Source organism: Mustela nivalis (genome assembly GCF_964662115.1).
Source record: "Mustela nivalis genome assembly, chromosome: 12".
Taxonomy (NCBI): Eukaryota; Metazoa; Chordata; class Mammalia; order Carnivora; family Mustelidae; genus Mustela; species Mustela nivalis.
This window is the reverse complement of record NC_139031.1, coordinates 70,647,145-70,719,233: the sequence shown is the minus strand read 5'-3', so window position 1 is coordinate 70,719,233 and position 72,089 is coordinate 70,647,145. Positions and strand designations below refer to the sequence as shown.

General features: G+C 38.2%; 2 protein-coding genes across 3 annotated transcripts in view; both read left to right on the top strand.

The window, feature by feature from the left end:
- CLDN12 (claudin 12) overlaps positions 1-3,793 on the top strand; it is a 10,316-nt gene extending 6,523 nt beyond the window's left edge. Inside the window, exon 3 of the mRNA XM_082692302.1 lies at positions 460-3,793. Within this exon, the coding sequence (XP_082548428.1) occupies positions 493-1,227 (735 nt within the window). The 5' untranslated portion in view covers positions 460-492 and the 3' untranslated portion in view covers positions 1,228-3,793. The remainder of the gene's footprint in view (positions 1-459) is intronic.
- A 33,337-nt stretch (positions 3,794-37,130) lies between these two features.
- PTTG1IP2 (PTTG1IP family member 2) lies at positions 37,131-69,365 on the top strand. 2 transcript variants are annotated; one of them, XM_082692303.1, is made up of 7 exons: positions 37,131-37,423; positions 42,848-42,894; positions 51,618-51,711; positions 53,276-53,354; positions 56,443-56,504; positions 58,348-58,411; positions 68,930-69,364. In XM_082692303.1, exons 1-6 carry the CDS (start codon positions 37,276-37,278, stop codon positions 58,359-58,361), a joined length of 444 nt encoding a protein of 147 aa, XP_082548429.1. In that variant the 5' UTR covers positions 37,131-37,275; the 3' UTR covers positions 58,362-58,411; positions 68,930-69,364. The 2 variants fall into 2 exon arrangements, with proteins under 2 accessions (XP_082548429.1, XP_082548430.1); XM_082692304.1 differs by lacking the exon at positions 53,276-53,354 and having other exon boundaries at positions 68,930-69,365.
- The last annotated feature ends 2,724 nt before the right edge of the window (positions 69,366-72,089 follow it).

Genomic DNA, 72,089 nt, shown 5'->3' with positions numbered 1-72,089 from the left:
ACATGAGCATTGGAGGTTGAATTTGTGGTGTTTGTTGTTGATGGTTGATGAGTGCTCTGACTCTATGTATTTGAGTGGCTGACACAGGAAAGTATTTGGTAGATGTGTGTTGAATGAGTGATTATTGACAATTGAGAGACTCATATGTAATGTTAAGAGGATTTGAAAGTATTTTGATTGTTCCTCTGATTTGCTGGGAAATAAAATACTCATGCACAATGACCTCAGATCTTTGGTTGTTCCCTGACGGAGCCACTGGCAACCAATAGGTGAGTGCTCCTGTGCTCTGCTGTCACATGCACATGTGTTTATATACCTTCATATTGTACACAGGAAACAGGGACAGACTTTCCCTCTTTGCATTGACGTCATTAGTTGTGCTGCCAATCAGCACCACCCTTCCTGCTATGCTCTCCTATTGTTCCCTCATGATGTGTCCTCTTGTGTGTCACCCCCCAGTCTGACTGACAGTACTGCACAAGCCTGCCTGCCATGGGCTGTCGGGATGTCCATGCAGCCACAGTCCTCTCCTTCCTGTGTGGAATCGCCTCGGTAGCAGGCCTCTTTGCGGGGACTCTGCTTCCCAACTGGAGGAAATTACGACTGATCACATTCAACAGAAACGAGAAGAATCTGACTGTGTACACTGGCCTGTGGGTGAAGTGTGCCCGATATGATGGGAGCAGTGACTGCCTGATGTATGATACTACTTGGTACTCATCAGTTGACCAGCTGGACTTGCGGGTCCTCCAGTTTGCCCTGCCTCTCAGCATCCTGATTGCGATGGGTGCCCTGCTGCTCTGCCTGATTGGAATGTGCAACACGGCCTTCAGGTCCTCAGTGCCCAACATCAAACTGGCCAAGTGCCTGGTCAATAGTGCAGGCTGCCACCTGGTGGCCGGGCTGCTGTTTTTCCTGGCAGGTACTGTGAGCCTCTCCCCTTCCATCTGGGTCATCTTTTATAACATTCATCTGAACAAGAAGTTTGAGCCAGTCTTTACATTTGACTACGCAGTGTATGTCACTATGGCTAGTGCTGGGGGCCTGTATATGACTTCCCTTCTGCTGTTTATTTGGTACTGTGCATGCAAATCTTTGCCTTCTCCGTTCTGGCAGCCACTGTACTCCCATCCTCCCAGTATGCATACCTACTCACAGCCCTATTCAGCACGCTCCCGCCTCTCTGCCATCGAAATTGACATTCCAGTAGTTTCACACACCACCTAATGTGGAAATAGTTAGTTCTCAGAGAACACTTGTAGCCTCACATTTCCCTTGTACAAGGACCCACATACGTTTTCCTTTGTTTCTGACCAGTCAATGAAGCCAAATTTGTATATCCTGGTAGAATGAAGTGCTGCTAGTTTTATGAAAAGTACATTATTTTAAATGTGAATCATTTTATCTTGCTTCTTATGATAGAAAGATTTTTAACCTCTATATTGATATCTAATCAGTTATTCAAGTGGAAAGGACCCGTGTCTCAGTTGAGGTAATTTAGAGCAACATGGTAAAGTAAAATATGAAGACTAAGAGAGGCTATTATACGTGATCTTTATGAGTATTTTAGAAAGTGTATTGTCCTTTTTATATAATACCTTAAACTGGGAAAAAAGGGCAATTTCAAATATAAGAAATTTCTTTCAGGTAAGTGTAATATTTTAACAGTAGTCAGTCTACCAGCTTAAGGCTGTAACTTTTCTTACTTCTCTCTCGGGGTTAATTATATAAAACAGAGTTTCATATTTTGAAGATACTTTCTTTTGTGCATTCCTTATCTTCTACCTCATGGCAGTGTTTTAAAAAATGCATTTTAAGTGATGTCAGAGAGAATAAGCATAACATTTTAAATATCTACTAGTATGGATAACATTTAACAAAATTTCAAAAGTTAATGATTCTATAAATTGTATTATTAGAGTTAAAATGGGCCATGTGATGAATCGGTGCTTCCCCTCTGTGGCAGAAAACCCTTTTTTTTTTCCAGATAGCATCCACCAAGTAGTACTCATGGCCTTGTATAATCTCTTAGTGACAAAGAAAGAGGCCCAAGTGGTTTGTTCTCTTTTAGACAGTGGTAGGGGACAAGCATCTATTCTTCACTGAAAACATCAGAGATTCATTCATTTGAATGATGAGTGAAGTAAGTTATGGCTTCACCTTGACCACATTCACTCTTGATTCAGTTCCTGCCTTCGTCACTGGTTATTTCCTTGAGCATATATCTTTGCTCCACAATTTAGTGGGTGCTATAGAGGATACATGAAAAGTATGAAATCCGGTTCCATCCACTAAGAAATTTTAATATAACAAAGAAGATCAAACTGTTACCTAACAGTTAGGAAACAGTCTCACTTTATTGGCAGGTGGTCTTAATTTCTCAGTCATTGATCAAGGAATAGATTTCAACTAAGACTTTCTGACAGGCTTATTGTACAATATCAGCAATATTCTGGAACTTAGAAATTCAATTCATTGGATCCTTTAGAGCACCTACATTAGCCTAGACACTATAGTAACACTATATCAGATTCATGGGAATGGGCAAAAGTGGTAAAGAAATTAAATTGTTCCCTTTTACCTCTGAAAGTATGATGATGTATTGAAGAGGAAGGAGTATTTAAAATCTCTTCTAATGGGGTAACATTTAGATGCACCAGTGTTAACACTAAAATGAATTCTTAGAAATTCAGGGATATTGGGTCTTTACCCTTATGAAAATTTGAGCTGCTGACTTAATTGGTATACTTTGCTACACATTAGCATTATGTTCATAAAGCTTTTTTATATTAACCATTACAAATTCCACAAACCACTAGTTGCATGATAAACAGATTATTATGCCTCTTTGCAAATCTGGATATGATTCTGGTACTTCTGTGGATATAAGTACTACTTTTCTTTTTTTTTCCTAATTACAACACTAGTTTATGTATATAGCAAATAATTCCGTTGTATAATTTCTAAATGCCATTAGTATAAAGCATGCAAAACTATGGTTTTTTTTTAGTTCTAGCTTCTGATTACCTTCAGTTCCATTCCTTTTTACTCTTCTCAGACATAGCTGAATCTTGATCACTCCAAAACAATGGCAGGTTTAATTTTAAGATTAATATTAGTTTCCTCCTTTGCTATTAAATATAGCCCTCTCTCTCACTAAATTTGTCCAGAAGTGTCAAGAGTTCTATCATCTTCCTGTTCTTAGTATCAACATTGTTAAAGAAAAGTAGACTCAGCCATTAATACACTAGACAGGTTTTAGTCCATGGGATCATAAATATAAATGTGAAGCTTTTTCTATAAGCATCTTTTGCAGTCTTTCATAATCTGTAGTCTAAATTAGTATTTACTATGGTTACACTAGGCAAAAGAAACAGATGTTTCCCTTATTGTCTTTAATATTTCAGATTTGCCCTCAGTAGCTATTTTTCAAAGCCATCAAAGGAAAGCAAGTATTTAGTCCTTTTTAATAATTTTTGAGCACTCATCAGGCTATCATTGTGATGGGGGATATGTTTTTTGTTGTAGTTGCTGCAAGCTATTAATGTTAAGGGCCTTTTATGAAAGCCAGCTTGAAACAAACCTCAAATGTGGTATCATGCACCCGATTTGGTTTATCCAGCCATGGGAGAAAAAACAACAACAAAAAAAAAACAACAAAAAAACCCCTCTGAGTTTCCTTTACTTGTAATTATACACTATAATAGATAATGTTTGTTGTAAACTGCAATGTAAAACCTCAGTGAAATTGCACTGTATTTCTTGGTGTTTATTAAAAGATGTATTTTTACAAGTTTTTGTTTCTATCCTTTTCCTCAATGCTTTAAGGTAAAATATTTTGAGGGGCATGTGGGTGACTTAGTTGGTTCAGTGACTTTAGATTTTGGCTCAGGTCATGATTTCAGGGTCATGAGGTTAGGCCTGCGCTGAGCATGGAGCCTACTTAAGATTCTCTCCCCTTCCCCCCACCCCTCCTCACACGTGCACTCTCTCAAAGTAAATAAATCAATAAATAAACTATTTTGAGAAATGTTTCTCAAATGTGTGTAAATTGAAGAAGATATAACCCCATTTAAAGCCTTATAGAATAGAATTGGAAAGGAATTAGAAAACATGGATCTGTTATTCCAGGAGCATCAAGACCCTTTATCCATTTCTAAGAGTCGTCCCCAGGAATTCACTGGACTGTTTCAACATTCCACCAAAAAAAAAACACTGAGTGAAGTTAGTGTGCCAGATTTGCCTCTTGCCTCATCAGTGGAATTTTCTAATGGTCTGTGTTCTTGAAAATTGAGAGTTCTTAAATGGTTAGGTAGGAGGACCTTTCCTTACTCTTCAGAACTTGAGGTTTCCAGGAGAAGTGGTCCTGATAGGTAAGTCACCTTAAAATTTTTGAAGCCTGGAATGAGCTTTTAGTTTTTTGGATTGCAGCCTTCTGGGCTAGTTCTCGTGTGTACTCCTCACTGAGCCCTGCTCTATGGTAGCACCTTCGATGGAAGAGCCATTCACTGCACTAGAAATCTGAAGCTGCTTCAGGTTGAGCAAACCCAGCTGAATACACTAACACCACAATTCTGAGTCTGCTTCTCAGTTGGACCGGTTCATTGAGGTTGACTATGTGCTAGAGAATCCTTTCTTGCTAATCAAATTCACCAGAGACTAATTTACCAACCAGAAATGATAAATACAGATTACTTACAACCACTATCCAAGACCTGCTTTTAAAAATAGATAGCATAAAACAGACTCCTTTAAATCAGAAAAAAACTCCATAAATCAGAAAAAACTGATTCCAGTCCTGGGATAGGGAAAGTACAAGACAAACCCAGCATATCTTGTTCTTCTGGAAAGTAAGGAAACATTCAAAGAATGATGGGGAGTTACCAAATTACATAGGAGCCAGCTTGATGTTCCCACTGTCCAAATCTGACAATCTGAGCATCAATAGAAACAGTAATGGGTTATAAGCTATTGAATAGAGCAAAACTCTGTGTGTCTATACTGATAGAAATGGAAAGAAACAAAAGCTGTTTGTCACAGTAAAATAACAAATAAATATAGGGGAAAATGGAATTAGGAAAACATCAATAGAACTAAAAGTGGTTGGTGAAAATTTAATGAAAAATGGGATAAATATCCTGTAAATACTTAGTCTCAAAATTCTGCTCCACAAATGACTTGTTAATTTCAAAGGGAAGAATAGTAACTTTATAGTGGGTAAACTTGCCAGACACAGCCTTAACCAACTGATCAAATTTAATCACCAGTAGTAAGACCAACACCATGTATCTCCTGATAGGATGCAGTAAGGCTGCACCATTGCTTTTGTGGTATTTCCATTAAAAAAAAAAAAAATACATGGTTTGAGGGGCACCTGGGTGACTCAGTCCATTAAGTGTCTGACATTGGCTCAGGTCATGAGCTTAGGGTCCTGGGATCTAGCTCCAGGTCAGGCTCCCTACTCAGCAGAGAATCTGTCCCTCTTCTACCTCTGTCCCAAATAAGTATGGGATGCATTCTCTCTCTCCCAAATAAGTAAAATCTTTAAAAAAAAAAAAAAAAAAAAAGCTTTAGATTAATCTTGAGGAAAGATGTGCAGCTTGTCAGTTCCATTTTTGCTTTTTGCTTTCTTCTCTTGCTCTCACTCTTCAGTTTTATAAAAAACAGAAACTTACAGTCTTAAGCTGTCTCCAAAATATTGTATACAGTAACTCTTTCAGGAGGAATTTTGAAGAGCTTGTGTTAGGTCTTCTGAAAAACTAAAAAGGGAAGATTCCTTGCAGAAGACATGTAAATCAAAGTCACAGCACCACAGAACTCAGGTCTTAATTAACCGTCCGATTTCCATCGATTAGGAAAATATCTTCAGTCCTAAAACATGCTGACCTGTTAGCTTAAGGGCTCTCTCCTCTTACTCTCCCTCCCCCACATTGAAGGAATCTTTCTTTCTTTTTTTTTTTTTTTTAAAGATTTTATTTATTTATTTGACAGAGCGAGGTCACAAGTAGGCAGAAAGGCAGGCAGAGAGAGAGGAGGAAGCCGGCTCCCTGCTGAGCAGAGAGTCCGATGTGGGGCTCGATCCCAGGACCCTGAGATCATGACCTGAGCCGAAGGCAGCAGCTTAACCCACTGAGCCACCCAGGCGCCCCTGAAGGAATCTTTCTAGGAGAAGGTCATTCCCCCTGTCCCTGCTGGATGTCTCCCCACCCTATAGTTCAGGAAGGTTCTAAATCTGAAGGGCTATGGAATTTGGGTAGAAAAAGCACAACTGTAGCCTGCCTAGTGTTCATACACAAATCTGCTGTTCATGGGGAATTTGGTTGGTTTGTTATATTTTGTTTGGAAATATGCCAAGTTTCAGACTGTTCTATAAAACAAATTCTTAAGCAAATACTGAGGAAGAACACAAGATGGTTAATGTAAAAAAGAGAAAATTTTCCTTTGAAAAACCCAATGTGACTGGGTACTGTTAGCAGGAATCTGGTAATTGGAATTTTGAGTTGTCCGTGTTCATTAAAATCCTCTTTAGAAAGAATATATATTCATGTCTCCAGAGTTTTACTTTATGGAAAAAGGTAACAGGTGCTGCTCATTAGAGAAAAGGCATTATTGATACTTCATGTTATACCTAGTGGCCTCCCTCCAAGATTCACTCTAAGCAGTTTGAAAGGCTACTTATAGTAAATAAATCAAATAATTCACTTAAATTTAAAAATAATTTTTGCCTCTACCCCCATTTCTTGCCTTCACTCTCAGAGCTTAATCCCATGATCTGGAAGGCCCAGGGGGGAATTTTAGCAACAGAAGGCTGCTGCAGGTAGTGGGAACCCCCAGCAGCCCCCTCTAGGGTAAGCAGGTCCCTAGGAAGCCTGCCTTCCCCGCTGTTGGCCATGTGGACAAGGGCTTTGGCTTAACTGGTCCCTCATTTCTAGAGCTGCTAACCTGCTCCTGTCTACTGTTTTAAGAAAATGGTCCCAGTGGATGCTGGAGCCAGGTCATCCCGGCCAGTTGTGCACATCTCTTCCCAGCTTTCTGTCCCATGACAGTGTGTTGGTGCCTTGACATTGGCCATGTTGGTATGTATGTATGTATACCACAGAAATTAGCAAATGCTACAGATCAGGAATTTTTTTTTTCCTTTCTTTAAGTTCATTGAATTTTAGTCTAGTTGATGAGAAACTTTGTAATGACAGTGAGGACTGAGAGCTGTAAAACTTCACCTGTGATTAAAGGACTCTGAAACAGACTCTTAACAGGTCTGTCTCCAGTATGGCTCTGTCTTCCTTTGCACCACCAATCCATTCTGTACACAGGTAACAGTGAACCTAATAACATGAAAATATGACCTAGCCTTTCCCCTACTTAAAATAATTCAGCAGCCACCCTTCAGAACAGAATCTAAGCTCTTGCCTTAAGTCTGAATGGAAAGTCTCATACAGTAATACAGGGTACACCAAAGACTATAGAGCCAACCCAAGTGAACTCCCTGGCATAACACAATAACACAGCAGTCATCTAGAAGGGGATTTTATCCCCATGCCCATAGCTGAACAGACCTTTAGTGATTATTGACACTAACAATATCTCCCAAGTCTAATGTGTAACAAAGAATACAAATTCAATAATAAAAAGTGGGAAATAGCCTTTTTCAGTGACTAGATTGGTCACATGCTTTATTCAAGGAACTTACATTTTGTATGTGATAGAAAGAGTAGCATGATGATAGCTAGCCTTTAAGATGGCCCCTAATGATCCTTATCTCCCAGTATTCATACCTTTTTGTGGTCCCATGCCATTGAGCAGGGCTGACCAGTGTTTCTAATAATATTTTGCAGAAATGATAGTGTGTGATTTCTGGGGTTAAAGTCATAAAAGATATTGTAGCTTCTGGCTGTCCCCCTTGAATCAATTTCTCTAGGGAAAGACAGATGCTGTGTTAGGAAGATGTGGACAACCATATGGTTCATATAGGAGGATACCAATAGCCAGTACCAACTTGACAGCCACGTAAAAGAGCTGTGTTGAACGCAGATTGCCTTAACCCCAGCCAAGCCTTCAGATGACTGCATTCCTGGCTAACATCTTGATTGCAACCTGATTGAGAGACCCCAAGTCAGAATCACCCAGCTAAGCTGCCCCCAACCTCCTGACCCACACAAACTGAAATAATACTTATTGTTGTTTTAAGATGTTAAGTTTTGGGCCTGTTATACAGCGATAGATGACTAATAAAAAAAGCATAGAGCAAATACAGAGGACCAGTTTTTGAGAGTATTTGTTTTTATGCAATGAAAGACATCATGAACTTTCCTTGCTCCATATTAGAAAAAAATCTCTGTCATGACCCCAGATTCCCTTGAAAAGTGCTGAATATTGCCCAAGTGTGGCAAAACAGTCTAATCTGAAGTGTGTATATTGAGAGTGGGAGGTGAGAAAGATCTGAGCTCAGACTGGGAGCAGAGTTCTTCTAATTTTGGTTAGGTTGGGAGTGGCTACATTTGTTACCATAGAAATAAACTGAAGAATAAACATACATAGAGTTTGGAATAGAAGTTAAATACATTTACAGTCAAATTAATCTGATGCATGTAGTGGTTATGTTTTATGATTATCAGGAATAAATAAGCCATACTTACGAAAAATACATAACTGGTTTTTATCTAACCATCCAATTACATCCAACCCTACAGGAAGAAAATAAAAGGGATAGTTGCCCATGTAGAAGAGGAAATAGCTGATTCTAAGACTCATCAGGCAGTTGAGTTGACAAGTAATACCTCCACCTAGTAAAAACAAATAGCAAGACAAAAAGCCTGGGCAGGAGTCCTGCAAGAAGGGTTGGGAGAGGGAAACTGAATTGTAATGACTTTTCATTACAGTGAATTTAATCTGATTGCTCTCTTAACACTGGCCCTGAAAAGGGCAATCAGCCTAAGGACACTGAGCTCCTTGGTTGGGGAAATTAAAGACAATCAAAGGAGTAAATGTGACCTGAGTGGACCCATGGCTCAGCAATGCAAAAGCATCAAAAGCTAACTTTCCTACTCTTTTTAGGTTGCTTCTCTCCCCACCGAGCTTGTCAGGCAGAAAAATCATAAATGCTAGAGTGGATTGGGGGAAACTGGCAAACTTTCCCCCAATAGAACCATAATGCCTGTGGACTTCAGAGAGTTTTGACAGAGAACACAGCAGGAATTAACGGTGTTGCAACTCCCTTATCTGTAGTTCAGCTCAAGTCAAGTCAAATTTCTTTGTCCTTAGAAATGATACTGCAAGAGAATGATAAAAATTCGGTTTGTTCAGAAAACAAAAGTATATGAGTGTTGAGGAAGTAAAGGAATCAGACTTTTAAGATTCTCCAAAAGAGAATAATGGCAAGTAAAAAGAAAATCATCTTACTCTTATGTTTTACTTAAAAAACCCAGCTATTGTCAGTCGCATATCAAGCAACCAGCAGCCTGTCTTTCTGTATTTATGTATTTGCTTTTGTTTCTACAGATGCCTCTGAATTTTTTGTTAGAAGCAAAGTCACTAAGGCTGCCAAGAGAAATTAGCAATGCTTCCATGGTGGCATAGACATGAATCATACCAACAAAGAAAAATAAGAATACCTCTTTCCCCAATTCCCACTAGATCTGTGCTTTTGGAAGGCATCGTGACATAAGGGCAGGACAGGCTCATGGGCATGAGACCTGTGCAACACACAGGACCCTTTGCTTAGAAGGGCCCTGTCCCTGGTTTAATATTCCATAGTTTTCCATAATTTTTGAACGAGGAGCACTGCGTTTTTACTTTGTGCTGGGTCCCAAAAATTATCTAGCTAGTCCTCCATGAGGTCATTGTGGGAAAGGCAATACACCAGTTTGAAGGCACACAGCTTTGGGATTCTCTCTGAACTGACTTGTACTTACTATGCAGTGGGAAAATTACTTATCCTCTAAACCTCTGATTTCCATATTCAACAGACAATGCTCCCCAGGGTTATTACTATGAGGATTAGACATCATTGTGAAAGAAGCAGATCAAGCACCTAGCACAGTATGTCTGGCTTTACCATGAGTACTATTCATGGAAACCAAGTCTAGATATCAGATCCTAATTGATGTTTGTGCTGACCACAAAAAGAAGTATCTTTATAAAAACAGAATTGTCGGGCGCCTGGGTGGCTCAGTGGGTTAAGCCGCTGCCTTCGGCTCAGGTCATGATCTCAGGGTCCTGGGATTGAGTCCCGCATGGGGCTCTCTGCTCAGCAGGGAGCCTGCTTCCTCCTCTCTCTCTCTCTCTGCCTGCCTCTCCAACTACTTGTGATTTCTCTCTGTCAAATAAATAAATAAAATCTTTTAAAAAAGAAACAGAATTGTCTTTTTGCTTTACATTTTATAGGTGGTTATGGATTTACATTGCCACTGCTGCCACTTTTGCTAGGATCCTCATGTGTTCTTATTACATTACTTGGATTCTTTAGTAGAGACTAAGAAAAAATAATTTTCTTAAGCATTAACTACTTCCTATAGGGTAGTTATATTTTTCATCATTCCACTAAGAAACCAGAAATTCAGTGATTCCCTATTCTCTAGGAAAACATGAAGGTGACTGTATGTATATACCATACTATTATGGTGTCTGTCCTTTCTGTCTGGGACAAAGGATTTTTCTACTCTCTCCACTATCAAAGGAGCAGGCCACTCTGTAGTTGAAGGGAATATAAATTTGAAAACATATAAAGTGATCAAACAAATTGCTCTTCTTTTAAGCCAGCCCCCAAATTACTGCAATCAGGGAAACATACTTAATTTAAGTTGTCCTTACTGTGGGGAGAGGACAGGGAGCCAGGATAGGTCCTGACATTACACAGGACTGAGATAATGTACCTCAAACCAACACATATGAGATTGTGTCTAAATACTGTAAACTCTCATTATTCGTGGTAGTTATAGTCTATCAGATCACTGTGAACCTTGAATTAGTACTGAACCATTGTTCCTGGGAGAAATACAAACTTAGGTTCCTGGAAACTTCTGGCCATAACATTTTCATCAGTCGATGACTACATAACCTTGTTCTATGTTTATGTCTGTTTAAAAACACCTTATTTAATATATATTGTTGATTCATTAACATTGAACTCAAGGACAATAACACTTACTCATGCCTGAGCAAAGGTTATCAACCCATGTGTTTTCACATAAAGCAAGAACAGCTTTCTTGCACTTTGAAATACTAGCCAGCACTTTAACACAATGTTTGAGGGCACTTTTAAGCAGTAAAATCATTAATAAAAATTTTTTTTAAATGTGAAAAATGTGGCACAAAATAGATTGCTTTTTGAGAGTTAGGAACATGCAAGATGGCCATTTGAATTTTTTGCTGCTCTACGTGGGTCCAGGAATGACCATGGAAGTTTATGAGTATTGATTTGGGGGTTACAAACAAATTTTAGTAAGTAGGCAAATTTACAAATATGGAATTCATGTGTATATGGCAACTGAGAGGGAGTGATCTTACTACCTTAGTGGACTTGAAGAGAAAAAAATCCAGTAGGTTGGTTAAGAGATGCATACGGACAGAAGATCCAGTCATCTCTCTTATCTCCTTTTCCGGTGAGATGCAGCAGAGAGCATCCTGGACATGGTGTCAGGAGAGCTGAGATCTCTGCAATTCTGCATCTTTGTCTTACCAGCTGGGCAGCCTTGGGTAGGATTCTGAAACTCCATGTTCTTATTTTTCAGTTTCCACATCTGTATTTTGAGACCAATAACATCAGTCTGCCTTCAAAGGGTGGTTGAGAGGATCCAATGGATTTTTCTCTAAGTTCTGAGAAAACTACTATTACCATAAATCATAAGGTTTCATATTATGTATCAGAATCTTCCTTTGTAGATGGTTTATCTTCCCAGAAAAAACAAGAGCCAAGTCTATGCTAATGTTTGGATTTGTATGATAAGTATGTTTCCATTCAAAATGCATTATGAATCCATGGGGACACAATAAAACTATAAATACATAAACTGGCCTTTCTAAGTAAGATAAAGTAATTGATCCAATAGTTTTAAGACCTGTCCTTCCTTCTAGGATTTTAGGGGCAAATATGGGAATGAGAACACTTGTGATGTAGCAATGTTGCGATGCGGGCAGTGAAAAATTGACTCTGCTCTGATGTGCAAGAGTTGGGTTGGTTGTAGGAGACACTACAAAAGACTGAACCCTTGATGATAGTTGCACAGCATTAAGAATATATTCAGTACCACTGAACCACTTAAAAATGGCTGAAGTGGTAAACTTTATAGTATGTGTACTTTACTATAAGAAAAAAAATTAGAAAGAATAAAAAGTGAAGAACCAGTGGTGGGCTGGACTTGACTGGGCTGGAATTTGCCAGCCCCTGCCTAGTAGTTCATTATGGGTACATTCCACTTAGGAGACTCCTGGTCTGTAAGAGAGAAGTGTTTGTATTTGCACAGTTCTCCAATAACGTGATGTAGAAGAAAAATTTTAAAAAAGAAAAGGACCCAACCCAGAGCTACTTCATGTTCTTCCATCACATTAGGAAGAAGATGCAGCCCTAACCCTTGAGTTCTAGGGCAGGACATATGGAACATGCCATGGTCCATGAAAAGTCATTCCTATTTCATGAGCTGTAATCTCTGTCTATCCACAGGAGATGCGTGCCAGAGCTGTGAGTGGGTTCCACTCTGAGTCCGGGGAAGGGGAACAGAGGACTGGGCACCGATGTCATTTCTACCTTTTACAGCTTTTCCACAAACTTAATAGATAAATTTATTTTTTTCTTTTTGAAGTGCCTGAGGTTAAAGATATTTAATTTAGTTGAACTTAGAGATAGGCTAGAGAAAGTAGATAATAAGCTGTTAGTATTTTTTTATATGAATGCCAAAAGAAGTAATTCTTCAGGAGAAAATCAAATAAGGCATGTAAACCTGCTTTGAAAATTGTGGAATGTACCATGACCAGAAAGCATTAGGAATTGACTGGTATCTATAGCTGAATATGCTTACAAATATCACTTTACTAACGTAACTCCTTTCAAATGAAAGATGTTTTAAAAGTAGTTGCATCTTCAAGTTTGGTATGCCTTGCAATGCCAAACACATTATACTTTGCCAAGATGAGATTGTCTCAGCCCTTTTCATTATTATGATTTTATTTTATACTTGATATAAACCTAAATAAATGAACAGCTATTTCTGAAAGTAATCACCTAGTACTGTTGATTCACTATCCTGTCCAATTTGCATCTCCTTTTTCTTTCTTTGATGAAGAAATTCTCAGACACTTATGTAGCCCTGTGTCTACATGAAATTTTTATATTTGGAGCTCCTTAATCAGAAACCAAATATGGATTTGGTTTCAATATTTGCCTTAGTAATTAGTTTATGAGAACATAAATAAGTGACATCTATTGCCTAATGTATTTGTGCTTATTTATTTTAGATAATATAAAATATGCAACTTGATAGAAGAACATTAGGAAATACTTGTGGCAACATGGAATTTGATAAGCTGAATATTGTCTAAGATCTTAGGTTTCCCTGTGTATTCATACTCCTCATTAGTAAGATTGCACTGAATTGTGTGGTCGTTAGCTTGAAGGACAATATAGGGGACACACAAAGCCCAGATGAAGAGGCACCTCCTCCTAGTGTGCTGTCGTCCTACCCATCTCCTTCTAGGTGAACCCAATGAAGGGTCACTCTGTCTAGAGATATTTTTTACAGTTAATATTCTACTTCTAAAGATTGGAAATTAAATAAAAATTTTATTTACTTTTTTGACAGAGGGAGAACACAGGCAGGGAGAATGGGAGAGGGAGAGGTAGGCTCCCTGCTGAGCGGGGAGCCCGATGCAGGGCTCTATCCTAAGGCCCTGGGATCAAGGCCTGAGCCAGAGGCAGAGGTTTAACCAACTGAGCCACCCAGGCACCCCAAGATTGAAAACTCTTAAGTTCTTCAAAATTAATCTGCAACAGTGGAATTTGGGGTATTATTCATGTTAGAAGTAATATTCTTTGAAATCTGAGTTTCTCCTGGAAATTTGCAAATCAGACCATGTGAATCTACCCAGTTTTAGTGCATTTTAGGCTAAAGCCTAGTCAAAACATGAAAATTTGTTGAGACTTCTTTATGGAAAAGTATGTTTTAAAAGAGAATTTGAAGATCACCTTATGAAATGCTCTATTTTTGCAAAGTACTTTGTGATATGCAAAATGTTTCTTATTTTAGAGTTGCACTGGGAAGCATGTATAAGTACCAATTATTTTAAAGTGAAAAGCTATATATGGAAAAATTTTTCCAACCTTCAACTTCCCTGGATCTACCTGGCTATAGCTTAATTGTGCAACAATTCTGACATCTAGTGGTTAAACTAATAATTCCACCAGATGGTTTCACATGCTGTTTTCCTTCAACTCATTTAATATGGGATCTTGCCATTCATACAATACTGTACCAATGTCTTTGCATATTAATCATAAGGGACAAAGACCAAGTAGTGGAATTCCTGAGTGAAAGGAAGTATATATTTAGAATGTTAATATTGTTAATTCACCATTCAAGGAAGTTTGCCCCAATTTACACTTCCACTATGACTAAGAATAGTTCTTCACGTCATCCCAACAATGTATATTACCAAACGTTCATTTTTTTTAAACTTATATATAAGTGGGGCAGTTCATCCTCTTAAGGCTTTTTTTTTTTTCCTTTTTCTTTCTTCTGGTTTTTTATCTTGTTTGGCCACTTGGAGCCAAACCCACATCTTTATCCCATTTTTAGAAATGTTCTGGTTCTTTTTGTGTGTGCATGTAAAAGCTTTTGCCTATGGAGGAAGTTAGTCCTTTATCGTCATTTGCATTGAAAACATTTTTCCATTTTGTCATTTATTGTTTATACTTTGTGATTGTTTTCTACTTTGCGGCACTAAAATTTTGTGTAGTCAGATATAACAATTTTTCCTTTTATAATTTTAATTTTATATCATATTTAAATGGGATATTGGCAAGATAAGCAGCATTTTGCTTTTATCTCTATACAATTCTATACTACTTGAACATATTACTATGATTGTGAAATATGTTATAAAAATTATTTTAAGGAACTATTTAATACCACGGGAAAGTAATTAGGATCTATAGGTAGCTGAAAAAACAAATTGTAAAATAATAAGTAAAATACAGTCCCACTTTAGAAAATGAAAGAATATCTGTGCAAACAAAAAAGACTGGATGGAAATGCACCTAAATGTTAATGATCTCAGAGTTGAAGATTTGGTTAGATTTTATTGTTTTCTTTTATATTAATTTCTATTTTTTAATCACTCTACAATGCACATGTTACTTTATGATTACAAAAAGTAAAAAAAAATCAGAATTAATTCATGTGTATAGATCATTGTGCAGTACTTTAAGTATGATTTCATATAGCTTGTGTTTTATTCACCCAAAGGCCTAGCACTGCCCTTCGCGCTATTCCCCACTCCCCTGACCTATTTCATTCTTAAAAAGTTTGATTCACCAGACATTTCTTGTAAAATAAGATGATATACTCCATTAATACCTTTAAAAGGAGAAATTTCTGATTCATGGACTCAGAAGATAATTGGATACAAAAGTATCTGACAAGAAGGTTATTTCTTCCGCCAAATTTCAGTCATGCAAGACCCTTAATCCTTGGATTTCTCCTCCATACTTGACTGATTTCATCTATATCTTAGGTGGTTGATAAGTAGCAAACACTTCTGTTGTTCTTTGCATTACTTAAAGGTTATTTATGTGAGTATTGTCTCCCTGTTCCAGAAATAATTTAAAGTAGTTAACAACTCACAAAATTTAAAGATAAATAAAACATAGCCAGATAACATAAAATGCAAAATAAACAAGCAAAGAAATCAGAACAAAGAAAATAAGAGATAAAGAGTGATAAGAGGCAATCCAGACCTTAAGGATCAGCGCTCTTCTCCTTTCTAAACAGCTCCCTTACTACCCACAAGAAAGAGACCAGAGTTTGGAAAGGTCACAGTGTCCTGAGATTGAGGCCAGAGGGAAATGACTCAGGTGCAGGAGGTTTACCTGTGACAATAACATATACTGGGGCTTCCTGTGGATCAAGAACAAAGCTAAACTCTTAAAGTCCTTGTTCTGATTAATCTTCACAATAACCCCATTGTTAGTGGAGAACATTTATTCCTATTTCCCATGTTTCCACTTGACTCCCTCTGAGGGAAACATCTGGGAGTAGTTCTTTGGGCTTCTCAAACTTGCCCCTTTAGTAACTTGTTCCTCCTCTGGACAAGTTTGGGAGAATTGGTGAGTTTGAGAGAAGGAAGGCTTGTTCGCCTGATCGGGAAGGTGTGGGTTTTCTCTGACCCTCTGAGTACTAAGCTTGCTCTGGAGAGCTCTGCCCTTGTATTTCTGGGGTTCTGATGTATTCCTCAGTTCAGCTTTGTCAGAAATAAATACGACACTGTCCACAACCCCTTATCTGAAACTCCTGGGACCAGGTGGGTGGGTTTCAAACTTCAGAAATTTTAAGATTTTAGAAAGGTTGTATGGCTCATTTTTGGTTTCTGGGACAACTCTCCATTATCAAACATTATTATTTCTGCACTAAAATGTATGAATATTCACACTGAGTGGAATAAAATAAGACCATATCACATCAGTTCAGATTAGATTTTACTGTCAAATGAGTTCAGATGAATTTGGATTTTTCTGCCAAATGAGTTATGAAAACACTTTGGGCTTTTAGAACTTTTTGGATTTTGAATTGTAAATAAGAGATTGCTTGACTGTGTTTTGATATCCCACTGTGATGTTTGTGTCTACTTTCTCAGTTGGTTCCTGGCCTGAAGAGTGGAGAAAAGCAGAGGTAGGTATCCCAAGAAGTTAATAAAGCTTCAGGACTCCTTCTGTGACCTCATAACTTACTTTGTATTTATAATGTCAAATTCTTGCACTTAGAGACTCTTCAAAAATATAAGCTTTAGGTCCCACAAAACTTAGGTTCACCTGTGGAGAGAGATATGATTGTCTTCCCTAAAAGCCCAATAGCCTAAAGGTAGGTCATTATCATCCCCATTTTACTAGGAAAGAGACTGAAGCAGAGAGGTTAAATTATTTGGCATCCAATTGTAAATGGCAAAATCTGGATTCAAACCCAGTGGAAATACTGAGTTATTGGTTTTAACAATTGCCTTTCTACATACATGGATAAAAATAAGAAAATAGCTGACATTCTTTTTCCATTTAAATTTCAGAAGTTAGCCTTTGTCCCAACAAAAATAACCTAAGGCATTCTTAATTTCTATCAAATGTCTTAGTCTGATAAGATAAAAATGAAGTTTTTCAAATAAAGTTCTCTAGTAACTTGGGGAAAAAAGCACTATAATAACAAACACTTTGGTACGTTTTCTTCCAAAAATAATCCACAGGATTATGTCCTGTTTGCAAATTATCATTTTCCTGATAGTGAGACTTTAATGTTAGGCAGACTCTACTCCTTTTCTCCAAAGTGTGATTGTGTTTGTACTTCCCAACAGCTATATTTGGCTTTTCATGAAATTCAATCCAGAAATCAGTGAAAAGTGTATACATAGAACATAGAATCCTCTAACATTTCTATAACAGTAAACAGCTATATATATATATATATATACAAAAATATATATAAATATATATATATATATTTCTCCTCATTTTTCTGCATAACAAGCCAGCAAGAAAGGGAAACTGAATACCCATATTTTACAAATGAACCCAAGAGAAAGTAACTTCTCCAAGGTCACCAAGTAGTGGTAAAATTGGCACCAATCTTACCTCCCCCTTGTGCAAAACCTGTATTACCACCTCTGTTTTATAAAAGCTTGAGGGAGAAGTTTCTCCGCAAGGGGAAATGTGGAAGGATGTTTATTTTAAGAACATCAACTCTGGTCCTAGAGGTTCCGAGTTATCTCATGCATAACTTCTTCTACTGGCTAATTGTTAACTTCACGTTTCTGAGAACAACAAACCCCACACATTCAGAATGATTTTTATTTTGTTCTCAATTTGTCCACTTGGTGTAAGAGAAAAATAAGGAAAATATTCTGTTCCTCACAGTTACAATAGTATTTTAAACATTTTGTTGTGAAATATAAAGTTATAGAGAATAATAATAATCTTTTAAAGAGGATAATAACCCACCTACAATATACTTTAACATTTTGCCATGTTTGCTTTGGCTATTTTTTCAAGTAATAAAGTCCCAGTGTTTTCCCAGTCCCATTTTTTTCTTGCACTACCTGGAGGTAAAACCAAAAAACAAAATTTTTTATATTAATCCATAAATATTTATATAGTACTTTTGCATTTACATGTTCTAAATACAAGATTTTTTTGGTATTTATATAAAAATGTAAACTTTGTCATTTATATAAATATCTACCATTCTGCAATTTGTTGTTTTATGCTCAGTGTTGTTTTGGGATTATGTTGGTTTGAAAACTAATAGTTTAATGCCTTTAGTTTTTGTGATGTTGTGGATGGGATCTTCATTTCAGTTACATTTTCTAATTGGTCATAACTGGTACATGAGAACACTGTTGGTTTGGGATCAAGGAAACTTTGTGAACTCGTTTATTAGTTTTAATAGCTTGTAGATTCTCTTGGATTTTCCATGTGGGCAATCATTTGAAAAAAAGCACAGGCAAGCATTTTTAAATGATTCCATTTCTCAGTGTGACCTGCTACTTTACAGAATAAAAAGCTTACAGGATATCTGATTTCTAAAATATAATCATTCTCCAGTATCTACAAGCATATGTTCAAATGTAGGTATTCAGGAAATGCTTTCTTAACCCCCATCCTGCATGTTTTTCAAAAGCTGTAGTTATAACCATATTCTTTCCTTGCTCTGTTACCCTAAGACTTTATTCTCAGAGGATTGTTTGGTGTGACTTCAGATGGAGTACCAGAAGTTTCAAGAACTGGAAGCAAATGGGTCACTTTTATTTCAAGAAGAGCATATTATCCCATTTAACGTTATATGTGATTTTATAGAACAGTGGACTTTTGGAGATACAGTGTTTAGATTTAAGAAGCTCTTAATCAGATTTCTCTGTAAATTGAAACAAAGGTATTGTCTTTTTGTTTTTTAATAAAACAAGTTGGAGATGAGATGTGAATGCAACATTATCTGTTTCCATTGAGAAGAAAAGTTAGAGTCAGGTAATGAAAATCAAGGTCAAAGACCCATTATCTTTGTGGCCATTTATTCTGACCACCTATCAGTACCGGGCAAAAAGACCCAGTAGTCTTAATAAAACAAGACTCTTGGGAAAGCATACTCTGGTTTCCATGTGAACTGGGAGCCAGAGCTTTAACTCTATGTCTTTTCTCATTATTTTGAACTGACATCACTAAAGGACCTTTTTCCAAAACTCTGCTCAAGAGAAGACGTTATCAAATCAATTCCATATGTCAATTAGGCCTCTTTGGATGAAAACAATAGGAACTAACTTAAGCAAAAAGTTATTGGAAATATTCTAGGTAGCTTAGAGAGTCAAAGGGAATGAATGCAAAGGGATAAGGGCAGTTCTGGGAATCTAGGCAACTAGGAATGAGTGGATAGTCTCTGCAGAGAACTGCCATTTGTCAGCTCTACACAGATTCCCCACTCGAGATTCAGACTCCAGAAGAGAGCGACTGATTGCCTGACTCATGCCATGCAGCCCCTCCTTGGTGTATGTTTTTGTTGGACTGAAGAAGGGTGGCAGGGATGGCATCTTCATTTCCATGTCGTTCCAGGACTGGACACTACAGAACTAGGGTGGGGACTTCCCACCCTAGGGAAGGGTACTTCCCAAAGGAAACCAGGGTTTGCTTACACAGGTAAAGGGGAGAATTGCTGTATAGCACGACACAATAGATAGTTATTTCATTCCTCCCCCCACATGCTTTTATCAAAGCCCAGTGCAATTTCCTGGCACACCCTGTTGGTAGTGGCATTGAAGGGGTCTCAGACCCGAGAAGGAGATATCACCTCTGAAAGTGGTCCTGAGAATGTATGGAGGGGAGCCTCCATCAAGTACACTGAGGACAGCAGGCTACCAGCATGGACCTGAGTCCTCTTGAAGAAAGCAGCCTTATCACACACATGAAAAACAGGCAGAAGCTTTTTAAAGATTTTTTTTTTTCTTTATTTTAAAGAGAGCAAGAGAGAGGGGCACCAACAGGTAGAGGAGCAGAGGGAGAGCCCAACTCAGGGGCTCAATCCCCAAGATCATGACCTGAGCCCAAATCAAGAGTCAGATGCTTAATCAGATTGAGCCACCCAGGGGTCCCAGGGCTAAGTCTTTTAAAACTGAGAATAGTCTGCTTGGTGGACACTTATGGGTAGGCTCATCTAGATGGCTTCCAGGAAAGCAAAAATGTCCTCTAAAGAGACTTTTTTTTTTTTTAATTTTAACTTCAAACTATTAGAGCAGTTAGCTAGCTCCCTCAAGGGAGTTCTGAGGTGTCAGTCCCCTTCTTTGATGCCTTGGCTCCATACATTACCAAGGAGATGTCTCCCTAAAACATCTCTCCCATTGTCCTTGTTTTAATTCTGTTGTGCTCCCCTTGCCTTTGCCTATAAAGCAGGTAAATGTGCAGACTCCAAAGTAGACCACCACAGTTCAAATCCTGAACCTTCTACCTACTTTCCAGTGACCCTCTATATCCCTATCCTGGCTAATCTGAGTGACTGTTGTTGCTAACATCTCTCTAGTCTTTCCTCCCTCTTTGTAAGATTTATTAACATACCCAATCATAGTATTACCCTCTTTTCCTGGGAACATCCAATCCAGAGGAAAGTCTTGCTTCCCTAAGCCCTTCCCCAAACACAAGGCCAAATCCTTTAATAACTCCTTTCAAATACCCTCTTACTGAGATAGCACACTTTCTCCTATGTCGTGCATCTTCCTGCTCTGTTCTAAGAAATACACCCACTGTGTTCAACTTCAGGTGCGTTTCTGGTGGTCTTTAGCTGAAGGGTCTTGACACAATCATGGGTTTTGAAATTTCAGTGACCTGGTTTAGCATTCTGGCTACATTAACCGGCTGTATGAACTCACAGGTCTCTTAATCTCTCTGTATCTCAGTCTCCTCATTGTCAAATGGCGGTAATTATAACACTTTCCCATCTGAACTGCCGTGAGTATTAACAAGTAAAGATCTTAGCACAGTGCCTGACATATAAGTTATCAATAAATAGTTGCTATTATTATTGGCATATCAATAGTGGAATTTTCTTACTTTAACAGACATACTAGTTTCAAGATTTGCATTTGATTTTGTCTTTTGATTTGCATTTGATTTTGTCCTTTGATTGGTGGAATTATCCTTGATTTTATTCCGTGATTCTTGCCAAATTGCATAAATTTGAATTCCAGTGTATGTGTGTGAATGTGTGCATACATGCATTTGCTGAAAGGACGAAAGGAGGACCTAACATTTATTGAACATTACATACCAGACACTTTGCTGGGGTTGTTTATTTTTTGTAATGAACAAAAGCTAAGGGGATTTTCATTAAAAACTTTTTGAAGCTAGATGCACAATTTTCCAGCAGAGCTGCAAACAGTTCTGATGAAAAAAAGGGACCACTTAGCCATCCTCCTGAGGAGTTTGAGTCTGATTTCAGTCTGAAGCAAAGGATTTAGATCTAATTTTCCTGCAAGGGGTAGACAAATTCTCTGCCAAAGACATGACCTTCAATTTTTTCCCCCACAAAATGACTTTCAGAGCCTGCAAAACAAAATTAACTCACATGAAAATGTAAATCAAGTTAGAATATGAAATCACATATGCTATTTACTGGCTCTATAGAAGTTTGACAGCAGAGTTTAGGTTGCCACAAGCTTCATGTTATCTGAGAAGACCTTTCACTTCAGGGTCTGGAATGACTAAATGATTAAAAATTGCTTTTTAATAATTAAACGTACCATCTGTATAAGGTAGAGTGTGACCTTTCACCCAGGTCTCTCAGGCTGTTCTAGAATTTCTGCAGTTGGCACATATGGTATCAGAAATCCGTTGCTATTCTTCCTTTGAAATATTAGAGGAGCAGACTTAGAGCAGCTGTTTTTGAGCTGCCAGATTTCATTGAAATGTGGGTTTTAAAAGCCCTTGGCTTGTCATTTTGAGTTAGCTTACCTTAATCACAAATTTCACCATAATATAATTCAACTGATGCCTGAAACTCAATATAGTGGAACATTTGCTGAACAATGCACTTAACCACCATAACTAACTAGAATGTATGTTTTCCTTCAAAAGGTCCCTTTCAGAGCACCTTTGTCGCTCAGTCAGTTAAGCATCTACCTACGACTCAGGTCATGATCCCGGGGTTCAGGGATCGAGCCCCAAGTCTGACTCCCTGCTCAGCAGGGACCTTGCTTCTCCCTCTGCTTCTGCTGCTCCCACTGCTTGTGCTCTCTCGCCCTCTCTGTCAAATAAATAAGTAAAATCTGGGGGGGGGGTCCCTCTCCTTTATATGTGCCCTCAAAAATGTCTAATAGCTTATAAACATTTCTTTTCTATAACAACAGGATATAAGAAAGCAATCTCCACCATGCTGTCTTTCCGCTGGTTGGCTATGTAAAAGGGAATATGACATTTGGAGAACTATCTGCTCTACTATTGCAATACTACTGAAAAATTGATGTGACCCAGTCATTAAGCCAACTGTAGTAATTAGATAGCAAGTGATGAGTACACATGCATATTTGTCTCAAATGTCATTTCAGATAATTTCCACAGCTCAGAGATTGACAGATATAATGGTCAGAGCAAAGGAATATCAATCACCATAAACATAATTTCTGTGTGTTGCAGTTGGCTTTCATAGTGCTTACTAATTAATCCGTAGTATCCTGGAGACTTTTCATCTGCTGGCCTTCAACAGGCTGTTTAGTTATTAAAGTTCAGCTTTGAGAATTTATTTGAAAGCTTTAAGGCCTGACTTTAGTGCTTTTTTTGGAAATAAACTCAATTCATCACTTCCATTTAAAAGTGTGGATTTTTAAATCTAGAAGACAAGACAAGGGAGCTAGTCTTATTTTTAAGTAAGCTACAAATTTTATTTTTAAAAGCCAATCCATGGGAGAAACTCTCTTAGGATCTGCTATTTAAATTTATTGCTCACATAAACTTATAGCTGGGGATCAAGAAAAACTATAGTGTTTGCCTTATTGTATTCAGGAACCAGAGGAAATTCACTGGGCACTAAGACATAAGATAAAAAAGAGTATATGTTGCCCTTTTTACACACAGCAAGATTTTTAAGCCAGCAGACAGATAGTAAGTATTCCTTCATTTATTCATTTTTATTCATATTTATTCATTGCTTTTCTGGCCCCACTTTGCCCCTTCAGTTCCCAGGACCGGTAAGAGGTTCCCTTTGGTGGTTGTCCCTGGGTGCTCTACCATCCTTTGTTCTTGTTATTCCTGCCCATGCCTCACTGTTCAGTCCCCTACTTCTCTTCATTAACCCTCTTGCTGGAGTCTTGACTGACAAAGAAGGAATGCAGGAAGTCAAGAACGTTAATATGGAAGTTCCTTTACCCTTAAATGTTCCACATATACATACTTGGGTAAATCAGCAAAGTTGTTATCCCAGCTAAAAACATGTTTCTGTTGCCACCAGCAGGTGGCATTAGCAATCATATTAGTCATTTAGGGCTGTGCATTGTTGTTTTGTTTTGTTTTTAGTCTGTTGGCTATTGTGATACTGTGATTTATAATAAGAAATATATATTTGGTCTTCATATTTTTTGTTCAGACCTCCCTAAAACCCTTGGAATTTCCTAAGTGAGGAGAGCAATAAAGTTGTCTTTTGTTATGTTAATGAGGTGACTTTTAGAGTGCACCTAGGGCTGGGGGCTGGTAGCCAGGAGAACTGACCCTGTGATTAGAGGGTTGGTTGGATATTTCCCTTCTATTTCCCCCACCCCATCTCTACGGAAGGGAAATGGGCTGGAGGTTTGAATCAATTGCCAATGGCCGAAGTTTAATGTGTCATGCCTATGTCAAAGAAGCCTTTGTAAATGTTAGGTCTGTAATCAAAGGAGCGAGACGGATATAAAGCGAAGGTCAAGCAAAGCTTTATTTCACGCCCAGCATCAAGAATCAAACTGACCAGTCAGGGCCACCTCATACAGAGGGGGCGACCACCCCCAGCCTCACAGACTAACTTTTATAGAGCAAAGGCCATGTGATTGAGCCTGGCCATACACAGGTGGCCAATGAGGTTGCAACACACAGAGAAAGCTGTACAGTCATGCTAGGTCACACACGGGTGGCCAATCGAATTACAATTCACCCCATAGTAGCTATTTGAACTAGTCTATCTCCTTGGTGAGTGAGAACTGGCGCCCAAAAGGCACCCAAAAGGCCGGGCCCACACTCCTTGGTAGCTAGGGAGACAATATGCATACTTCACTGATTGGGTGTCTCCACCTGACCCGACTCATCCCTGCATTCTGGCTCTGTTATGCCCACCTGACCTGAATGGCCCTTGTATTTGCGCTCTGTTATCAGGGACTGGTCGACCATATTTTACTGGTTTCCTGGACTTGCTTTTAAGTAAGTTCCCCTGGGGGGCAGACAGGGTCAGTTTAAGTTTTACTGCATAAACAACAAAATGGCTGTTCAACTGAGGTGGAGCCGCTCTGGCTAAATAGGCCCTTACATTCCCCTCTTTTCTCTGGGGATTAGTCAAATACTTGACTCTTCTAATCTCCTTTTAGGGTTGTCTGACTGTTTTTAATGACTCCAGTGTGATTTACCCAGAAGCAGCATTCCTCTCCTAGGGCTACGCAGAGTCCCCCTTTTTCTAGAAATAGTATGTCAAGCCCTAATTGTCTATATTTCCCACCTATACTTACTAGGAGCAACAATGAACTCAATGAACTCATTGTTTTTTGAGTCTTAGCTTTAGTCCACAATCGGCAGGGTCCATCAGCAGCGGCATCCAGCTCTGGGACGTGTCCTCGTCCTCAGCTCGTTTGATGTGACCCATGTGAATCCAGGCCCTGATGCTGTCTACTTTTATTGCCATGGGGGTGGTCAGGATGACAGTAAACGGTCCCTTCCAGCGAGGTTCCAAGTTTTCCACTTGGTGGTAGCGTATCAAAACCAAGTCCCCGGTTGGTAAGGATGTGGTTCCACCTCCGTCTCCATCCCAGTGTGGGCAGTTCAGACCCCTGTGTGGGTTCTTTTTAAGACAGACTGTTATGCCTGCAGTGACTGGAGTACAGACTGATCAGTCATTTCTGCTAGGGCAACCTCTTGTAGCCGAGGGCAGAGCGGCGGGAGTGGGGGGGGGGGTGTCTCCTGAACATTATTTCAGATGGGGTCACCTTGTTTAAGTAGGGTGTACATTGTGCCCTGAGGAGGGCGAAAGGAAAGAAATCCACCCATCCACCTCCAGTCTCCAGAATTAGCCTTGTCAAGGTCTCTTTAAGAGTCCGGTTCATTTTCTCTACTTGCCCAGAACTCTGGGGCCGGCAGGCACAATGTAGTTTCCAGTTAGTGCCCGCGGCCTTGGCCAATGCCTGTGAGACTGAACTCACAAATGCAGGGCCGTTGTCTGACTGGATCGCATGAGGCAGCCTGAACCTAGGAATTATTTCTTTTGCATAAACAACAAAATGGCTGTTCAACTGAGGTGGAGTTGCTCTGGCTAAATAGGCCCTTACAGTAAAAACTCAAAAGTAATGGATGTGTTCAAAGAGCTCCCAGGTTAGTGAACCTATGGAAATTTGGGGAGGGAGGCATGCTGCCTGGAGAGGGCATGGAAGCTCTGTGTTCTTTCTCCATACCATACTCTGTGCATCTCCTCCTGGCTATTCCTGACTTACATCCTGAGGGGCCTAGGAAGTAGTGTTTCTCTGAGATCTGTGAGCTGCTCTAGCAAATTAATCAAACTCAAGAGGGAGGTCATGGGAACCTCCAATTTACAGCTGGTTGGTCAAAGGCACAAGTGATAATCTGAGTTTGTGCTTGATATCAGAAGTTTGTAGGACTGTAGGACTTGTGGGACTAAACCCTAACCTGTGGAATCTGATGCTGTCTCTGGGTCGATAGTGTCAGAATTGAGCTGAACTGTAGAAACCTAGCTGGTGTCCAGGGCATTGTTTGTTGGTGTTAGGGAACTATACTCCCCCCACTATCTATACACTGAAATTGATGACAAAAACCCAAAAGAGCTATTTTTCTCTATTTTTAAAACATTATACAAACATTAATTCTATCTACCTGATAACTGCAAAAGCTGTGAAAGAGTTGAAAAAATGATTTTAATAGGCATACATTTGCTTTTGATAAAGGCAAGAGTAAAGGTGATTTGGAAAAAATGCAAAGGAGAAAGAAAACAAATTTTGCCTGTACACAAGGAATGAAATTGTTTTGTACTGACAAATAGACAATAATCCACAAAATACTAATGCAAGAGGCTAAGGCAATGAAAAAAAGTGTGTGTTTGACTAAAGGATCATAAGTAATATAATTAATGCCTGTTAGCATTAGAAAAGGGCTAGGAATTTGTTCCAAAACTGATGGATATTAATGCTATAAATCAAATTCAGAAAACAGGAGGAAGAACAAATTTGATAAGAGAATTTCAGGGAACAAGAATTCCTGTCCCCCTTCAAGGGTTGTTCTAGCTGGACTAGGAATCAAATTGACATGAAAAAGATTAACAGGAGAAAATAAAATGTAATTGTATATGCCCAAGGAATCCACACAGACATGGACGTTGCAAAGACAGTCAGGCAAAATGAGGTATATATGTCATCCTTAACTAAGGAGAAGTGGGTAGGGGTCTGCGACTTCAGAGGAAAGGGATGCACTTCACAGAGTGATAAGAAGAGCAGATGTTTCATAAATTCATGTTTGCTGTGCCATACAAATGGGTGGCTCAGATAAAATTTATCCCTGCTATTAACCCTTATTCTGGGAGAGACTACCCAGTTTAGATTCCTCTATGTAGTTAAGGGAGAGGCAAAATTTCTCTTGAGCCTGGAGGGTCTTGATTGCTGATTGCAATAATATTCATGCCAAAGTGGACCATCCTGGGGTGGCCTGTCCTTATCCTTACTGGAAGATGACTCTGACTTTGGGCATCTTGAGTTTAAGGTGTCTGAAGGACATTCAGGTAGAGATTTCTAGAAGGAACTTGCAGTATAAGACCAGAACTAAGGTGATAAATGATTTGGGGATAAAGCTTTAATTTTTAAAAGTATTTATTGAGCACCTACTATGTGCTGGGCATTATTGTAATGTTTGGGTTATATCAGTAAACAAAGGAGAAAAAATCCCTACTGGAGCTTATATTCTTGTGGATAGGAGAAAGGAAAAAAGCAATAACATAATAAGTAAATTATTCAGTGTTTTAGGTAATATACTACCTGGGAACAATAAAGCATAGTAAGGGGATTGAGATTGCTGATATGAACGGGTGTGGGTTCCAATCTTCTCTGAAGTGGTTCAGATTAAGCCTCACTGAGAAGATGCCTTTTAAGCAAAGACTTGGAGGACTTGAGGGAGTTAACCAATGAATGGGCTATCTGAAGGAAGTATGTTCCCGGCACCATAAAGGCTCTGAGATGACAGCATGTCTGATGTATTTGAGGAACAACAAAGATGCCACCTTGGCTGTAGCCTAATCACACAAGAGGACAGTAATAATAGATGATGCCAGAGAGACAAGGTGGGGAAGTGTCAGATCACATAGGTGTCAGCATTTTGTTTTTTCTGCATCATATGAAATGATCATTTTTTAATCCCTTTTCTTATTAATGTGACATATCACGTTGATTGATTTGCAAATGCTGAACCACCTTTGCACCCTGAGAATCAATTCCAGTTGATCATGGCACATCATTTTTAAAAAATATATTGTTGGATTTGGTTTGCTAATATTTTGTTGAGGATTTTTACGTCCATGTTCATCGGAGATATTGGGCTCTCGTTCTCCTTTTTTGTTGTGTCTTTGTCTGGTTTTGGTATCTGCATGCCTTATAGAATGAATTTGGAAGCTTTCCTTCCTTTTCTATTTTTTTGAAATAGTTGAGAAGAATAGATATTAACTCTTCTTTAAACGTGGAATTCACCTGTGAAGCCACCTGGCCCTGGGCTTTTGTTTGTTGGGAGTTTTATTTATTACTGATTCAATTTCATTGCTGGTAGATCTGTTCATATTTTCTATTTCTCCCTGATTTAATTTTGGGAGGTTATATGTTTCTAGGAATTTATCCATTTCTTCTAGGTTGTCCAATTGTCGGCATATAGTTTTTCAAAATATTCTCTTGTAATGCCTCATATTTCTGTGGTGTCTGTTGTTATATTTCCTCTTTCATTTCTGAATTTGTTTGAGTTTTCTATCTCTTTCTTTCTTTCTTAATGAGTCTGGCTAAAGGTTTATCAATTTTATTGAGTTCTTCAAAAAACCAGCTCCTGGTTTCAGTGACCTGTTCTGTTTGTTTGTTTGGTTTTGTTTCTATTTCATTTATTCTGTTCTAATCTTTATTATTGTTTTCCTTCATCTGGTTTGGGGTTTTGTATGTTTTTTCTTTTACTAGCTCCTTTAGCTGTAAGGTTAGGTTGTTTATTTGAGATTTTTCTTGCTTCTTGTGTTAGGCCTGTATTGTTCTAAACTTCCCTCTTAAAACACCCTTTGAGGGGTGCCTGGGTGGCTCAGTGGGTTAAAGCCTCTGCCTTCGGCTCAGGTCATGATCCTAGGGTCCTGGGATCATGATCCTAGGTCCTGTGATCGAGCCCCGCATCGGGCTCTCTGCTCCGTGGGGAGCCTGCTTCCTCCTCTCTCTGCCTGCCTCTCTGCTTACTTGTGATTTCTCTCTGTCAAATAAATAAATAAAATCTAAAAACAAAACAAAACAAAACAAAACACCCTTTGACACATCCCAAAGATTTTGGACCATTGTGTTTTCATTTTCATTTGTTTCCTTGTTTTTTTTTTTTTAAAGATTTTATTTATTTATTTGACAGGCAGAGATCACAAGTAGGCAGAGAGGCAGGCAGAGAGAGAGAGAGGAGAAAGCAGACTCCCCATGGAGCAGAGTGCATGACGTGGGGCTCAATCCCAGGACCCTGGGACCATGACCTGACCGAAGGCAGAGGCCTTAACCCACTTAATCCAGGCACCCCAGTTTCCTTGTATTTTTTTTTTTTTTTTAAATTTATTTTTTATTTTCAGCATAACAGTATTCATTATTTTTCACCACACCCAGTGCTCCATGCAATTCGTGCCCTTTATAATACCCACCACCTAGTACCCCAACCTCCCACCCCCCACCCCTTCAAAACCCTCAGATTGTTTTTCAGAGTCCATAGTCTCTCATGGTTCACCTCCCCTTCCAATTTCCCCCAACTCCCTTCTCCTCTCTAACTCCCCATGTCCTCCATGCTATTTGTTATGCCTTGTATTTTTTGATTTCCTCTTTGATTTCTTGGTTGACCCATTCGTTGTTTAGTAGCATGTTATTTAACCTCCATGTATTTTTGCTCTTTTCAGATTTTTCTTGTGGTTGATTTCTAGTTTCATAACTAGAAAACATGCATGGCATGACTTCGATCTTTTTTAATTTTTGAGATTTGTTTTATGGCCCGTTTATTGGGCTGTTAAAGCCCCCTGATATTATATTACTATTGATTACTTCCTTTATAATTGTTATTAACTGCTTTGAGTATTTGGGTGCTCCCACTCTGGGTGCATAAATACTTAAAATTGAATCATTATATAAAAAAGTAATAATGTACTATATGTTGGCTAATTGAATTCTTAAAAAAAAATTATAATTGTTATATCTTCTTGTTGGATTATCCCCTTAATGACTATATAGTATCTTTGTCTCTTCTTTGTCTCTTGTTATAGTCTGTTTTAAAGTCTGTTTTGCCCTATATAACTTTTGCTGCCCTTGGTTTCTTTTCATAGCCATTTGCATGATAAATGCTTTTCTATCCCTTCACTTTCAATCTACATGTGTCTTTAGGTCTGAAGGGAGTTTTTTATAGGCAGTTTATGGGTGGGTCTTGTTTGTTCTGTCAGCCTATATCCTATGATTGGAGTGTTTATTAGTCCACTTACTTTGAGTAATTATTGATAGGTAGGTATTTATTGCCATTTTGTTACTTGTTTTGTGGTAGTTTTGTAGTTTTTCTCTCTCCTTTCTTATCTTGCTCTTTTCTCTCATGATTAGTTAGCTTTCTTTAGTGATATACTTGGATTCCTTTCTCTTTATTTTCTTTGCATATCTATTAGTGGTTTTGTGATTACCATTTGGTTTGTATATAACATCTTCTGTATGTAACAGTCTATATTAGGTTGATGGTTGCTAAAGTTTGAACCTATTTTTTACTTCTCTCCTCCTCACGTTTTAGTTATATGATGTCATACTTTATATCCTTTTATTTTGTGAGTCCCATGACTAATTTTTATAGATACACTAATTTTTACTGCTTTGGGGTTTCCTACTTTTTATTACTCTTGCTTATGGTCTTTGCCTTCTACTCTAGGAATCATGTAAGGCTGGTTTAGTTGTCATGAATTCCTTTATTTTTTGTTTGTCTGGGAAACTCTTTATCTCCTCAATTCTGCATGAGAGACTTGCTAGATAGTTTTTTTAGCTGCAGATTTTTTTTTCCTTTCAGCACTTTGAATATGTCATGCCATTCTCTTCTGGCCTGCAAAATTTCTACTGAAAAATTGGCAGATAGCCTTATGGAGTTTCCTTTGTATATAACTGCTTTATTTTCTCTTGCTTCTTTTAAAATTCTTTTCTTTATCACTACTTTTTGTCATCTTAACTACCATGTGTCTTTTTTTATTTTTTAAGATTTTATCCATTTGTTTGAGAGAGAGCAAGCTAGAGAGAGAGAAAGAATGAGAGAGAGAGCATAAAAAGTGGGAGGAGCATAAGGAGAAGTCGACTCCCTGCTGAGCAGGGAGCCTGATTTGGGCCCTGACCCCAGGACCCTGAGATCATCACTTGATCTGAAGGCAGACACCAAACCAACTGAATTACCTAGGCACCTCTACTATGTGTCTTGATGTGGACCTCCTTGGGTTGATTTTGTTAGGAGAAAGATCATAAGTTTTGAACATACAGAGATGAAATGTTTGTTTGCCATTGTTTGAAGATGTTGAGTAGGTATTTTGATATATTTGACTGGAGTTAAGGGAAAGGTCCAAGTTGGAGATATAAACTTAGGAGTCAGCAGCACACGGATGAAGAGGAGAAGAAGAGGTGAATTGTTGGAGCAGTGCTGCTGTAGTGATGTAGAAGGTGAGATCTAGTAACCTTGGGGCAGGTTTGGTTTTTGAATAGGAGCATGAATAATCCCTCTATAGCAACAGGCAGAAAAACAGAAAATAAGAGTGGAGGCACTGGGATAAATGTGGAGGTGGAGTCTAGATTTCCTCTTGACTGGTTCCATTTTGTGTGAAATAGTAATCAAAGTCATCAGCTAAGATCAGTTTGAGAGGGTGATGAATAAGGGACAACTGTTATGTCTGGAGTATGTGAGATTGCTGATTCCAAGTCAGCCAGAGTTGGGGCTACATCTCTGGGCAAATGGTACTCTCTGGGCAAGATGAAGCAATGAAACCTCATTCATAAAGCATGCAGATACTGAGGTCAGTGCAAGGTTTTCAGGAATGATGGGTGGTAACATCAGTTTCTCAGCTCTTTTTCTGAGGTGGGATGTTGCAATAATCTGAACAGGTTCAGGAACTCAGAGCTGGTGAGGTGTACATTTGGGCAAGGGAAAACTTATAGTTAGGGACAACAGAGTGAAGCTCTGAGGGAGGTAGCATCCTGATCCTTTCTGCTATTCTGCCCTGAAAATTACAGGTTTTCTGTAACAGACAAAAATCACAATCTTCTGTTCTTAATTTGGGACAATATCAAAAAAGGTTTCCCCTTATCTTTTATTTATTTGGAAAAACAGATAATTTTTGTTCATTTGGATAGAAAGATAATAAATGCATATCCATATGCATTTTGTGCATATGGATAGAAAGAGCAAGATAGCAAGCTTGATTTATGAACAAAAGAGCTTTATACATGGTATTTGTAGACTTACATATTTCCCTTTGCAGATATTCAGATCAACTCTAGGAAAGAGCACAGGGACATTGCTTAAGAATGATAGTCACATCTGTTATCATCATTTTTCCTTCCTCTGAGGGACCTTAATATGTTGCTTTCAAGGAAGGAATGCTCAAGAGGCATAAGAAAACATAAGTCAAACTGGCTTAAGCAAAAGGGGAATTTCTGACTCAGATAACAGAACAAATTGACTCCAAGGTCTGTCCAATCTAGTGTCCAAATGGATCAGCAGAATCCTGTTTCTTCTGAAATGACTCCATTCTCATGCTGGCCGTTCCCTTATGAAGTAGAGTCCTTTGAGAAGCAGATGCCAAGATGGAATTAGACACAGTGATAATTTGGGTCTTCATGAATCAATGTCAGCTCAGGCCCTGTGTATAAAAGTCCTCAAAATATGAGATATTCCTCTTTTTCCATGTTACAATCACTCTGGTAAATAATTGCAGTGAATGGGGATGGACTGGGAGAATCATCATAGTATATTTTTGATGCAGTTGTTATGTGGAGTCCCTTCTAGAACCCAGACGCTTCTTCAGTCAATGAATTCTGGATTTGAAAATTGGCTCAAGTTTGGAAGCTGAGCAAAGGATTGAAACTTTTCACTGGAGCTATGCCCTCAGCCTCCTGTTCTTCCATTCCTACCTTTTTCTGACTGTGGATTAAGCAACACCCTTGCTTGATGGCCCTCTATTCTACCCCAAGGAATGCCATGTTCTTTTATCCATCTTTTATGATTCAAGCCCCCACTTGCTGACCCTCTGACTTTGGCTGTTGTTTTGATTATTGTGGCCTTCTGAATTTTTGTGTTTAAGAACCACCATTTGACCATTATTACTTTGGGAGCTCTATCATTCCCATTGGCTATAAGCAAGCCCAGTTCCCTTCTTCTACTGCTTTTACTATCAGTATTGACCTGCATTGGATAGCCATCACTAAACACTAGTGCCCTCTTAGCAGCATCTATCTATCTATCTTTTCTTTCTTTCTTTTTAAGATTTTATTTATTTATTTGACACAGAGAGAGAGATAGCAAGAGCAGGAACACAAGCAGGGGGAGTGGGAGAGAGAGAAGCAGGCTTTCTGCAGAGCAGGGAGCCTGATGCAGGGCTTGATCCCAGGACCCCAGGATCACAATCCAAGCTGAAGGCAGATACCTAATGACTGAGCCACCCAGGTGCCCCAGCAGCATGTTTCTGATGGTCTTGATATTTTCTCTGGACCCTCTTCTGGAACATAATCATCTGGTGGGTTTTCTAACCTCACATAATGCATCTGCTGGAGTAAGCCCAATTCTCTCAACCTTTCTATTCCTTCCTCTTCCTTCTATGTAGACAACTTACGTGTTATGACTTTCCTCCAGGTTGGCTCTCACTTTCTTTAGGCTTCTAAAAGTCATCCAAGCAATGAATTTGCCCCATTCCTTGGGATCTTGCTAGGCTATTGAATCCCATGTCATATGAAAGTATCCACAAGTCAATGAAATCTTACTTATCCAGTTTAATATTTCAGTGCCTTGATAAACATTTTCAAATTTCAGTATCAGTGGTACTCACTGACTCCTGCTGATATAAGCTAATGATACTATGAAATGTACTTTTTTTCCTCTCTTATCAGACACACTCTGTCTCATCTGAATTCTACTGAGTTTAACTCTAGCTATTGGCCTATTAGACAGGAGAAGGGGTAGTAGGGACTCCCAGCATATGGGGAGTCCACCTCCACAAGCTCTGACATTTCAGGGGGACCTGCAGAGTCAACATCACATCCTCAGGAGGATCCATCCATTTACCAAGGCCATCAGGAATATGGGGGTAAAAAGAGAACTGCATTATTAAGATGTTCAGTATGTCTGCTTCATAAACCAAAACTGGCAATAGAAACAGTCACAGAACCAGGCCCATTGATATCCATGGAATTAATGAGGTTCCCAAAGTAAAAGAAGCCAGATGGTGGTACTTAAACACAGAAGCCATGTTTCAGCCAAGCTTTCCCAGCCAGAATTCTGGCCTTCGCATAAGACCTGCCTGGCTCGACACATAAATATCTTTGGAACACTGTCAGTATCAGGCCGTCAGTCTGCTGCTTAGCTGTGTTCATTCCCACTACAGGGGATAAAGTCTACCAAAGAGATCCTCTGGCTTTCACGCTTAGTCTTTTCCTGCTAGTCAGTAGCCTTTGGTTTCTCATTATCCCTTTGTACAGCGTCAATACAACTCTATAACCAACCCATTCTGCTGTCCTTGTAGGCACCCACTCCCCTATATCTTTCAAATGGCTGAATCATTATATCTGCCAGGACATTCCTCTCCATCAGATCATTTTCCTAGATGGAAAATATTTTACCACCAGTGATTTTTTAGCAATTCAGCCATCAGCCCTTTCCAGGGACTATTCATACTCCATATACTGCTCAAGATGGTATCATTTTTACCCATTGGGTAGTAACTGAATCAGTTTCAAAGCTTTACCTTACCATTTGCTTTCTCCAAACACTTCTAATAGTATTTGTGTTAATGTGTATCCTTCAAGGATCAGCTGCCAAGATGCGATTAGAAGTACAAGAGGTTTATTGAGAACAGTTGGGGAAGATAACAGAAAGGGAGATAGTGAAGGTGAAGAGAACCTTCAAACAGTGATACAGGGATGACACCTGTAAAGACGAGGTGAAGGAATGAAAATTTGTTTGGAAGGATTTCAGAGTACAGCCTAATTCTAAGAAAGTTTCAACCAGATGATGAGGAGTCCTCAAGTCAAAATCTTCTGTTAGAGGCATTCTGGACAAGTGCTCTTACCATGTTTAGTCTTGGCTGAGAGCAGCCTGTAGGAAACATGGACTTGGCATGAATATGATGGAACATCTGAGGGACAGCAGCTGAGGCCATCAGGCACTTACGCTCTTAACTGGTCATTTTCATAGCCCCACACTACATAGTTTCAAGATGGCTTTTTGCAGCTACAGGGCTCAAATCCTTTCAAGTTTGAATCTAGAGAAAGATAAATATCTTTGTCCTAACATTTCTAGCAAAAGCTCTGAGATTAACTTGGATTGGACCAGCATGGGTCATGTGCCCACCCATCTACCTCATGGTGGCCAGGGAAGTACCATGTTCTGATTTTTTCAGGTCTAATTTTCATGATCCACTTTCAGGATAGGTTTTGGGGTCCCATTCATACCATGAGAACTTTATACCTTCACTTGGTGAAGGGCAGATTCCCAAACAAAAACACATACATAAAGAATATATATGTATTTTTACTTCTAATTGCTGTTGCCAGGTTGCTTTCCATAGGCATGATAACACTCCCTGTTCCAACAAAAAGTCAAAAATGGTACTCTTCTCCTTATCTTCACCAGAAATATGTATTAGCTTTGTTTTAATATTTTTGCCAACCTGATGGATACAAAGTGCTAGCTCATTGTTACTTCAGTTTACAATTTCCTAGTACTAGCATATTTTGAAATATTTTTTCACACATTCATTGACTGCTTGGATTTGCCTTCCTATAATAGTGTCTTTATCTTTTGTCCATTTCCCCATTGTTTTTCTTCTTTTTTGTTCTTTTCTTGTCAGGTTATAAGAGCATTTTTCATATATAGCTAATAACCCACGGTCTGTCTGTCCTCTGCATTCCAGATAGGGAAGGAAAAAGCCTGAAACTCTGCTCACATGTTGCCCATCTCCATCTTTATAATCAGTACTAGCTCAGAGTCCTCAAGGTGCAGTTTAGATCAATATGCCAGGCCTTGGGACAACTCCATCATTCTTGTTTGAAAAACAGAGCAAGGTAGGACCCAGTGAAACACAAGTTTCCATGCCCCAAACTTTCCCTTCACAGGGATAATATTGCTCAAATTCCAGTCATTCTGGAACCACCTTAACAATTTTATCATATCCTTTAAATTTTGTACCATTATTTATATTTCTGAAACTCAGCGTTTTAACATAGATTTATTTTTAAAATTTATGTTGTTGCCATTGTATCACTATACCCACTAGTTACAGTTTTACAGTACTCATTAAAAATAAATTCACAGGAGCACTGAGTATAGCATTTGGTTAAGCTGCCCACTGTTGGTTTGGGCTCAGGTCTCTGCTCAAGTAGTGATCTCAAGGATGAGATGGAGACCCATGTCTTGCTCCACAATCAGCTCAGATTCTGCTTAAGTTTCTCTCTCCCTCCCCCTCTGCCTCCTCCCCCTTTCACTTTCTCTAAAATAAATAAATCTTTTAATAAATAAATTAACAACTATGAAAGTAAACGATATCCATCTGCATACCACTTAAAATGCACCATACTTTGGGAAACTACATCAAAGCCTGCCACAGGCCCATGAACCAGTCAAGGAAAAGATCAAGGATTTACAGAGCCATCAGTTTCACTGTCTATAGCACAGTAAACCCCCTGGGATGGGGTGGATGGTAATAGCTTCATTTATATCTGAGGAAAACAGCACAGAAAGGTACAATTGCTTTCCATACTATTGAACGGTGAACATTAGAATTCAGGCCTCGCTCCAAAAACAATTCTGTAGTGTGCACTACTTGGGAAAGCTGGAGGAAAATGATGTAGAGGAGGCTCAAGAATGATGTTGGACAGGGACACCTGGGTGGCTCAGTGGGTTAAGCCTCTGCCTTCAGGTCAGGTCATAATCTCCGGGTGCTGGGATCCAACCCCACATCGGGCTCTGCTCAGCAGGGAGCCCGCTTCCCTTCCTCTCTCTCTGCCTGCCTCTCTGCCTGCTTGTATATCTCTCGGTGTGTCAAATAAATAAATAAAATCTTAAAACAAAACAAAACAAAACAAAAACCACAGTTCTGTAGCAGGGATCTATCAAGCCCAGTGGGCGAACTTTACCTAGTGGTCAGGGCTCTAGGAAACCTGAGGGCGGGGCGGGCCGGGATTGCATTACCAACATTCTGTGTTCTGGCTGGAACACTATAAGTTCTAAGGTTCTGTGAATTATGCTAGAGTCCAGGGCTCAGAAGGGGCTGCCTCAGAAGGTGCTGTGATTTGGTCGGGTCATAGTCCCGTCGGGGTCTGCCTGTCCAACCTCGTACCTGCTGCCCACTGCCGTCCAACTGGCCTGGAACTGGCAGAACCCAGGCTGGAGGAACAATGTGCTGGCTGCGGGCATGGGGCCAAATATTCTTGCCAGTTTTCCTCTCCCTCTTTTTCATTCAACTGCTTATCAGCTTCTCTGAGGATCATTTTTCCCATGTCTCCAGACAGAGGGGAAAACAGAGATCAAAGTCTCTGGATGATGGTAAGTCATTCCAAGCCCAGAGGCTGATGCCCTATACACACCACTGCCACCATATTTCCTTTTGGTTGTGCCACTCTGGCGAGCTGAAATTTTCATCTCTAAAGTTGCTGTTTAGCATTAGTGGGAAGATATTTTTAACGTCTCCTGATGTGTTTGGTGAAATCCAGTTTAATTGGACTTGAATTAATTTATCAGAAATGTGAAGAGTGAGTTAAAACGGTTTAAAAATTTGGAAAAGCATGTGCTTCTATCCCCCCTCACTTTTTGCATGACCTATATAGTGCATTTGTGCTTGGAATAAGCTGTAAATTAGCTAATTAGATTCTTCCCAATAATCATAGCTAGTCCTAGTGTTTTAAGGTTTTAATTAATAAACTGCTTGATTTGTATCTTAAGGAAAAATTGGTTTGATCTGGAGACTTCCCTTAGTTTTCCTCCCCAGCTGAAGAAATTTTGGAAAGTTAAAATTCATGCTGAGTTGAATTCTTGAACCTGGAAATAAGCTTTATAGTATCCTAGATTGAAATTGTATGGATAGAATTAGGACAGGATTTGAATTATTGGGAAAATGCCCTGTAAAGGCAAGATTGCGATTTGTATGAAGACTGTAAGAATTACTGCTCTCTGGTTTCTAGAGTCTGAAAAAATGTTAATATCTGTAAGGAAATTGGTCTTCCTTGCTAAAATCAAACCCAAAGGTTTCCACTTTGTCCTGAATTAAGATTCCCCTTTGAGAGGATAAGGAGTAGGGAGAGGCTGTATCAAAAGGCCTAGCTTGTTTCCTTTGGTTTCATCTTTCCCATAGATTACTCTCTTTTGACCCCTTGGTCATCCCCATACATACTCCAAGAGGAACAGTGTTCTAGTGCCATCTCCACCATGTTCTCCACACAAACAGTGCCTAAAACCATAGGCCAAGCATAGAAACAAATGCTTCCTTTTGTTCCTTAGCAAATTGGAGTCATACTGGGATTTTTCTAAAGACTTTATTAAAATGCTGATGAAGATCTAGAAAGGAGTTAACAAAGACAAAAACAAATCAAGAATTATAGGTAACATAATCTGGTCTCCAAAGACTGAAGGTTCTGATTATAGTTAGCTGAGTTCTAAGGCTGACCAACCCTGTTCAGTGTTTCTGTGGAAACAGTGTCCCTTTGTGAAGGAAAGCCTGGTTCAGCCAGTCCTGGACCCCCCCACCCTCCAATGTTTGCTTCCTAGCTAAGGCATTTGCCCTTTGTGCTTGCATTCAACCTTCCCATCGAACAGGAACATGGTTTCTTAGACATCATTCCTTCAGCTCCAAATCTGAGAAAGTGATTCCAATCCCTACTATGATCCCCACCTCATCCTAGCACTCTGATTGATAGACCTTTGCCACAGGACTTTCTGAATGATCCCACAAGTGAGACCTACCACAAAGGGGGTTGCTTTGATCCCCAGAGCTTTTAACTTACATCTGAGAGCTCAGTAAGAAATTTTCTATGAAGTTACAGTTGCACTTGGAACTTTGGGTTAGGAATCTTCCCCCCAATATCTAATATATATACATACATATATATATATATATATATATATTTTTTTTTTTTTTCACACGTAGAGATGTTCTTTCACCAGGAGCAACCAAACAACAGAAGGAGGATAGTCAAAAAGCAAGTGACAGCCAAGGGAAAAAATAAAGGAAAGATTCTGCATCAGAAAAGAATACTATAACATGACAATGCTCCAAATACCACCATTATCCTTTAGAAGTAACTAGTGAATAACTGAATTCCAAGAATTTTCATTAATTCTCCTGGAACTAAAGAGATGCACATTGAGTGGGTATCCTATTCTTTACCATTCTTTACCATCCTGAAGAATAACAGAGGAAATGGTTACAGAGGAGAAATAAGAGAAAAAGAAAAACAGAACAATGGATCTGTCTCTGATGGAAAGGTCGGTTCCTGGGCTGCAAACTCCATTTAGGGGCAGATCTATAGTTCATTTTATGGACATGGGTAATGCCTCCAATTAGCTAGAATCCTGGAAAAGGAAAATGACAAAAATCTCAGAAGAGAGTATAGAACCCAGATATTCTAATCAAGTCTGTCATAGACTCACTTGAGTTCTTCCCAAGTTGTTCTTGCTGAGAACAACTGAATAAATAGAATATAAAATACCATAAAACTGTAGGCTCTCAGAAAAACATCTCAGGGATGGTTGTAAGGTGGTCAAGGTGTCACCTTCATCCTGTCAGCACCAGTACAAGTTCTGAACCCAGCAATCCAAACATGAGTAAGATGAAAATAGGCAACAGAGCAACTATGCAAACACTGCATAGCTAACTAAATAATGAAATTAAGGAGTTGGATAGCATGCAGAAAAGAAATAATGTATCCTAGAATAAAACACAACTCAAGGAACAAATGCAAATTTCCCCAAAAGTGCTCTGAGCTAGAGAACCACCAAATAAGAAATAGATTCACTGAGGGGCACCTGTGTGGCTCAGTCAGTTAAGTATCTGCCTTCAGCTCAGGTCATGGTCCTAGCGTCCTAGGATGGAGCCCCCACATCTGGCTTCCCTGCTCAGTGGGAAGTCTGTTTCTCCCTGCTCTTACGCTCTTGCTCTTGTGCTCTTGTATTGTCTTTCTTACTCTCAAATAAATAAAATCTTAAAAAAATAATAGAATAAATGAAACTAGTCTCAAAGTAAAGATAACAGAATGAGATAAAAAGGCAGATTTATCTAAGGAAATTCATTGAAGGCTAAATAATTTGAATAGGAGACAAGTCTTCCAGGTTTTCTCCTTATTTAAGTACCCATTTATTTCTGCTAATGTTGAACACACCAAGAAAATTTGTCAGGACTTAGTGAAAAGAAACAAAGCTGTGGACTTTATACTAACTCGAATGTTTTTAGATGCAGTGTGAGAAACCAAGATTTTATATATAAGAAAAACATAATTTGTCTCACTTAAGTGAAGCAGAAGAAATGCATGGGACCTCAGAAATGAGTGAATCACCATCATCTCTATATTTCTCCTTCATTTTCTCTCCTTTTCTCTGCGTATCAACTTCATTCACTCCTATTAAGCTTCCTCCTCAGGACTTCTTCTATAGTCATTGGCAGCTCCATCTTGTCAATTTTCCAAAGAGAAAGTGACTCCCTGCCACCTCTTAACCTGCACTTTTTAATCTGTAAATTGTCAGAGGAAGACTTTCATTTGCCTGACTTGTTCATATTCCCCCTCCCTAGACCAGTGAGTGTGGTCTGGGATTAGCCCCATTTGGTTCGAGTGTTCAGCGTAACATGCCTGCCTGGGACCAGGGAGTTTGTTGTAGAAGAAGGCAGTTACCAATTGTACCATGTGTCTAATGCTGGGGAAGGAGCATCCTGCCAAGGAAGGATGGGTTATATTTCCCAGGAGAAGGGAGAGGTGCTGGTGGTCAAAACAGATCAAATCCACACTCTTGTTACTAGCAAGTGAACTTCGGTGTGTTATTGACTTTTCTGAGGTCAGTTTCTTCATCAGTAAAGTGGGGATAATAATAACCACCTTTCAGGATTGTGAAGATTGGGTCTAATTGTTTTCAATAAACACATGTTTAGAAATTGCTGAGTAAGGATTCCACATAATCTGAGAGTGAAGGCCGGTTTATATTTCCCATGAAGGTGGATTGGTTCCTGGCTGTTGCTGCTCAGAAAGGATTTGAACTTTTCTAGTTGGTTCTTTCAGAGATTCACCTTTTCCTAGTTTACACAAAAATGTCCTATCTAGCAGCAGCCCTATGTCTTCAACTTTCTCTAATGTATATAATATAAAAAAGGTAAATGAAAACCATGTTGATACCATGTACTTGCTGGTATGATGTAGCAACTTCACCTCTGCAGTATTCTTCCCCCAAACTCACATCTTCAATCTAATCATGAGAGAAACAGACAAATCCAAATTGAAGGATATCCTACAAAATATTTGGCCAATACTCTTTAAAACCATCAAGGTCATGAAAAACAAGGAAAGACTGAGACGCTGTCACAGACTAAAGGAGACATGGTGACCAGATGCAATGTGGGATCCTGGATCTTGGAACAGAAAAAGTACATTAATATAAAAACCAATGAAATTCTAATAAAATCTGGAGTTTAGTTAAAAGCAGTTTATTGGTGGTGGTTCTTTAGTTTTGATAAATGTACCTTGATAATGTAAGACGTTAGCCATGGGGAAAACAGGTGAGAGGTATATAGGAACTTTCTGTATAAGCTATGAAATTTTTCTGTAAATCTAACATTATTCCAATGTAAAATTTTAGCAGTGCAAAAAAAGCTGTGGGAAACAAGTAGAATTTGGAGAATGGTGGCTAAGTCACGTGCCTTTTTTTCTTCTGCTCCTGCCTCCTGAAATAAGCCTAAAGCCACTGTCCCCAACATAGCTGAGCAGTAGCATCTTTCCCATTTACCTTGTGTTCTACTCAAATTCCCTTTGGAGGTTCCAAAATGATACTTTTGGGTAGGGAGAAGTAATATTCAATAGGGCTTAATTTGAAAAACTCCTCTAAGTCTTCTCTCAGCTAAATCAGATCTGTATCCAATCAAACAATTTGAAATTAAATAGAAAGGTCTGACCTTTCCCACACAGCTTATGAATTCTGGCCCCCAAAATAATAGAGTGTCTTTATTGGTATTGCATCACATGAAAGCTAGGGTATTAATTTCAGACCCTACTTACTTTACAGAGATGTTAGAGTAAGAAAAAGAGCCATCAAAATCCTTTTTACCAGACTTAAAATTTTTATTCTAGAACTTTTGAATATTAATTATATTTTTTATTTTTTTATGAAATAGGAAGAATGAAAATCCTCACCTGGGAGAAGTTTTTAAAGCTTGTGGCACAACAAGATAGAGAATTAATTTTTTTTAATATTTAAAGGACTGGGGCACCTGGGTGGCTCAGTTTGTTAAGCATCTGCCTTTGGCTCAGGTGATCCCAGTGTCCCAGGATGTTAACGTTAATGTTTTTTGGAAGTTTTTGTTTTGTTTTGTTTTTTATTTGATGGAGAAGAAATATAAGCAGGGGGAGTGGAAGAGGGAGCAGGGAGCCCAATGGGCTCAATCCCAGGACCACGGGATCATGACCTAAGCAGAAGGCAGATGCTTAACAACTGAGCCACCCAGGCACCCCTGGAAGTTATTTTTCAGAACGTACTTGGCTAATCAAAGTTGGATAATGCCATTTTATATTTTTCCAAGCAATAGTAGAAAATAAGAGAGTTAGGATTTAAATAGTACCAAAGGGGAAAGTGTCTAGATATATAAAAATAATACAATAAAACACTGGGGTATGGTTGTGTGTGCCATTAAACAGGAATGACTAAATGAAATGTACTTTTATATAAAATTAAGCAGTAAATAGTCTTTGCATTTACATTTTTGCACTTTTTTTATAGCATGTACTATAAAGAAAAATTGTCAATTATGCACAGAAGATAAGAAAGTAAGTTAACTTTTATATGAGAAAATTGTCTTGGGAATGTTATAAAGTCACATAATTCACATTTGTAAGTGTACTCCTAGAAAATTATGCATCAAAAACAAAAACAAAAAATTTTGCTTAAAAAGAATTATACTTTGGGAAGAATTTTTTGTAAGTCAAGGAAAGTCAATCCCTTTGAGATGCAGTGAAAATTTCCTTACTACTCTATTACCCCAACACTAGAAAGGATGACATCTTGTTCCTTAACTACAATGTAGCTAGGTTCCCTTCTCTGATGATTAGGTAGCTGACAATATTGTTCACTTCAGATTTGGAAAGAGGCAGAAATGCCATAAGAAATGAGGGAAATGATGTTACAGAGAGCTTTGCAGCAACCCTTACAAAAAACCATTCAACTAGGGTGCCTGGGTGGGTCAGTGGGTTAAGCCTCTGCCTTCAGCTCAGGTCATGATCTCAGGGTCCTGGGATGAAGTCCCACATCAGTCTCTCAGCTCAGCAGAGAGCCTGCTTCTCTCTCTCTCTCTCTCTGCCTGCCTCTCTGCCTACTTGTGATCTCTCTCTCCGTCAAATAAATAAATAAAATATTATTTAAAAAAAACAAAACCATTCAACCATAACTGGTATTGGAGAGCCAAAAATTAACACCGAAGACAAGGAGACATGGAATCTCACAAATTAGAAAAGAGCATACTCTAGCAACTGGTATCTGTCATAGGGATGTGGACACACAATTCTGGGCACCTTCTTATCTTCATCAAGGCTACTCCTTCATGTGATGGGCACCTGGGTTCCTGGCTCATGGACATCTCCACCCAATTCATGCTATTACCTACGGGCTTTTCAAACTCGGCGAAGGCCCGGACACACTTGGTCCCTCAGGCTCCTGACTTCCTCAGCTCCGCATTAAGAAGTCGCTTCTGTGACCACACCCTGAACCCTGCACAATTTACAGCGGCTCCTAAATTCTCATTCCCCTTACACGTACTTTTTGACATCAGTAAGACTGCCCTCTAGTCCTTTAATCTCTCAGTTTTCCTTCAGCATATTGGCCCTCTCCAATGACTCCTTCAAGCATCCTTCCTATGAATTCTCATGGCTGTTCACTTGAATGAAATATTCTTCCACATTTCTTTGTGTGTTGCAATGGAAATTTTCAAACATGAAAGCAGAGAAAATGGTATAATAGAATTATATGCCTGCAAGATCCATCTTGGCCGATCTTATTTCATATATGCCCTCTGTCTGCCAAAATGGATTGTTTTGAAACAAATAAGGGTTTTGATACTGTATCATTTTACTTGTAAATATTTACCACTCTCTCCCTCTCTCAATCTCTCTCCTTCTCCTTCTCATTCCAGTTGTATATGTATATATATAATAGATACTCTGCTTTAAAATATTAGAAGCCCATCATTACACCTAAAAATTAACAACTTCTTAATATCATCAAGCATCCAGGAAATAATCCCATTTCTCTTGTTTCATAATGTTTTAAAGTTCATTTGAACGAAGTCCATACACTGCAATTGGCTAATATGCCCTTTAAATCTCTTTTTATCTGGGGTGCCTGGGTGGCTCAGTGGCTCAGTGGGTTAAGCCTCTGCCTTCAGCTCAGTTATGATCCTGGGGTCCTCCTCCTCTCTCTCTGCCTGCCTCTCTGCCTACTTGTGATCTCTCTTCGTCAAATAAATAAATCAAATCTTTTTAAAAAAAATCTCTTTTTTTCTTTACTGTCACTTATTTGTTATAGAAACTGAACTATTTGTTCTATTGCTTTCCCCACAGTCTGGATTTTGCTCTACCCCATGCTCCATAATGTGCTCTGTCATGTTCCTCTTTCCTTGTTTTTTGTTCTTGTAAACTGGTAATTAGATATGGAGGCTTGATCAACTTCAGTTTAATTTTTTGGCAGGAATATCTCATGCTGAGGACTTTCATTAGTAAGCAAATAAGTTTGTTGAACATTTTGTGTTGTCAGCAGCCCTTGGTGATCCTTGCCTATACACAGTTTTGTATTTCACTTGAGGTTGCAAAAATCATCACTACCTTAATGTCCTTGCCTTCTCATCTTTAGCTACGTTGGATCTACATTCCCTGGGCCTCATTGGTCCTTTGATCTGTCCTCTGATTTGCAACACGTTATTAGCCCGTTTTTTCTGGAGCATATTGGATCAAAATCTACTTTAGTGCAACTACAAATTCATAGTTTCTCTTCTCACCTAAGCCCCAAGACTACCCATTTCTTTCCTTTGGTTAGCAATATTCTGCCAAATATCCCACAGCAGCAATTCCAGACTTTGTTGCCATCCTTAATGTCCCAATATTATCTCACATTCACTCATTCTCAACTATGGGTTTTTGTCTAATTTTGTAGACAAAAATAGAGGCTCCCGGCTCAAACTTTACTCCCCATGCTGATAAAATTTCTGTCATTCTTCCTCATCGTTATGCATTCTTCCCTTCCTTTTAAACAAAGGAAGACTTATTTTTCTCTATTTCTGTTTCAGATCTTGAACATGTACATTTTGGACTGTAATTCATATCATACAGACTGTTTGCTTACTTACCTTCCTTCCATTTTCAGTTCCCAGAGGACAGAGTGTATGTTTTATTCATCTTTGCATCTCTAACAACCTCACACGTTTCCCAGCACATGACAGTTTTTGATAACTATTGATTTGAATTAACACTTGAACCATTAGAAGGCATTAGAAGTCATTAAATTACATTTAATATACTCTCTAATATAAGAAATAGATAATTTTATCTTAAAATATTTACAGACATAGCCATTATGACAATTCTGGGCTTATGACTATTTGAGTGCCATTTTTAATATATTCCCAGTACCTCATAGAAGAGAACTAAGGGATAATTCCACATGGTTAACACAGAATTAGGGTGTCATCTTTTGGAAAAAGATCCTCTCCCCTCCCAGACTTTCAGTTACAGTGTCTGCCACCTCCCAGAGGGAATGCCAGAATTTATAAGTGTCAATTCATGAAGCAACCAAGAACATTTGAGCTCTTCTTACACTATTAAGGACTGGAACAGATGGCCTGGTATGCCTAGGACTGTCCTATTTTATGGTGGTATTCACCACCATTGACTTGATGAGATTATTATACTGACTCCTTTTCATTCCCCAAATATTTTGAATTTGAATATATAGTATATGCTTATTTTTCTTAACTATAAGGGAATCCTCAGATTCTATTGGGAACATTTCCTTGTGATTTAATAGTATATGACTCACCTTTTTAAGAGTTAAAAAACATTCTTACCAAAAACAAGTCCATAAAAAGAAATTCATTACAGTACTACCACCCAACACACGTAGCTCATAAACACGGCACAGGAAAAACATTATTTCTTTATTGCTATCTTCTCTTCATAAGAAATAAAATTTCAAAAACCATGCTAAGAAGCAGTGCTAACTCTCATCTGGGCCTTCATTGCTGTTGAGAATCAATATGAATCACTGTTAACTCTTTGAAGTGATAGTTTTCAATCATGGTGTCACAATGCCAAAACATGTCATAAGTCTTTTTTTTTTTTTTTTTTGCTAATGCTAATTAGAAGACCGAGTTTTGCAATTGAGTAGATTCTAGGTTTTCCCCATAATCACATCTTTCTCATTTATTGCATCTTAATGTGGATTATCGCTAGGAATAGAAAGGAACAAAGTAATGGCAAACCCAATGGGTTTTTTGGAATATTCCACAGACTACCTTACTTACTACACAATTCATAAGAAATGATCATTACTTATATGCTTGTAATATGTACTTATAAATCCCATTCCTTACATCCTACAAAGATGCCCACCTTGATATTATTTTTTCTGAAAAATTGTGTGTGGTGCGTGGTGTGTGTGTGTATGTATTAGGGCCTGGAGTGGGAGAGATAGATAGGGTCATGCATCCAAATCTGGATATGCCAATGAACACGTGGATATCACCTGTGAGTTCCTCAGCTGAAAAACAAAATATAGAGAACCGGTTTGATGGATTATTCTCCAAGGCAACTATTTCTCTTACCTGGACTTAGCATGACCATCTATCTAGAGGTAGATGATTTTTTTTTTTTTTTTGAGAAGTTTAAGGCTCTCTGTCAGGCTTAAGTTCTCTCATTTTCTGAACTAATTCAGTGTCTTTTCTGTTAAGCTGTTTTCCACCTTAAGAAGTCAGTTCTCGGGGCACCTCGGTGGCTCAGTGGGTTAAACCTCTGCCTTCGGCTCAGGTCATGATTTCAGGGTCCTGGGATTGAGCCCCATGTTGGGCTCTCTCCTCAGCAGGGAGCCTGCTTCCCTTCCTCTCTCTCTGCCTGCCTCTCTGCCTACTTGTGATCTCTGTCTGTCAAATAAAGAGGTCAGTTCTCAGTTCCAAGGCTAACTTCTTGGTCTTTAAGTCCATTCATGCGTTAGGCTTGGAAACATGCACATTCACAAACTCAGAACCTTTCTCATTCCCGTGTTTCCTTTGTGACAAATTCCACCTATTACTTTGCTTTGGTTTCTTCCTTTCTCAGTTCAGACAAAATGGATAAAGAAAAAGCAAACCTCTTGTTTCTTTCTCACCTCTCTATTTCTTTTACCAGCTCCTCTTTCTAGTCTGTCCTCATACCCCTATGCATTTTTAAATACCATATTCTACCCTTGTGCTGTCTTATGGCCTCTGCTGGTAGCTGCATATAAATCCCAAATTCATATCCTTAGACCTAATGACTCCCTAGGCGTTGGGGTCACATTCGAAATTACTTGACTGACATTTTTTCCTGGAATTTTTCATCATCTCAAGTTCAAATTTCATATAACTAAATTTATCACTTACCTTCCCCAAAGAACTTTGTTTTATTTACTTCTTTCTTTCTTTATTACTGGTGACATTCTCCCAGACCCATAATTTTAGAAGACTTTGGCACCTTTCTCTGACTTTTTCCTCTGTCTACAGTTCATAAAGCCCTATCAGTCCTCATTCTTTGCTTTCCACTGGAACAATCCTAGATTTCCTACCCCACAGTCCCTCCTGAAACCTTAATCATGATTGTTGATTACTGTTTTCATCCTATCACCTTTTAGCTCAAAGTAATTCCACTGATGGGGCACCTGGGTGGCTCAGTGGGTTAAGCCTCTGCCTTCGGCCCAGATCATGATCTCAGGGTCCTGGGATCGAGCCCCGCATCAGGCTCTCTGTTTGACGGGGAGCCTGCTTCCCCCCTCTCTCTCTGCCTGCCTCTCTGCCTACTTGTGATCTCTGTCTCTCTGTCAAATAAATAAATAAAATCTTTTTAAAAAAACAAAAAGATAATAATTCTACCGAACCCCTGTTAGGATAAAGCACAAACTCCTTAGTCTGGCATTCAAATCCCATCACAATCTGAGATAAGTTTACTATTTTGAGTAATTCCACAAACTTCCACCATGACAGATTGTTACTCCTGCCACCTGTTCATTCACCCTGTGATAGCTGCTGTGCCTAAGACTCTGTTCCTTCCTGTGCAGATTTTACCTTCTCCTTAAGGCTCAGACCAAGTTCTGCTTCCTCCCTGGAAGACACCTCATCTAGTCATTGAAACTACACATGAATACTTTCTCTTCTGAACTCCTATTACATTTTGTATCTATTCCATTCTTTTTGAAACTATAATATTCTTTCACTTAGAGATTTTGGGTTTTTTTGGTAAAGTGTACATATTGCACCTGCTGATTAAATTGTCACTTTCTAAATTAGCACAGTGCTTTATATATCTGTGTAACCTCTGCTTTGCTTGATATTTGCCCATAAATAATGAGTAAATGCTCTTTTGATCTCCCCAATGTCCATGACTTTAAAATCTCCCTTTGCACAATAACAGCTAATATTTTTGGTAAGTATAATATTGTTTGGTTTATAAATGTGAACAAACTGCTTAACATTATTATGTATCTTCCCCTTTCTGCATTTGTTTTCATTTTAATGATACTTGCTTATAAAAATGTCAATTTTTATGTCCATATGTGCTTATTAGAACAGAGTTCTACCCTAAAATGAATCCTCTAGGTTTCCCATGGGGGCAATATTAACCATCATTTTAAAGTCTCTTAGCTGACTTCTCGGTTGTCACTCTCTTGAGAGTCAGGTTGGCATAGCTTCATATTTATGTAGGTCATTTTCCTTAGCTACAAAGAAAAAAAAAATCCATGTAATTTGTTTTAAATTGTGTGCTACCAATTTAAGGATTTGACTATATTTTGCAGTTCCTCTGGATAATGTGAAGTTCTGCTCTTTGAAGACTTCTTAGACTTAGTTAAGGTGTTAGTCAAATCCTTTTGCAGTACGTTATAGAAGTCCAACTCCAACTAATTTAATAAACAGAAATCCAACTCAAACTGATTTTTATTGACTCATAAAAGTAGGAAGTCCTTGGCATTATACACGGCTGAATCTCCAAGGATGTTTTTCCCATTTCCTCTCTTTTCATCTCTCAGCTCTGCCTGCCTCTGTGTAGTGACCTCCTTTTCTTCTGTGGCAAATGTGGACATTTTCCATATAGCTCGAAAGAGCCTGGCTCCCCACAGGTATCTTCTAATGTGTATACAACTTCAAGAAAAACTCTAATTGGCTTTATTCAGGTCTTCTCTCCAGTCCAGCACTAGTTACTGGGGCAGAGGGATGGGCTACCCTGAGTACCACTGACTGGGTTGGATGATTCCAGTAAGAAAGAAGTGATGGAGCAAAGCTCATTAACAGTGGCAGAACCACATAGAACTGAAGGACAAGAGCCACCAACAAGAGACGGTGCAAATACCAGAAGGAGAAGGCTGGTGATACAAGCTGAGCAAAAGAGGAAAAACAAAAAACAAAAAAAGGATAGTCTACTGTATTTAACCCTTTGACTTTTCAGGATGTGAAAGTCCTATTTTTCCCATCTCTACATTTAAAAAAATGCTCCAGGCAAATAATGCAAATAACTCTGAACTAAAATTGTCCTTACCCAAAGTCACTGTTAGGCATGGCCCTCCAGCTCCATCGGAATCTCAGAGTGGTGTGCATGATGTGTGGATGTTCTGTTGAATTTCCTTGGCCAAACAGTGAGTAATTGGTCACCCATCTGGCTGCCTTAGGCTCAACCTGTGAAGGAACTCCCAGTTCCATTGTCCTTAGCTACAAAGAAAAAAATATCTATCAGAGAGAGGTACAGGGGAGAATCTCTCTTTTGGGGACTGCACTGCTTTAGGAGCTCAGCTGATGTGGACTTGGTTACTGGGGACTGGGGATCAGCTTAGCACTGAGTAACCACAATTCACAGGTCCTTTCCAATAGGTTCAGGTTTTTCTGGCAATTCATCTCCCATGAAAACCTGCTAGATAGCATGGATTTGATTCCTAGAAATTCTGAGAACTCTTAACCAAGGTTAGAAGCCTCTGGGCTATAATCTGAATCTAGGCTTTGGCTTTCCAGTTCTAGTCTTTAAGCAACAGTCCAAGAGTATAGGACCTAAGTGACTCCATTTCAACCTAAGTGACTCCATTTGACTTCCGGTTTTGGTTAACATGAAAGAAAAGCTGTCCTTTGATATACCTCCTGCTCTCAGGCAGTGACTAAGGGGTGGTTCTTTACTTGGAATGAGTCATTATCTCTGCTGGTCTCAGATGTTCAGCAAGAAGTGATTTGGAGGGGTCTGGGATCAGTTTTATAAGATTGGTTACCAGTACAGAACCAGACCAATTAGGTTAGAATCCAAGCTCCTCCGTTCCCTAGGTTTGTGACCTTATGTAAATAATTTGACTGTTGTGTGCCTTATTGGCCCCATCTATAAAGTGGACATAAGTTTTCTTAACTCACAGGGTTATCATAAGGATGAAATTAGTTAATACATAAAAGGGCTTAGAATGGTACCTGTCCTGGGGCACCTGGATGGTTCAGTGGTTAAGGCCTCTGCCTTGGGCTCAGGTCATGATTCCAGGGTCCTGGGATCGAGCCCCACATTGGGCTCTCTGCTCAGTGGGGAGTCTGCTTCCCCCCCCCCCTCTCTGCCTGCCTCTCTGCCTACTTGTGATCTCTGTCTGTCAAATAAATAAAGAAAATCTTTAAAAAAAAAAAAAGAAAAAGAATGGTACCTGTCCTATGTTAGGCCCTATGTAAGTGATGTTTTTCCCACTCTGTCATTATTTTTACTCTTCTGGATTCTAGTCTTATTTCCTGCGATGGTTTCCACTTTTGTACCTTCCTTTTGTTTACTTCAACAAGGGACTTAGAATTCACTTTTCCTGTTTTTCACATGATTATCTGAACACCAATGAGCAGAAGGGAGAAGGGCATGAGGCATGCCTGATTGACAGCCCCATCAAGCCCACATGTAACAGAGGAGGAATCCCCAGAGGAAGGTGTGAGTGCTATAGAAAAGAGGAATGGGAATGAATATAGGGGTGAGGGCGGGGAGACACACACACACACACAGAAAAACCCTATCTACTGAAGTTGTTATTGCTACTTTATGAAATAATGTCTTCAGTTTGGTTCTCTAAACATAGAGCCTGCGAAAGGGATTCATGTATATGTGATTTCTTGAATGATTGCTCTTTAGCAAAAATTTATGGAATAAGGGATGCAGGGCAGAAAAGGACAAGAGTCAAAAAATATGGTCTTGGGACACCTGGGTGGCTCTGTTGTTTAAGTGTCTGCCTTTGGCTCAGGTCATGAGGACATTGCTTTTATTTATTTTTTTCTTTCCAAATATAGTGTTTTTGGTGCAGTGAAGAAAGCACTTGCAAAAAAATGTGTTTCCCAAATTTCGGGTGTCAATTCAGTTCTGTATACTGGGCAAACTGTAGAGGTGAGTTGTCCTTATTTGAATTTGTATGTACTTTTTTTTCCAGTTAACTTGCAAATACTGTATTTCACTGTATTTGGAGGATTGTAAATTATTATATTTGCTTTATTAAAAATATAGCAGATCTGTTCATTGGTGTTGCCCTGGATACAGGCTGATACTGGTTGTTTCCAGCCAGTGTTGGCTCAAGCTAGGTCAACATTCATTCTGATTAGTGAGTAGCTTACCATACCAGTTGTTGAATACTTTAAATTTCAGTTCTAATGTACTCTAATGTATGATAACCATCACCTATTGAAGGGAGGTTTATGTTTTATGCTGTTTTAGGAACTCCAGGAGATTCTTATACACTAGTCCTGGGGTGAGGACATATTGAGCCCAGTAACATTACAATAACTTAACATTTCTTCAATTAATATATTCTATACTGACCCATTCAGAACAGTGACTCCCTAGGAATGAGCAAAAGTTAATCATCTTTGTATCTGTAATGTGTTTTGGGTATGTTATATGGTACTTACCAAAGCAGGGAAATGCTCTAGAACTTTATAAAGTGTTTCCAGAACAGGTGAAATGAAAAGCTTTCCTAGTAAACCTTAACTATGAGAAAACCCAATCTAGAATCTATGTTTATTTCTTTTTTTTTTTTTTTTTTTTTTTTTTAAGATTTTATTTATTTATTTGTCAGAGAGAGAGCGAGCGAGAGCGAGTACAGGCAGACAGAGTGGAAGGCAGAGTCAGAGGGAGAAGCAGGCTCCCTGCGGAGCAGGGAGCCCGATGCGGGACTCGATCCCAGGACGCTGGGATCATGACCTGAGCCGAAGGCAGCTGCTTAACCAACTGAGCCACCCAGGCGTCCCTAGAATCTATGTTTATTTCTTAATTGAAGTGGAAGAAAAACACACACACACACATGAATTTTGCCCTCATTTCCCTGTTTTTTCAGTTACTATCAGGTATATTTAAATCATAACTTATTATAGCAAAGAGTTTATAAACAAGTAACGGTTCATATATTCAGTATGAATGGGAAGCCCGGTTTCCATTTCGTGTTCTGCCCTTGTAGCTTCATTTGATGGATGTACATTGGAGGTGGGGATGATGGAATCTGCAAGTGCTGTAATCTCTCTCCCAGCATGCATTTGTTGTCTCTCTGATAAGGAGCTCCTGAACTCAAACAACAAACCCCTCCCGGCTGTCCGCATGCATCTTTTCAAAAATGGCAGATGGAGGATTCTGCTCTTTTCTGCTGAGATATTGCCTGGAACGAGTTTAGAGAGAGATACAGGAAAAAAAAAATAAGCCAGTGGCCTCATAGTTTACCAATCTGGAGATGAAGGACATTAAATGCTACCTCCTTGTAGCAGCTCAGATTCTTTTCTAATGTTGATGATTATTGTATTAATGGTAGTTTTCTTGGAATATACAATGATGTATATTATACCATTTTCCATAATTTGTTAATTTGTATTTAAAAATCAAATTCCATGATACTAGAAAAGATAAAAATATAAGAAATTATTGCTCTTCTATTAACTTAAAATATATGTCTTTTCATGAATTTCAGTTGACATGTTTGGATTCCTGATGATTCTACTCATCATAATATTAATTACAGCATTCGTTTGGTATTTCTGCATCTGTCAGTATGTTCATTTTCTCCTTAGTAAGAACGCACTTGGGGATAATATCACTGAAGAGAATGTTAAGCTAATTATCAGGAAGTATTTTACCTTTTTTATGTAATAAAAATTGCGTATCTATATTATAGGGGGGGAACATTCAGAAGGTAACGGAAGATTATAAAATGAAAAGGAAAATTTAACTTGTCCACTCTCTACCTCTGATACCTCTTCCCTAGAAGCAATCCTTCTAATGTGATATTAATGTAGTTCTTCTTTTGATTACTTCCTATATTTGAGCAATCTGGTTATGACTCCTCCTCATGATTTATTAACTTTGGATGTTATTTCTTGAGTCCCCAGCGTGAAAGCTGAAAATGTATCTTGCACTATCCATATTCTTATGTTATTTTGTTCTTAGTGGGTATTATCATCTTGTTATTTTTGAATTTTAAATATGGTTTTTCTTTCTTAGCTCTTAAGATGTTTAATATTTTTTCTATTGGTTATTGGTTCAGCTTGATTGACTTGATTACTTTGAGTAATTGGTTTAGTGCTCTGTCTCTATATAATCAATTCTTCTCCCATTACTTAAATAAGAAAATTTGGGACCCTGTACTTCTGTTTATCCTTTTCTCCCTCTAGCTCCTAAACTCTGTAAGCATTCTCACTCATTTGATCTCATCAAGTATATAATGTTTACGTTTTGTCCTGTAACTATATCTTTATATCTTGAAATGCTTGCTCTATAGTTTGAATCTAAAATTTTTCAAATAATAAAAATAATTTTAAAAATCATGATTGTATAAATATTGCTCAGTAAAGACCAAACTGAAAATAGAAAATGTAATTCTGTGTCATAAGCAGTATTATTTGAAAGATAATTATTTAGTGTCTGATCAAATAGATTCTCTTTCTCTCCATTTCTCAAAATCATGCTACATTTCATCTTGTTTCATGTTTACATTGTGACTTTCTTATACAGCTTTTGCATTTTCTAGGGTTTTATATTATCTTATTAGTCGTGTATATTTATTCTCGTCACTGTGATCATTCATCTTAGTATTTGGAAAAATATTCTCATTTTCATCTTATAGACACTCTTCTAAAAGTCTTCTGAGTTTTTGTTCTAATTTTTAAAAATGAGTTTCTTTTTAGGCATCTTTTTTCAAAAGGAGTTCACAGAAGATATGTAAAGTGTTTCCGTAGTCCATACATGTTGAGAAAATTTTCTCCATTTTCCTTTAGCCAGCTTGGCATTATTTGCTTTCCTTATATTGTACACCTTTTCTGAGAAATACCCATAGACAAGATAGAAAGATCCATAAATAAGGGACCCTAAATAAGGTAGGTAACAGGCTCATCTGTAAGGAAAATGTGCCTATGAAAAGATAAAGATTAGCCAAATGTTCTGTCTCTTGCCTGAGGCTTCCACTTTGTCTAGGACTTCATTTTTTTTTTTTTTTTTTGCTTTGAGACTTTATATCTTTTCCTTATTAACAAACAAGAATAAAAGAAGAGGTAAGATGGAAGATCATTTCTTATTCTTTACCTCTAGAACAAAATATATCCAGAAGGAAGAACCAATAGGGTGTATATTACATGTGTGGTAGGAGGTTGTGGCAAATATATTGTTCTTTTCTTTTTTATATTTTCTTCCCAGGATTCTGGCATCTTTAAAGTGTCATCCCTTTTTTTGTATAGTGCTGAGTAAAGTGGCAAATTATGCCCATAAGAGAGTAGGGATCTGAGCAAATATACATCACTGAAGCATCTTTTGTATGCAGTTTCAAAGGGAAACCCTGAAGTCTCCCAGCAAATACGGTCCAACAACTGTGCTCAGCTCCTGTTAGCTCTGCTATTCATCTACCATCTCTTCCCTTTCAGTTTCTTTTAGAGAGATCTTCTAGATCTTGTTAATTCAATAAACACTGTGTACTATTAGAGGAATTCGTCATATTAAAGACTTATTGCACTTAATAATCCAAAAATCCTGGTTGGATTCTATAAATATCCAGCTTTCATTTAAAAAATACCTTTGAGGGGCACCTGGGTGGCTCAGTACGTTATAGCCTCTGCCTTTGGCTCAGGTTGTGATCCCAGGGTCCTGGGATGGAGCCCTGCTTCAGGCTCTCTGCTCAGCAGGGAGCCTGCTTCCCCGCCCCCAACCCCTGCTCTCTCTGCCTGACTCTCTGCCTCCTTGTGATCTCTCTCTCTCTCTATCAAATAAATAAATAAAGTCTTTAAAAAATTACCTTTGAATGACTACTGGGGCATCAAAATATCGGTGACTACATTTGATCTAATATTCTTGTTATTCAGCAGATACGGTTTAAAAGTTAAAGCACTTTTAAAAGTTCCAAATGTTAAAGAATATAAATGCTTAACTGCTAATATACTTAGTGCTTCATTGACTTTCATCTGTTTCAGCAAATATGTATTGAGTATTTATTATGCCCTAAGCTGTGTTGTTGTCACTTAAAAAAAAGGTCACATCATCACCTTCATGGAACTTATACCATACTAAGGGGACACAGACAAGTCAATAAGCAATTATTAATTCTATTGCTAACTTACTGATATTTTCATTGATAATCCATTTATTTTAATTGAGCTTTTCTTAATCAAACACTAAAATTCTCCTGGTGGATAAATAAAAGGAGAATTTAATTTAATAAAGGAATTGTCATAAAAAGTTGCATAAATGCAGTCTAATGTAATGAAATACAGTTGACCCTTGAAAAAAGTTGGAACTAGGTAAGTCCACTTTTATGCCAGTTCTTTTCAATCAATACAGTGCCATACTGTAAATTTATTCCTTATTCTCCTAATAATGTTTTCTTTAGTTTGCTTTATTGTTAGAGTACAGTGTATATTACATATAACATGCAAAATATGTGTCAATCAACTATTTATGTTATCAGTGAGGCTCAATAGTAGACTCTTAGTAGTTAAGTTTGGGGGGAGTCAAAAGTTATACATGAATTTTCAAACACGTGTTTGGTACCCCTAATTCCCATGATGTTCAAGGGTCAACTGTAATTTCAATGATGACCTTAACTATTCTAAATATAAACCTCATTAATTCTAAGTTCATCATCATTTTGAACAGAACTCGAGTCTGTGTTCCTGGAAGACCAGCCACATTTTATATTCACCGTGGCCCTACTGCTGGCAAGTGTTTTCATTTACTTGATGGGATGTCCCAGACCCTCAGTAACCCAAAGATGATAGTCTTGCCCTTAGTTTTTTTCCAGGCATCAAAATTAAAGTATGGGTAAGAAACAAAACAGCAGATTTTTTGGTTCTAATTTCTAAGACACATTCCTATGATCTCAATAGTTAGTCTAAGATGGGTAAAACCACCATGTTGATAGAGAAGAGGTAAAAATTCCCAATCCAAATGGAATATTAAATAGATTTCCCAGTTCCCCCAACTCCCACTCCACAAAAGCAATTCAACAAAAGATGACCTTTGCCTTGAAGAATTAATGTACTTCATCTTACCTAGTTGCCTGACCCTCTATCCACTCCTCAACTTGACTATTTAAAGTTTCTCTTACTTACAAAATTCAAATCTTGGCTTCCTTCAGCTCATCATGCATAGCTCCTGGGCAAGTCCTCCCACTCCCCTGCTACCCAGGCCTGGATCCTAGAATCCCAGCTGGAGTCAGAACTGTGCCCTCCCCCACCTCCTTTCACCTGGGTAATTGAGCCATAAAAATGTTTAGATCAGAATATGGCTGAGGAAACTGCTTTATAATTGAAATACAGCAACTACAAAGTGCTTCATAATCACTATTAAAAATAACTTTGGGGGGCATCCAGGTTTTTGTGCTGCTCTGGCCCTCTAGGACATAATACTAAATCTGAACAAGAAGCAGGGTGAACCTTGTAGGGGTAAGGATGAAATGTCAAACACATACACCCTCCATTGCCAACTCCTAGATCATCTTATGTAGAAATTGTTTTGTTGGTAACAGGATTGGGAGCTGTTCCAAAAAGCTGTTTGAGTTGGGGAGCTGAAGTGCAGGGTGATTGCTGTTTCCAGGATTGAAATCAAACCAGAGCACTGCAGAGAATAGTTCTGTGTTTCAGTTTTTCTCCCTCCATTTAAAACTTCACAGCAAACTGGGCTAGGAGAAACGCTTTGAAAAGAGCACAAGGTTGGGTATTTATTTATTTTGGTAGAAACAGTTATCTATTCACAGATTGAGAACAATTAGTTACACTAGATTCATTGTAGGGAATACAATGTAATCAAATTCACAAGGCAGGATTATTTTCCACACAAGTGAATAAACTGCAAACTCGGTGGGGCGGGGGTGGTAATTCTTGTATTAAAGGATTGGTTAAAGGAGACAGGATTCTTCAAAAGAAATTGAAGATGGAAAAATGGGAGATAGTGGTACCATAGAGATTAAAAAAAAAAAAAAAGGAGGGAGAGAGATTCATGTGTGTCCTTTGGGTTTACAAATTAGGGAGTTACTGGTAACCTATTTGCTTGTGGTAATCTGATGAGCATTTATTTGAGACATAGAATAAGCAGACTTCTGATTTATGGAAGAGGAAAATAAGGAACCTGAAAAACATTATATACTCTGTATTATTTGACTTGATGCTCCTCACCCACAGTTGTGTTCACTCCTGGAACACAACTAGTTTATCCCCCGTCTCAGTCCTTGGTCTATGCTTCTTTAGCAAGTGAATTCAGAAGATGATTTGCTGAGATTATGGGTTCATTGAGCCTCCACAGATTTTCTGTCATGGAGACAATTAGTCTTGTGGTCACCACAAAATATTTGACATTTTCCTCTTTGTTAAATTCATACCCAAGTCGGTTAAGACCTTAGGTCCCTTAGAGCCCTAAATGTTAAAATTACAGTAATATTAAAATCCCAGAGTAGAGATCCTGTTGTTATTTACAAATATTTTGTGTTTAGCATTTTAAAAGGTAAGTCATTGTTGACTTTTCAGAAAGACTTTGCAAAGGTAAATTGATTTTCTTTTTTCATAGACTATGGTGAATAGATAACTGGAAACGATAGATTTCCAGAGGGAGAAAGAGGGTTTCTTCAACGGTAAGCTTCCCAGTTGTATTGCATGAATTGTCTGCATGCCTTTTCCCTCCTTATTAAGCAACTGTTAAGAAATATAATCAGAGTTATTAAGAAAGTAAGTGGAAACCAAATCTGTACAATGTAAATGATTTTCACTGCCTGAAAACATTTAATAGAAGGCAGCAGAAAAAGGAAATATAATGGCTTATTCAGGCTGCCTTATTGGAAATGTGAGCTTCATTGACAAAGTATGTCATATTGGACAACTAACTAAATCTGTCTGTGCTTTAGTTTACTCATTTGTTAATATTAACTAATAATAATGACTAAATCATTATCCAATGATTTATCCAATGCTCTGAGGACAAAATGAGCTTTACAGGTAAAATTTTTGGAATTTTCTGTGACATTGTTACTACTGTTACCACCAATGTTACTAGCGTAGTCACAGAATCTTGGCAATTAAATCTCAGTGTATAAAAGTCATCTTGCCCAAACCCTCATCCAGTTCTTGCACCCTCTTATCAACATCTCCAGCATGTTGGATGATGAATGGCTTGGGATTGTCACTTGGATGGAAACAGTTGCTAATTTGGCTTGGGGTGTGTGTGTGTGTGTGTGTGTGTGTGTGTGTGTGTGATGCAAAGTAATTTGTGAATTGAAATAATTTCCTCTTTATTTTCTTGCAACTTAGCTTTCCCCTCTTCTCCCTTTCCCTCCCTGCCCTTCCCCCTTTTTTCTCTTGTCTTTCTTGCTCTTTCCCTTTCTTCTTTTTCTTCTTTCTTTCCTTTCTTTTTCCTTCCTTCCTTCCTTCCTTCCTTTCTTCCAGAAGCAGACTCATCAAAGAGGAACTTGATGATAATAGGATTGTTTAAAATGTTCAATGTCTTCACATGCTGTGTTGTTGTCTAACTTTTGTACCAGAACATTTCCCTTTGAATCAAAATGCTATTGCAGGGGAAAGATATTTGCAGAAAAGCTTGTACTATATAGTTGACCCTATAATAATCATATAAAGACTTTTAAGTACCTAATGTTAAAGACACAATTTTTTAATGCTTTTTGGTTAGATATTCTGTTAAAAATAAAACAGTGAAATATTATAAAATTCGACCTGATATTCCAGTCCAAAACTTCAATATGGCAACACCTTAAAATCTTAGAATATGACATTAAAAATATACTAGCACAAATTATAGAAATACTTACAGATTCTTTTTCAGATCTAATTACTAAACTTAAAGAAAAGATAGTGAATTCTACTACGAGAAAAGGAATTGGCCAGGCTTGTTAGGACACAAGACTGTGAGGAGAGAGACATAAAGAGTAAGACTGGGACTGGGGAAGCTTTCTTTTGGGTGATGAGAAGGGGTTGAGAAAGCATGTGAAGAAAGTAGCTGTCTTAAACTGGGTTCCCTGCTAAATAGGCTCCAAGGCAGAGACTGGCCTGCAGGACTTCCCTGGGGAATGCTTGTAGGAAAAACAGTTGTAAGAGAGAGAAACAGACTTGGGCAGACAGAACAGTTGAATTGTCATATGGTCACCACTGAGGCCTGGAACAATCTTATGGTGAGCTCTGGAACCTAAATGGCCTCCCTAATTGAGGCATAGGAGCCCCAACCCCAAAACAACCGTCTTAGATGTGGGACACTTTCTAAAAGAAGGCTTAATGTTGAGTGAGGCAACTCCCTCTGAAGGCAATTGCTAAAAAGAGTGTGGCAGCTGGAAGAATGAGTGCTATGATCCTGAAGGGATGGTGTGGGCAGGGCCCTGGAGCATCTACCATAGCAGCTGTTACTGATTTGCGGGAATACTAAGAATAGTGATGCTGAGAAGCCAGGATTTTGACATTTTCTACTGCTTATTAAGGGCACAGTCCTCCTTTACCACTTTAATGCTTTCTATACAACCTAAGTAAATATTGACATTTCTTTTAATTTTATCTTTCCATTGTCATTGGATTGATGATGATGATAATGATTTGACCCAATGCAGAGACTGGGTCAATGAGATCAGTTTTATTTAAAGATTAAATAAATTTTGGAATGGAATTAGTTGTGATAGTGACTGGGAGGAGAAAGATATATAAACTGATGATAATAGGTTTACTCGAAAAAGAAGGTAATTAAAAAATAGGATGTCTTGAGGAAGTAGAAACAAGCAGATCTAAAAGGACAGAAACTGAGCGAGTAGATTCTGGCCAGAGAGTATAATTTCCTTCTAGAACACTGAGAGATACAACAGTTTAAAAGACAGAATAGCAAACATTTTCTTTTCTTTTTTTTTTTTTAAAGATTTTTATTTATTTATTATAGAGAGAGAGAGATACAGAGCGCAAGCACAGGCAGACAGAGTGGCAGGCTAGAGGCAGAGGGAGAAGCAGGCTCCCTGCCGAGCAAAGAGCCCAATGTGGGACTCTATCCCAGGACGCTGGGATCATGACCTGAGCCGAAGGCAGCCGCTTAACCAACTGAGCCACCCAGGCGTCCCACAAACATTTTCTATAAAGGGCTTGATAGTAAATATTTTAGGCTTTGGGGGTCTTGTCTTCTACTCAGCTTTGCTGTGCAAAATTAGCCATAAACAGTACATGAACAAATATACATGACGGTGTCCCAATAAAATTTTATTTACAAAAATATGCAGAGGGCCAGACTTGGTCTGAGTTATTGTTTGTGGACCCCTGGTTTAGATGATAGGAAAGACCACTAAATGGCCGTACTTGACTAACTCGTTACACTGATTTGTGATTTTTTTTTTTTTTTTTGATAGAGAGTAAGAGTATGTGTACTAGCAGGGGAGGGAGGAGAGAGAGAGAATCTTAGCAGGCTCCATGCTTAATGTGGAGCCCAACAGGGGCTCTATTTCACTACCCTGAGATGAGATTATGACCTGAACAACAATTAAGAGTCAGATGCTTAACCGACTGAAGTACCCAGGCACCACTGTGACAATTTTTTTAAAGATACCAAGTAAAATAGCCAGAGGAAGATACAAAGAGAAAGCTAGAATAAAGTAGGTACTTGTAACTCATAATCCTATCACTTCTGTCACATGGTTGATTATGCACAGCCTTTCACTTCACGATTTCCTAAATTCTTCATGCTTCACATTTATATGCTTACTTTGGAAATAATCAGTTTTTTGAGATAGAAGCAATGATTAATCCAACCAACATGTGCTGCCCTGATAAATCCAAATGGGTTTCAACAAACACATCCTAAGAAGTAGCTAATCTCATGATAAGAAATGTAGCAGCAACCCAAAGGAATAGATTAGACTTCTGGAATATACATGTGACAGAGAAGGGATCTCTCTACATAATTTGCGTGGTTTTTGACAAATCTTTTACCCTCCTATACTTTATTTCACAGCTACCTGATAAAAACACATTTGGTTCTTTTCCAGAGTTTTAAAATTTAAACTCGTTTGAAAAGGATGTTCAGTGCCTTTTTGGAATAAGGCAGTATTTTTCACAAGTTGCCACCCAGCCAAACCCAGAGACAGGGATGTGACTAAGGAAAGCCTTTGTTGGACGGTAGGAGAGAAGAGATTAACAATCACAATTGTATAGTCATTAGAAATTTGCTTCAGAATTTCATTCCCTTTTATAACTTGGGTGCCCAAGTAATTAAAAAGGGACAATCAGGAGAAGTCTTTGTATCTCTTAGCTGTCTTTTGGGAAACATGTACTGTTGAAACATTACATATTAGGCAGAGCAGAGCCTAATGAGCAAACTGTGACTGGGAATCAAGAAGAAAGACTTAACCTGTGTTTCCTTCTGGTGGCAGAGAGCAACATTTACAGGGCTGAGGGTGAGTGGCAGAATGACAATAGCTTTGTTAACCTGACTCTGTAGATTAGAGGATCCTTGCCTGAAATGCCGGCGTCTGGTTGGCTATAAGAAAATGCCTTTTTCTCCTTTCACTCACCAGTTTTTCTCCCTCCATTTAAATGGTAATTACACATTTATAATGCATTGCAAGTGTGTCTAGTTTTACTCACAATCCTCCAGGAGCTCTAGAAACTAGTACTTATTTATAATGGAGGGATACTCTTTTGGAGTTATTTCTTTGCTTGGGAAGATTTTCTTTTTATTAATTTTCAACATTTACCTGCATTTTCCCCCATCAAAATCAATAGGATTTTCCCAAATAGTGAGCATGGCAAAATTGAATAATGACATTCAAGTCATGTGACTTTAAATAATATCTGTATTTTAAGTGTTTTTTAATATCTCGGTAGTTACTGCATGCATGTTAATTCCGTATTGAGTACTGTTTTCTCATAAATAAGTCAGGCAATTTCCAGTAAAATCACCAACCCCTAACTTTTCCTTTTCAAAATTATATTCTTGTATTCCTTTGAAATCTAATGTTAATTCTGATCCTGCATCTTTCCTTTTCCCTGTTTCTCTCTGTGCATGGCACTTAGTTCAGATTCATTTTGGCATTTATATCAGTACCTATTTATTTCTTTAGGTATAGTATTGTATCTTGACCTTCCAAGCTGAATGCAATAGAAGTATCAGTTGGGGCGTCTGGAAGGGTCATGATCCCAGGGTCCTGGGATGGAGCCCCCGCATCACATCGGGCTCTCTGCTCAGCAGGGAGACTGCCTTCCCCTCTCTCTGTGCCTGCCTCTCTGCCTACTTGTGATTTCTGTCTGTCAAATAAATAAATAAAATCTTAAAAAAAAATAGAAGTATCAGGCAAAACATAATGATCTGGTGAAATTAATAAAGACAAGTACTAAATATAGACCCCTCAGCATATTCCTGACCTAGTTTTATTTATATAAGCTATCATTTTATATCGATAACTTTTATCTTTCTGATATAAAGATCATTTTAATGTTAAACTCCATCAAATTCTTGGAAGAACAAGCTTTTTTTTAAGCCAAGTTATTTATAGGATTATGTAGGATTGTGTGGTTAACTTGTAAAGAAAAAAGTTGACAAAATATAATGCAGGAGTAACACTTTTTTCTATAAATGTATACAGTGATGGTTCTATCAAAAGGATATCTAAATGAAATAGAACCACATAAATGACACCCTGTGACTAACAAAGTAATAATAATTACTATTATAATTATAAAGGGAGTAGTATTTTTTTTTCCTTGAGGGACCCCTAAAATATGACAATGATTTTTTTGGTGGGGGGAGCAGGGGAGTTAGGCGGTCGGGTTTAAAATTTGCATCTGGAATTTTTAGCTGTGAGATGTAAGGTAAATAGCTTAACATCTTTTTGAGCTTTGATTCTTCATGCCTATAGGAATAATAATAATCATTTTGGAGGAAGCTTAGGAATAATGTAGGAAAGGCTCCTGAAATACAATATATAATCAACAAATGGTAGCTTGAGCAGGGGAAAGAGCCAGACAAGATACCCCTATCAAGTCGAAAGAGTCCCTGGGGCACCTGGGTGGCTCAGTGGTTAAGCATCTGCCTTGGGCTCAGGTCATGATCCCAGGGTCCTGAGATAGAGCCCCACATGGGGCTCCCTGCTCTGCAGGAAGCCTGCTTCTCCTTCTCCAACTCCTCCTGCTTGTATTCCTTCCCTTCCTGTCTCTATCTCTCTGCCAAATAAATAAATAAAATCTTAAAAAAAAAAAAAGTCCAGTCCCCAAACCAACAAGTTCCTGGGTTCTACTCTCTGCCCATTACCTATTGCTAGTCAATACTAAACAAATTATTTAAATACTAAGTTTTCCTATCTAAAAAAGGAAATAGTTCTGTGAAAAGTAACTTAAATACTGTATGTAAAGCACTTTTTTAATAGTACCTGGCACATAGTAAGTACTCAATAAATGGTTCTATTATTATATATTATAAGCCTATAATGTCACTGTAGTTCTGTAGGCACTTGGGAACATATAAAGGAAACTTAGAGGGTAACGTAAGATACTTTAAGATCTTTTAAGGAAGGTAAAACCTTGAGATAAGTAAAAGTTTCCATAGTATAGAATATAGTAGTTTCCATAATAGGAGTCCACAGGTACCTGAGAGTTGAGTTAAAGTCTAGAGAACCTGTGTTTGCAGGATCAAGTACATGGTCTTTTGGCCGTGTTTGCTTCTTAGCTGAATTTGAGGGTGGACAGCATGTCTACAGGCAGAGATTGGAGCTGTTAGAGGAGAGAATTTTTGAAAGAGGAAGTAGAATATGCAATGAAGGTCATGAAAGTGAAAAAGCACAGATTATATGTGAGTTTTGGTGACCAGGATGACGTTTTTTATGTTGAATTTGTGGTAATAGCAAGACATGCACATTGAAACTCCAGAGTTGAAAGCATGATCAGGGATGGGGGGAGCGCCTGGCTGGCTCAGTCGGAGGAGTGCACGACTCTTGGTCTCTCAGGGTCATGAGTTCGAGCCCCACGGTGGGTGTAGAGGTTACTTAAATAAAACTTAAAAAAAAAAAATTGGGGAGCATGGGTGTGACATGGGGGAAATTTGAGCTAGAGACCTAAATGAGGAAATAGTCTATATGAGGTCATGGATGTGGGTGAAAATGACTGTGGAGTACGTCAAGAGAACAGAAGGGAAAGGATGGTTCCTCCAGGATGGCCCTTTATCTAGGATGTGGCAAAAAGATGGAGGAGCAACTCACACAGTGAGTGAATCAGGAGGTAGTGATGCTGAGGTGAGGGAAAAAGGGTGGTCAGGAGCCCCACACACATGCCATAGACAAGAGCTCTCCATACACATAGTCGGTTTTATAAACTTCAGTCATGTTTTTATACTATTAAGATGTTTCAGGATACTAAAGAGCACTTTGCTTAGTACTAGGCACTATGGTAGCGGAAAATAGATTATAGCTTTCTAAAGTGCCTTCAACTGCAGGATACATTTTCTACCCTATGGGAAGGATCATGTAGTCTACGGCCATACCACCCTGAACTCGCCCGACCTCGTCTGATCTCGGAAGCTAAGCAGGGTCGGGCCTGATTAGTACTTGGATGGGAAGACTCCTGTATAATAAATGGTTTATCTGACAGGATAGAGGTTGCCTGGAGCACCATGTAGGGAAGGAATCTGAGGAATGCTCTGGCTCAGTGGGAAAGAACACTGGGATCTATTAACAATATCTCCACTCTGGAAGAGGTGGGGAATACTGTGTCTGAGTTGGTTATCCCTTGATTAGACGCTGTCTAAGATACTGTGAAAACTCTAAATATCTATGGTTTTCAGAACCCCATTTATCATACACATCAACTAAAAAAAAAAAAAGGCAAATGACTCTTCATGATTTTGTAGCCCAGTTTTCCAGTGTAAAATAAAGGTGGATGTTGGGCTTTCTAGGGTAAATAAATGAAATAAAGAAAAAAAAAATACGTGCATTCAGCAGAATATATATAAAGGAGAATGACCACATCCCTCCAACTCAGCTTTTAACTACCTAGTGCAAATGTGAAGTGTATGTGAGTGTGTGTCTGTGGGTATTCAGTTGTTTGGGACTTTAGATAAAGTGCTCTAATGGGAGTACAGTGGGACTATGTAAAGGGAATTGAAATTGATTGCTTTTTACTGTAAGAGGAGAAAATATTATTTAAATTTTTCCAGTCAAGAACATTGATTATAGAAAGCCACAGGCGGGGAACATAAGGAGCGAATGCTGAGTTGAATTATTCGCTGAGGGGTATTTATGGTAACCACATTAATAAAGTTTTAGATGAGATTCTCCACTGTTCTATGCAAGTAACTGATGCAGAGAAACTTCTATTTGATAAGTACTCTCTTACCAAAGAAATTTGCTATCTTTTAATGACTCACGAGGTTAAGTGTATTTATTTTTTAGTAGCCCCAATACAGAATAGATTGATTCATTTTATTTTTTCTTAATTAAAATTTTTAAAAATTTTTTAAAAGATTTTATTTATTTATTTATTTGAGAGAGAGAATGCAAGTGAGAGAGCACAAGCAGGGGGAGCAGCAGAGGGAGAGGGAGAAGCAGACTCCCCGCTGGGCAGGTACAGGGCTCTATCTCAGATCGTGACCTGAACCGAAGGCAGCCACCCAACCAACAGAGCCACCCAGGTGCCCCTAAAACATTTTTTATTGAAATTTAGTTGATAGGCAATGTGACATTAGTTTTAGGTGTACCACACAGTGAGTTGATGACTTTATTCATTGTGCTGGGCTCACCACAAGGGTAGCCTCCCTCTGTCATCATACAAAACTATTATAGTACCACTGACTCTATTCCCTATGCTGTGCCTTTCATCCCTAAAATTCACTGTTCTCAGTCTTGAAAAGGTAATTAATTTTTAAACGATCTGCTTTGCAGAATTCTAGTGCTCTATACTTTTGTATTTCTTCTAACATATTTACCGTGTTGTAAGACACAACATTTCATCTCTGTGTCAGAATATCAACCACTTGAGGCGAGGGCTCTATTTTATCACCAAACCATTGATATCACTTGTGTGTGGTGCCTAACTGCTCTCTAGTCTTCTCTGACTTTTGCTCATGTCCCCTGATATTTTCAACCCCTCCAACAAAAGTGTAAAACATGGTACCCACCCTCAAAAAACTTCAAATCCAGTTGCTGAGAGAATAGCCACCAAAAATAAATAACGAACTGGGGAGATTACCAAAAACTTTGAGAATAGGTCCAAAGTAATTATTATCTTAAAATCTTAATTATATTTTCATCCTTTTTTGATGAGAGATGTTCTCAGTGATACACAAAGACTTAGCTTTGAGATGGGACAACACGTAAAAACTCTACTACCTCTATTTTCCCTGCACACTTAGTATCTCTTGTCCCTGTATCTTTGTTCTGTTTTCTTTCTGATAAGGGCCTCTTGCACCGATTCCTGGTATTCATTTGTCAAAGCTCTTCTTTTCAAATCTCACCTTAATGTCATCTTCAACCAGATTTTCCCCTTTGAACCCCTTTCCCTCTGCCCCCCCCCACACCACTCACATGCACTCTCACTCTCTCAAATAAATAAATAATATCTTTAAAAAAAAAAGAAATGGAAAGTTCTGAGGATCTAATATATGGCCTGGTGATTATAGCTAATAATACTGTGTTATATACTTGAAAGTTGCTAAGAGAGTAGAATAAAAATGTTCTCACACAAAAAAGAAATGGTAATTACGTGAGCTAATGGAGATGTTAGCTAAGGCTGTAGTGGTAATCATTTTGCAATACGTAAGTATCGAATCAACACATTGCACACCTTAAATTACACAATGTTATATGTCAATTGTATCTCAGTAAAGCTGGAAAAAAAAAAAGGGGGGAGGGAAGAAAGAAAGACAATGATCCCAGCATAGATACCAAAAAAAGTGAGGACCAAAGAATATAATTATATTGCTGGGAAGAAAAAATGAGACTGAAATTGGACAGTGGGGGAGGGTGGGGAACCTGCTTTAGATAAATAGGAAGGGCCTCCTTGAGGGAGTTGGGAATAAGCAAAGACCAAAATATGATAGGGAGTTAGCCAGGAACAAGGTGGGAGGGAGGAACATTGCCAGGTGGAGACTGGGATGAGACAGAGCTTAGAGCGTGGTGCTTTGGAGAAACTGAAGTTCAATGTGGCTGGAGTGAGCAAGGGGTTGAGCTGGAGGCAGAGGCAAGGATCAGATAAGGTGGGCATTTGTAGGCCATTAGAAGGAGTTTGGGTCGCACTAGACTTGACTGAGAGGGTGTGATTTTCAGCTGGGCTTAATAAAGGGAGTTGGGGTGAATTGGAAGGGGAGGTGAATCATGAGAGACTATGGACTCTGAAAAACAATCTGAGGGGTTTGAAGTGGCAGAGGGGTACCAGGTGGTGGGTATTATAGAGGGCACGGATTGCATGGTGCACTGGGTGTGGTGAAAAAATAATGAATACTGTTTTTCTGAAAATAAATTAATTAATTAAAAAAAATAGATAAACCTATGTTAAATGTAGGGGAGTAGGTATTTGAGATGGAAGAGCATAGTCATGGGATTGTGTCTAAGAGTGGTGTCCAGGAAGGCAAGAAAGAGTGTGAAATGGAGGAGCTACATTGGTGCAGATGAGAGACTTCTTTTTGGGAGGGTGTCATGCAATAGCACAGCGGCTGCCTTACAGTAACCAGCTTGGATGGGATTTTCTCATAGCAGACAAAAAGTCAAGCTGACGTGGTGACCTTTTGGAATAGATGGTTTCTTTTCTGAGAAGTTGAACCTTTTCTGGGGCTATTTATGCTGAGTGAGCTCTCTGACCTTTGGGCAGGGTGCCTAAATGCTATCCTTCACTAACATTCAACTCTTTCCTTTCATGTCAGCAGAAAGAAATAAATCATTTATGTTAGTTTTGGTAATTGAAGAAGCTTTTCATTTCCAGTTTACCCCCGTGTGTGTGACTAACTCGAGTTGATAGTCATTATTAACCGTGTACAGCTTTTTAGTGGATGTGGATGGACCATGAGTTGGAAAACATTGCATTTCTGTAGAAATTGATGTAAAGGCCTTGAATTAAAGCTTTCTAGTCTAAACATGAAACCTGAGAGTGAACATTGTATTACATTTTCAGTAATGACTGTGTCCTTTTTCTTCCAGGCTTCCTTCAGGATTTTAATCATCCTTACAGCCTCTTTGAAAATGATTGAACTTTCAAATTCCCTTAAGTTAAAATTTTAAATTCTATTGAACATTTTTGTAGAGTATTTCATTACTTTTACATTATGACTTGCTCAGTAATTTGAGATCATAAGGGTTGAAAAAGCTCTTGAGACAAGATTTTATGGTTAATTTAAAAACTTTTTTAAAACTTCTGAATAATCTCCTTCCTAGCTAGTTTTACAATATTAATGTTCTTTCTTTTGGAACATAATGTGGTATAAATATAGAATGTTCAAGCATCTAACATGTAAATTTAAATATGGCACAGGGATTGAAGGTTACACTCAAGATTATGTATGACATTGTTTTCTTATCAGTGTTACCAGACAGTAAACACTCGAATTCTAATTTTGTTCAAATTTATTGTGACCAAAAAAAACCCTGCTTCCCGATTTAAAATCTTCCCTAGAATAGCAAATCTGAGGTAATGATTGATATCATTAGTATCTGTGTTGATGACACTTTGGGTGGCTTAACCAAAACACATTTTTAACACTATAGATACTTTAAAATAAAATAGGTGAAAACTCTTAACAATTTAAGGAAGATACTAGAGGAGTTTTAGAGCAAAATTTTGCCGGGCTTCTTTCAATACCAGGTAGTTTCCTCATTAAAATTCAGTAATATTTTGATCAGCCTCATTCCTTGGTTGTAAACACAGTGCTGGTTCTAAGATAGTGAGCAGACAGATGGGACCCAGGAAGTTCAAGTTTTATTAAACTTATTATAGACTGAAGCTTTATTCTCATAATTCTAGGTAAAGGTGTAGAAAAATTTTGAAGAATAACAGGAGTACTTATTTTCCTGTTTGTAAGATTACCATTTGCCAGGTAATATTTAAATATATCTTCTTAATTAGAAAGATTCCTATCTCCAAAAGCATACTAACTTTCAGAAGCTAAAAATATATCCATTTTGTGTTAATTCTCTACGTATGGCTGTTTCTAAAAACTACAAAATCTCATTAATTGATATATTTGAAGGAGTTTCATCTTTTTCTCCTTTTACCATAATAGATTTCGGTTTCATTTCTTAGTTCAAAACAATTCAGTATGGACTGTTGTTTTCTGTAGTGTGTCATGTCACCACTGATAAATTATGAAAAAAAAAATCATCCTTTAATCACACAACTTGAGTATGGCTCTTGATTTATAACCACCTGAAAAAAGACTTCTACAAATAAACACCAAAGGAAATAAAAAATATTAAGCCATGCTTTATTTATTTTATTGTAATTATAGTAGAATTTTTAATTAATTTATTCATTAATAGCTCTAATAATTCATTCTAAAATCTACTATAATTCTGTATTGTAAAAGATTATTTACTGACTTTTTTTCTGTTTTTTTCCTTACTCACTTATTTTATGTAATCAGGTTGAATAATTATCAACATATCACAAAATACTATATTTAAAGAATTAGTGATTTTGGATTTGCTTGGTGTTAAAGTATGAATAACCTGTTCTCTTGTGCTCTGTTTGACTTTTTTCTTTCATCACCTATCAGGGAATCTAAAAAAGTAAAGTGCAACACAGCTGGCTGTCATTGAAGAATAACAGTTTGAGTTGAGAGTAAGTTGATAGGGTAGTAATAAGGTCTGGTGATAGGTTTCCCAGGAGATGTCTTATGCAAAAATGATAGAGGGCTGCCCATCACTGCACACAGATGCTGACATTCTTGACTTTAATAGGGAAGCATTTATCTCTGGCACCTGCTCCAGTATCTGAGTAGCTGTCATGTACTCTAACAAAAGAGAGGAAAAATTGTCACTATCATTGAAAAAATATGCCTTGGCATAAGAAAAAGCAAAATATTTTGAGCACTTATAATCTATTTTTCTTACTCTCTTATGCCTGGCTTCTACAGTGAATTGTTTAAGTTATACTTAATAGTATTAGAATTTTCCTATTGAGTTCATCAGTATGACTTCATCGGTATAGGAAGCTCTTTGAATTATTAAAAAGACCCTGGGTGTGTGCTATAGGAGTAAAATGTTTTGCATTTATGATGACCGAATTTTCAGCAGTACCTAACAAATGAAACACCTAGATAAAATGTAAATGCAGTCTTTACAAGTATATCAGTAAGACATAAAAATTTAAAGTAGATGAAGGTAAAACTTATCCCAAACACTTCACTAATTAAAGCTAGCAAATCATGGAATAAATGCATATTGAAATTGATTATTGAAAAAAATGAAGGATTCTTAAAGGTTTTTAATCCTAACAGGTTGACTATGGAGCCAGAGCCTTTAAATATGTTCAAAATATTGAAGTGCTATTGCTTTTTCTTTTACAGCATTTTTATCCCTATTACTGCTTTCTGGGTAAAATTATGAAGGAAGTCTGTCAGATCTCTTTTACATTTATATTTTCTCAGCAGGTATGCCCTCCCATGGCATTTTACATGCTAGCTTTTCTGCTGCTGCTGTTTTTCAGTCCTAACTCTTCTTTTAAAAATACGCAAGAGATTCTAAGATTATATATAGACATGCATGCATGTATATATGTAAGATTATATATATATATGCATTGTAATGTAATATAAGATTACATATCTATAATGTATATAATGTAATATAAGATTATATATATATGCATGCATAGTGTGTATCATGTATAAAGCATAACAAAAATTTAATTTGACTAATTTTTTTACTCATTTTTTTTAACAAACACTAAAATTAAGTACCAAAATTAACTTTCTCCCATAAGTATTTACCATTAAAAATTATTCACTTATTTCAGTGCTGCTGATATTATTTAAAAAGTCTTTGGACCTCTTCCTTTGAAATGTCCTTAAAAACCTGCAAAACATTTAAAATACATCTTTAGTACTGGCAGGTCCTCATTCTTTGAGGATGGCTGAGAATGGGAACAAAGAAATTGTTTTTGAAAAGGCAGAAAGGCATTCAGAACCATATGTAACGAACAGGTAACTGATTGTTGCAGATAACCCATTTTTGGTCAAAGTCAGGTTTAGACTATAAAGAACTTGTGTGCACAGGAAAAGAAAAAATGGAAAAGCAGGGAGGAAAAGGGGGACCCAAACTTACTATGATAGCCATTTGTTTTTTTTTTTTTTTTTTTTAAAGA

Bases quoted from the DNA above. Each gene is read 5' to 3' on its own strand.
- PTTG1IP2 (XM_082692303.1), top strand. From the start codon at position 37,276: ATGTGCTGGCTGCGGGCATGGGGCCAAATATTCTTGCCAGTTTTCCTC. The intron at 37,424-42,847 runs GTAAGTCATTCC...CTTTTTTTATAG, and splicing joins ATCAAAGTCTCTGGATGATG to CATGTACTATAAAGAAAAAT. The intron at 51,712-53,275 runs GTGAGTTGTCCT...CATGAATTTCAG, and splicing joins ATACTGGGCAAACTGTAGAG to TTGACATGTTTGGATTCCTG.